The sequence below is a fragment of the Scyliorhinus canicula genome, chromosome 5, assembly GCF_902713615.1.
Source record: "Scyliorhinus canicula chromosome 5, sScyCan1.1, whole genome shotgun sequence".
Taxonomy (NCBI): Eukaryota; Metazoa; Chordata; class Chondrichthyes; order Carcharhiniformes; family Scyliorhinidae; genus Scyliorhinus; species Scyliorhinus canicula.
Window position 1 is genome coordinate 223,573,749 of NC_052150.1, and position 72,089 is coordinate 223,645,837.

Here is a 72,089-nt window from a genome sequence, read left to right on the forward strand (position 1 = left end):
AACTTCCCTCTAATGTCCCTTGACTGGCCCTACTCTTACCCTAGTCATTCTTTTATTCCTGACATACCTACAGAAAGCTTTAGGGTTATCCTTGATCCTACCTGCAAGACTTCTCATGTCCCTCCTGGCTCTTCTTAGCTCTCTACCGAACCTTCACATCTCATCTTTATATAGCCTCCTTCTTCCTCTTGACAAGTGATTCAACTACCTTTAGTAATCACGGTTCCCTCGGCTCGAGCCGCGTTCCTCCCTGCCTGACAGGTACATACTTATCAAGGACATGGCAGTAGCTGTTCCTTGAACGAGCTCCACAATTTCAATTGTGCCCATCCCCTGCAGTTTCCTTCCCCATCCTATGCATCCCAAGTCTTGCCTCATCGCATCATAATTGCCTTTCCCCAGCTATAACTCTTGCCCTGCGGTATATACCTATTCCCTTCCCATTGCTAAAGTAAACGTAACTGAATTGTGTCACTATCACAAAGTGTTCATCTACCTCCAAATCTAGCACCTGTCCTGGTTCATTACCCATTGACCAAATCCAATATGGCCTCGCCTCTTGTTGGCCTATCTACATACTGTGTCAGGAAACCGTCCTGCACACATTGGACAAAAATGGACCCATCTAAAGCACTCGTCTATAGCGGTTCCAGTCAATATTTGGAAAGTTAAAGTCCCCCCATCACAACTACCTGTTACTTTCACTCCTATCCAGAATCATCTTTGCAATCCTATTCCTCTACAGTCTCTGGAACTTTTCGGAGGCCTATAGAAAACTCCCAACAGGGCGAACTCATCCTTTCCTGTTTCTAACCTCAGCCCATACTACCTCAGTAGACGAGTCCGCATCAAACATCCTTTCTGCCACCGTATACTGTCCTTGGCTAACAATGCACCACCCCTCCCTCTCTTTTACCACCTTTCCTGAGTCTGACTGAAATATCTAAACCCCGGAACCTGCAACAACCATTCATGTCCCTGCTCTATCCATGCTCCGAAATGGCCACAACATTGAAGGTCCCAGGTACCAACCCATGCTGCAAGCTCATCCACTCCCGCCGAAACCTCACCCGTATCATTGATCCTTACATATCCCTGAATGGCCTCTCTCACCACTCACACACCTCCTCCTCCACTAACAGCCCCACATCCAACCTCCACTGTGGGCACTGCGCCTTTCCTTTGCTGACTTGCAAGTCCATTCAGTGCGGGGTGTGGTCTGACACCACCATTGCTGAATATTCAGCATCCACCACCTCAGCCAGCAGCATCTTATCCATAACAAAAAAGTATATCTGGGAATACACCTTATGTACATGGGAGTAGAACGAAAACTTACGCCTCGGTCTTCCAAATCTCCACGGATCGACTCCCCCATGCGCTCCTTAAATCCCAGATACTTTCCCAGACCTGGAACTCGACTGGTCCAGCCTTGGATCCAGGACTGTATTGAACTCACCCCCATAATCAGTCGATGTGAATCTAGGTCCGGGATCTTCCCCACCTCCCCTGGCCTGCCCTCGGGCAACTACTGTCATCAAACCTCCTCCTCCTCAACTTTGAAAGTCCATTCCCCTTCAGCAGCATAATCCCCCCCCCCCCCACCGCCCAACCCCCCCACTACCACTCCCCCTCACATACTCCCCCACCACATCGATCTTCAGCTCACCCCCCACTTTGCTTCAGTGAACTAACCCGCCCAGCTTGCCTGGCAGCCCCGCCCATGATGCCTAGCATCCTACCCCCCACTGATTCCCTCCCCCGCGCTTAGTGCAAACAGTGGAAACAAAGGCAAGATGTAACAACAAATAAACAATCCCTCCCAAGGTCCGAACACAGAGACCCACCCCTCATCCCTTAACAAAGCACTGCAAACCGGCCCATCCCCAAACAGAACCGAAGAACGGAAAAAACGAAAGAAACCCAAACAACAAAACCCCAAAGGTTTTCACAGCATGGTTCTGTTCTCCTCAATCAAAGTTCAAGGCCCTCTTCCCCTGTCAGCCCATTCTCCTTCATGAGGTCCGCTGCCTCCTCTACCAAGCCCAAGTGCAGCTTCCGGCCCCCATAGGCCACCCATAGGCGAGCCGGGTATTGTAACCCAAACTTAACACCCTTCTTGTACAGGGCCGACTTGACCCTATTAAAGTTCGCCCTCCTCCACGCGGGCTCTGCCCTCAGGTCCTGGTACACCCGAATCTCGACACCTTCCCAAGTGCATCGTCTCGTCTGCCTGGCCCATCTCGTGGTGCGTTCCTTGTCCAGGAACCGATGCAATCGCACCACCATCGCCCTCGGCGGCTCGTCACTGGGTCTTGCACTTCAGTGCCCTGTGGGCCCGATCCACTTCCAACGGCCGGCCAAACGCACCTCCCTCAAGCAGCCTCTCCATTATCTTCCCAACGTATGCACCTGATGTACCATTGATTGTACGCGAGGCGAGTGATTTACCAAAGTCTGGCTTTAATTGACTAGAACACAGCTCTGCGATCGTCTACAATGGAAAGGGATGATCGTCAGGCGTCTGAGCATTTAGACCTCGTTAATAGAGGCATGGTTAACTCAGCCTCTCGGCCAATCGGTCGAGAGGCACATGACCGACCCAGGGGCCAATGGTAAGCCTACGTTCTGGCCCAATGGCAGACGAGGTATGCAGATCATATCATCACAGCACCCACATCCGATCCTTTGATTCTCTCTCGGCAGACCCACGATCTGGATATTCTGCCTCCGAGAAACTGTTCTCCAGGTCCTCTACTTTCTCCATCAGTCCGTCTGCTGGTCACGCATCAGCCCAATCTCTGCTGCCATGGAGGTGGACTGTTCCTCTTGCTCCACCGCCGCTCCTCCGGATCGCCTGTCCGTGGGCTGCCAGTCCGTCTCCACACGGTCAACCATCGCCTTGATTGGGTCCACTGCCCGGGCCAGGTCGTCCGAACTCTCCTTACGCTGTTGGGTGAACCTCTCATTCAGGAACCTCGCCAACTGATCCATTGGCCACTGAGCCGGGCAGGACCATACCTTGCACATCCGCCATCTCCGTGTGCGTTGTCTGCTTCTCGCTCGGCTCAAACAATCGGTTCACTTTTTTCTGTCACTTCTGGACCGCCGCTCCATAAACTTGGGGGTCACTCTCTTCTGTTCTCACTTCTGCACCTTTTTCCTTCAAAATTCCTGCGACAAACCGGCGTAAAGGCCATACAAAGACCACCATGAGCGAGAACTGCCAAATATGCGGCCACTCACTCCATGGCCGCCACCGGACGTCTGCGGTGCACCATGTAGATGGTGCACCCGGGTGCCACTGTGTGCCGGTGGTGGAGGGTTTGAATGTTTATGGAAGGAGGAGCAATCAAGCGGCTGCTTTGTCCTGGACGGTGCCGAGCTTCTTGAGTGTTGTTGAAAAGGTGAAGAAAAAAATAGTAAAACACGTTCAGAGAGATTAGAAGTATAATTAAGTCCATAATAAGTAAATGTAAATAAAAGATTATACGGAACAGTCCCTGACCTCGCGAGGAGTAAATGATGATATGTGCGGCCTTTAAGAATTGATTCAAGTCACGTTGACTTCTGCAGATGAATAGTTGGTTCTTCAATTCCAGTCTTCTGTGGTTGGTAGAGATTTTTTTTAAATTTAGATTACCCAATTAATTTTTTCCAATTAAGGGGCAATTTAGCGTGGCCAATCCACCTACCCTGCACATCTTTGGGTTGTGGGGGTGAAACCCACACAAACACGTGGAGAATGTGCAAACTCCACACGGACAGTGACCCAGAGCCGAGATTCAAACCTGGGACCTCGTCGCCATGAGGCAGCAATGCTAACCACTGCGCCACCGTGCTGCCTGTGGTTGGTAGAGATATTCTAGTTCTTTTTCCAACTGCGATCCTTTTGATAACTGGGCTGACTTCCAAAGTCAGAAAGAGAGAGAGAGAGACTCAACATATACCTGCAAAGATCGCTATGTCCTTTTCGCAGGTGCACCTCTTCTGTTACTGTTACTGCATAAACAACAGGGTTGGCGTGGTGGGTGATTTTAACTTTCCCTATATTGACTGGGACACACTTGCTGCTGGAGGCATGGATGGAGCAGAATTTGTAAGGAGCGTCTTGAAACAATATGTAAATAGCCCACCTTGGGAAGGGGTCATATTAGACCTGGTGCTGGCGAATGAGACCAGCCAGGTGTTCGAAGTTTCAGTGGGCAATCCTTTCGGGAACAGTGATCATAATTCTGTAAGTTTTAAGCTGCATATGGATAAGGATTATTAGTGGTGTACCACAAGGATCTGTTTTGGGGCCACTGCTGTTTGTCATTTTTATAAATGACCTGGAGGAGGGCGTAGAAGCATGGGTGAGTATATTTGCAGATGACACTAAAGTCGGTGGCGTTGTGGACAGTGTGGAAGGATGTTACAAGTTACAGAGGGACATTGATAAGCTGCAGCGCTGGGGTGAGAGGTGGCAAATGGAGTTTAGTGCAGAAAAGTGTGAGGTGATTCATTTTGGAAGGAATAACAGGAAGACAGAGTACTGGGCTAATGGGAAGATTCTTGGTAGTGTGGGTGAGCAGAGAGATCTCGGTGTCCATGTGCATAGATCCCTGAAAGTTGCCACCCAGGTTGAGAGGGTTGTTAAGAAGGCGTATGGTGTGTTAACTTTTATTGGTAGAAGGATTGAGTTTTGGAACCATGAGGTCATGTTGCAGCTGTACAAAACTCTGGTGCGGCCGCATTTGGAGTATTGCGTGCAGTTCTGGTCGCCGCATTATAGGAAGGATGTGGAAGCATTGGAAAGGGTGCAGAAGAGATTTACCAGGATGTTGCCTGGTATGGAGGGAAGATCTTATGAGGAAAGGCTGAGGGACGTGAGGCTGTTTTCTTTAGAGAGAAGGTTAAGAGGTGACTTAATTGAGGCATACACGATGATCAGAGGACTAGATAGGATGGACAGTGAGAGCCTTTTTCCTTCGGATGTGAGGCTAACACGAGGGGACATAGCTTTTAAATGAGGGAGATAGATATAGGACAGATGTAGAGGATAGGTTCTTTACTCAGAGAGTAGTAAGGGCGGGGAATGCCCTGCCTGCAGACAGTAGTGGACTCGCCACACTAAGGGCATTCAAACTGGGTCCATTGGATAGGCATATGGACGATAAGCCGAATAGTGTAGATGGGCTTTAGGAGTGGTTTTCACAGGTCGGCGCAACATCGAAGGGTCCTGTCCTGCGCCTGTAATGTTCAATGTTCTACGTTCTAATGGACCAAGAATGGCCCTCAAGGTGAAGGTGGTTAGACTGGGGGAAGGGCTAATTATAACAGCATTAGTCAGGAGTCTGGAGATGAGTGTGACTGGGCGAAGCTGTTCGAGGGAAAATCAACATCCGGCATGTGGAAGGCTTTCAATGTTGATTAGAATTCAGGACCGGCATGTACCTGTGAGGACAAAGGTAAGGTTGGCAAGTATAGGGAACCCTGGATAATGAGAAATATTATGAACCTTGTCAAAAAGTGGAAAAGGAAGCATTTGTAAGGCTTAGGACAGGTGAAGCCCTTGAAGAATATAAAGAAAGTAGAAGGAAATTAAGGAAGGAGTTAGGAAGGCTAAAAGGGGTCATGAAATGTCCTTGGCAAACAGGATTAAGGAAAATCCTCAGGTGTTTATACATTGTAAAGAGCAAGAGGGCAGCCAGAGAAAGGGTGGGTCCATTCAAGATATGGGAGGGAATCTGTGTATGGAACCAGAGGAAATGGGAGAGATACTAAATGAATACTTTGCCTCAGTATTCACCAAAGAGAAGGACTTGGTGGATGAGGAGTAACGGGTAGAGTGTGTAGATATTCTGAGCCATGTTGATATGAACAAAGAGGAGGTGTTGGGCATCTTAAAAAGCATTAAAGTAGATAAATCCCCAGGGCCTGATGGGATCTACTCCAGAATACTGAGGGAGGCAATGGAATAAATTGCTGGGGCCTTGACAGTAATCTTTGTATCCTCACTGGCTACAGGTGAAGTTTCAGAGGACTGGAGAGTAGCCAATGATTTTAAAAAATTTTTTGAGTACCCAATTCATTTTTCCAATTAAGGGGCAATTTAGCGCGGCCAATCCACCTATCCTGCACATCTTTGGGTTGTGGGGGTGAGACCCACGCAAACACGGGGAGAATGTGCAAACTCCACACGGACAGTGACCCAGAGGCGGGATCGAACCTGGGACCTCGGCGCCATAAGGCAGCAGGGCTAACCCACTGCACCACCGTGCTGCCCTGAGAGTAGCCAATGTTGTTCCATAGTTTAAGAAGGGCAGCAGGAATAATCCAGGAAATTATAGGCCGGTGAACCTTACGTCAGGGGTAGGGAATTATTGGAAAAGATTCTTAGAGACAGGATTTACTGACATTTGGAAACAAATGGACTTATTCGCGATGGACAGCCTGGTTTTGTGAAACCGAACAGGGTGAAGATGCTGTGCAAGGCCTTGATGACCGTGGCAGAAGTCATGTAGGGGCATGGGATAGCGAAAGGGAAACGGGAGTACTCATCAATTACATTGAGGAAGTGTACGTTGCGGTCAGTGGAGGGGAGGGGATCTTTGAAGTCCATGTTGAGGCGCTCAAAGGGACGGGAGGCCTTTACCAGGTGCGCGCTATCTGTCCGGTAGAAGTGCGGCTTGCACTCCGCGCAGACTTGGCATTTACTGGTCACGATCCTGACCTCCTCGATGGAGTAGGGCAGCTTGCGGGCCTTGATAAAATGGAAGAACTGGGTGACCCCCGGGTGGCAGAGGTCATTGTGGAGAGCCTGGAGTCGGTCCACTTGTGCGCTTGCACATGTACCGCGGGATAGGGCATCTGAGGGCTCATTGAGCTTCCCCAGGTGATACAAGATCTCATAGTTATAGGTGGAGAGCTCGATCCTCCACCTCAAGATCTTGTCATTTTTGATCTTGCCCCGCTGCGTATTGTTAAACATGAAGGCAACCGACCATGGCCAGTGAGGAGAGTGAATCTCCTGCCGGCCAGGTAATGCCGCCAATGTCCGAACAACTTCCACAATGGCTTGGGCCTCCTTTTCGACAGAGGAGTGCCGAATTTCGGAGGCATGGAGGGTGCGGGAGAAGAAAGCCACGGGTCTGCCCACCTGAATAAGGATGGCGGCCAGAGACGTTAGGGGAAAAACTGTGGACTTGATGAGTGGGCGGGCCTTGTCCGCATAATTAGGGCGTAATATGAAAAAACCCCAGGCATCGTTTCAGGGCTTTGGGGCAGTAGGGGAGGGGGAATACCAGGAGGGGGCGCATGCGGTCATGGTCGGGCCCCAGGACTCCATTTTCCACTACGTAGCCAAGGATGGTTGGTGCGGAAGACGCATTTCTCCTTATTGTAGGTGAGGTTAAGGAGTTTGGCGGTATGAAGGAATTTTTGGAGGTTTGCGCCGTGGTCCTGCTGATCGTGGCCGCAGATGGTGACGCTATCTCGGTACGGGAAGGTGGCCCGCAGCCCATACTGGTCAACCATTCGGTCCATCACTCGCTGGAAGACCGAGACCCCATTGGTGACGCCGAAGGGAACTCTAAGGAAGTGATAGAGGCGGCCGTCTGCTTCGAACGCAGTGTATTGGCGGTCCTCCGGGCGGTGGGGAGCTGGTGGTAGGCAGACTTCAAGTCAACTGTGGAGAAGACTCGATACTGCGCAATCTGATTGACCATGTCAGATATGCGTGGGAGGGGGTAGGCGTCGGGCTGCGTGTACCGGTTGATGGTCTGACTGTAGTCAATGACCATCCTGTGCTTCTCCCCAGTCTTCACTACCACCACTTGAGCTCTCAAGGGGCTGTTACTGGCCTCAATGATCCCCTCCCGCAGAAGCCGTTGGACCTCCGACTTGATAAAGGTCTTGTCCTGCGCACTGTACCCGCCTGCTTCTCGTGGCGACGGGCTTACAGTCCGGGGTGAGGTTTGTAAACAGTGAAAGCCCTTAAGGGTTTGTGAGGGCCGCAGACGGTGAGGGGGGGCAGCGGTCCGCCGAATTTCAGCGTAAGGCTTTGGAGGTGGCATTGAAAATCGAGACCTAGTAACAGGGCAGCGCAGAGATGAGGGAGGACATAGAGCCTGAAGTTGCTGTACTCTACGCCCTGAACGGTGAGGGTCGCGACACAGTACCCCCGGATCCCATTCCGTGCAAATCTGGGGGTACTGCGCACGAGATTTTTGGGTGACGGGGAGTACTGGGAGGGAGCAGCGCCTTACCATAGCAGGGTGGATGAAACTCTCTGTGCTCCCGGAGTCAAAGAGGCAGGTCGTCTTGTGCCCGTTGATCTTTACCGTCATCGTAGCGGTTGCGAGGTTCCGGGGCCGAGACTGATCAAGGGTGATGGAGGCGAGCTGCAGAAGATGTTGGGAGGTCCCGGGCTGATCAGCGATGGCGGAGGTATCGGTGGTCCGCGAACGGCCAGGCGAGTAGAGGTCCTGAGGCGTGGTCCAAGATGGCGCCAAAGAGTGGCGGCAACCATTGGGGCGCAAGTGGCTTTGTGATGTGAAGATGGCGGCGACCCTGGATCATACGTGGGGGGTGCAGTAATGCTGGGCCTGGAAACAGCGGTGACTGACCGGGCCTGGCAAACGGAGACAAAGTGGCCCTTCTTCCCACACCCGTTGCAGGTCGCGCTCCGTGCCGGGCAGCGCTGCCTGGGATGTTTGCTCTGGCCACCAAATAACATTTGGGCCCTTCGGAGTTGGTCGGCTGCCGCGCGGCGCAGGCTTGCGGTGTACTCCGAGTCGACCGCCGTGTGGGGCCCACGATGGTGTTGCGCGAGTCCAGGTGCGGGAGGCCACTTCTAGGGATTTAGCACGCTGCCACAGTGTTTCTGCAAGATCGAGCTTACCCCCTTCCAATAGCCCTGGCGAAACGTACGTTAGCTTAAATGCCTGCCTGACTCTAGCGCCTCTGCATTAGTAGTTCGGTGTGCTGGGCCTGCCGAGAACTGCCTTGGGTAGTACAGTTCCTACTGAGTATCCGTCGAGCCCACAAAAAATCATCCTGAGACTCCCCCGGGAGTTGCTGTCACATGGCCAGGAGGTGCCTGGCATACACCTTGATTCACAGACTTGATATACTGTCCCTTCAGAAGCGCCATTGCTTCTGTGTAGGTGGGCGCGTCCCGGATGAGGAGAAAACTTGAGGGCTCACCCGTGAGTAGAGGACCTGGAGCTTCTGTGGGTCCGAGGGTTCTTCAGTGGCTGCTCTGAGGTAGCCTTCGAAGCAGGCTAGCCAGTGCTCGAAGGTGGCGGCGGCGGCGGCTGCGTGAGGGTTCAGCTCCAGGCGATCAGGCTCGATTATGACGTTCATCTCTAAAAATCTTGTGCAATAAATTGATGTACCCTCAATTAGGACGAGGCGAGAATGGTGAAACAATCGAGGCTTTATTGCACAAGATGTTGTGCCTCCTGCAGCTGGAGCCAGAATGGGAAGCAGCGCAGGAGAGCGTACACTTTGATACGTCACCTGCTGGGAGAGCCAGCAGGCTGGGATTTACTGTGGTACCTGTAATACAGTGGCAGTACCGTTTAATACATGTAGAGTTGTTACCAGTGGTGTGTACCACAGAGTGAAACGTTGGCCAGGATCTCCGATGCTGGCGGGGAGCGGAACGTTTGGAGAGGCAGCAAAAAGTCCACCGATCTTTCGGTAGGACTGGTAAATCCCAGCACTGACTCTGCCTCTCTCTCAGGCCTGTTGAGCTTTCGCAACACTTTGTTATCCTTCTTGTCATTTTCCTTCATGTTAATTGTTTTGAATTTTACCTGAGGGCTCCTCTGACAATGGGTAAATGTATCTTATTTGTGTTTTTGTTCTTTTACAATAAATATATCTCTTATTTTATTAACATGAAGGAAATTGCATCTTTAATGTCTTTTTTTAACCTGAACTAAGACATGATGAAAGGTGAATCACCAGTGAGGGACAGAGTGCGCCTCTTCCTGGACTGGTCAGAATCTGCAGCTTGGCTGGGATTGTTTGGCGGAACCAAATGGGGGGCCCCGGAGTTCTACCTGGGGACATTTCGGTGGCAGGACCGACTTCCGCGCCTTGGCTTCCCCAGCAACGCGGAGCCCTTGGTAACGGCGGAAGGTGAAGGTGTGAAGGGTGAAAAGGTGAAGGGTTGGCTGCTGCGGCCAGGGCTGACGAGATGGACCGGACTTTCCTGAGCGCCGGACGCCGCTTCCTCCTCACCGCCTCCCGCTGCCTGACTTACCGCCAAGGGGCCCACGTAGTCCGGAGGCCCGGATCCGGGAATATTTCTACTACATCGATCATCAGGGCCAGGTAAACACCCCGGGAGAGGGGTAATTTATCCATATAAAACACCCGGGATATGGGGTAAATATCCAAATAAACCCCCGGATATGGGGTAAATATCCATATAAACACCCGGGGTATGGGGTACATATCCATATAAACACCCTGGATAGGGGTAACTATCCACATAAACACCCGGGATATGGGGGTAATATCCATATAAACACCCGGGAGAGGGGTAAATTCATATAAACACCGGGGTATGGGGTAAATATCCATATAAAACACCCGGGAGAGGGGGTAATTTATCCATATAATACACCCGGGATATGGGGTAAATATCCATATAAACACCCGGGATAGGGGTAAATATCCATATAAACACCCGGGATAGGGGTAAATATCCATATAAGCACCGGGGAGAGGGGTAAATATCCATATAAACACCGGGGAGAGGGGGTACTTTATCCATATAAACACCCGGGAGAGGGGGTAAATGTCGATATAAATACCGGGATAGGGGTTGAATATCCATATAAACACCGGGATAGGGGTAAATATCCATATAAACACCCGGATAGGGGTAAATATCCCATATAGACACCTGGGAGATGGGTAAATATCCATATAAACACCCGGATATGGGTAAATATCCATATAAACACCCGGTGATAGGGGTAATATCCATATAGACACGGGAGATGGTAAAATATCCATATAAACACCGGGATAGGGGTAAATATCCATATAAACACCTGGGATAGGGGTAAATATCATATAACCACCGGGGAGAGGGGGTAAATATCCATATAAACACCGGGAGAGGGGTAAATATCCATAAAACACCGGGTGATGGGGTAAATATCCATATAAACACCCGGTAGAGGGGTAAATATCCATATAAACACCCGGGAGAGGTATAATATCCATATAAACACCGGGGATTGGGTAAATATCCATATAAACACCCGGGAGAGGGGTAAATATCCATATAACACACCCGGGAGAGGTAATATCCATATCAAACACCGGGGATTGGGGTAAATATCCATATAAACACTCGGGAGAGGGTAAATATCCATATACACACCCGGGAGCGGGGTAAATATCCATGTAAACACCTGGGAGAAGGTAAATATCCATATAAACACTGAGAGAGGGGTAAATATCCATAGACACACTGGGGATCGGGGTAAATATCCATCAAAACCGCTGGGATGGGGTAAATCTCCATATAACCACCCGGGAGAGGGGTAAATATCCATATAACACCAGAGATAGGGGTAAATACCCATAATAAACATCTGGGAGATGGGTAAATATCCATATAAACCACCGGGATAGGGTAAATATCCTATAAACACCCGGGATAGGGGTACATATCCATATAAACACCGGGATAGGGGTAAACATTCATATAAACACCCAGAATGGGAGTGAATATCCATATAAACACCCGGGATAGGGATCAATATCCATAAAAGACACCGGGAGAGGGGTAAATATCCATATAAACCACCGGGAGAGGGGTAATATCCATATAAACACCTGAGATAGGGGTAAATATCCATATAAACATCTGGAGAATGGGTAAATACCATATAAACACCCGCGATTGGGGTAAATATCCCTATAAACACCGGGGATAGGGGTAAATATCCATAGAAACACCCGGGGATAGGGGTAAATATCCATATAAACACCCGGGATAGAAGTAAATATCCATATAAACACCCGGGATAAGTATAAATATCCATAGAAGCACCTGGGATAGGGGTAAATATCCATATAAACACCAGGGATAGGGGTAAATATCCATATAAACACCCGCGGTTTGGGTAAATATCCATATAAACACCCGGGAGAGGGGTAAATATCCATATAAACACCCGAGAGATGGGTAAATATCCATATAATCGCCCAGGATAGGGTAAATACCCATATAAACACCTGGCGATCGGGGCAAATATCCATATAAACACCGGGGATTGCGTAAATATCCATATAAACCCTGGGGATAGGGTGGTTAGTTAATGAGATGAAGACCCTGAGCGAGCGGATAGATACCGAGGTGAAGACCCGGAGAGAGCGGGTAGATTCCTTGATGAAGACCCGGAGAGAGTGGGTAGATAACGAGATGAAAACTCGGAGAGTGAGGGTAGATAACGAGATGAAGACTCGGAGAGTGAGGGTAGATAACGGGATGAAGACCCTGAGTATGAGGGTAGATAACGAGATGAAGACCCGGAGAGTGAGGGTAGATAACGAGATGAAAACTCGGAGAGTGAGGGTAGATAACGAGATGAAGACTCTGAGAGTGAGGGTTAGATAACGAGATGAAGACTCGGAGAGTGAGGGTAGATACGAGATGAAGACTCGGAGAGTGAGGGTAGATAACGAGATGAAGGCCCAGAGAGTGAGGGTAGACTAACAGGATGAAGACCGGAGTATGAGGGTAGATAACGAGATGAAGGCCCAGAGAGTGAGGGTAGATAACAGGATGAAGACCCGGAGTATGAGGGTAGAAACGAGATGAAGGCCCAGAGAGTGAGGGTAGATAACGAGATGAAGACCCGGAGAGTGAGGGGTAGATAACGGGATGAAGACCGGAGAGTGAGGGTAGATAACGAGATGAAGACCCGGAGGGTGAGGGTAGATAATGAGACGAAGACCTGAGTATGAGGGTGGATAACAAGATGAAGATCCAGAGAGTGAGGTTAGATAACGAGATGAAGATCCGGAGAGAGCGGGTAGATAACAAGGTGAAGATCCAGAGAGTGGGGGTAGATATTAGTGTTCTGGACCAGAGCATCGGAGAAATCTGTAACAACCTGAAAGATAGTAAATTTTACCAAAATTTCCATCAGGAAACAAATGCAGCCAGTATGAAAGTATAATCATGTTTAGTATTGATTCAAATCTTTTTTTCCTGCATTTAAAAATAAATTCCCCAATAATTGGAACTAAACATCTTGTGTCAGCAAAGTCACGATCCAATAACCGGAATGAAACAACTGTGAATTGAGAGGAATAGGCTGTACCTGGAGAGTTAACTATCGATACTTGTGAAATATGCACAGAGATGTCAGAGACTGAATTAACAATTTAAAAAATATATTTGATTCCAAACACACTCAAAGCCATCATCACAGCACAAAATAAACAGAGTGCACAGTTTATTCAATTTTTCCCACATTATGTGGGCAGCACGGTAGCACAGTGGTTCGCACCGTGGCTTCACAGCTCCAGGGTCCCAGGTTCGATTCCCGGCTTGGGTCACTGTCTGTGCGGAGTCCCGCACGTTCTCTCCGTGTCTGCGTGGGTTTCCTCAGGGTGCTCCGGTTTCCTCCCACAGCCCAAAGACGTACACGTTAGCTTGATTGGCCATTATAAATTGCCCTTATTGACCAAAAAAGGTAAGGAGTTATTGGGTTATTGAGTTATGGGGTTACGGGGATAGGTGGAAGTGAGGGCTTAAGTGGGTCGGTGCAGACTCGATGGGCCGAATGGCCTCCTTCTGCACTGTATGTTCAAAAAAAATACATGCCCTAATTTAGCTGATTCCAAATCCTAACTGAAGACTCCACTACTTTGCTGCTCGTCTACGTCCCCTGGGAAAACGGCAACGGGGCAGTAGCCAGGCTTCCCCACCCCTACAAACCAGTGTCTCACCTTCTCGGCATTCGGTGCCCAATAATAATGTAACATGTAACGGGTTTGGAAGCGCCAGCCTCCCCCCCCCCCCCCCCGCCCACAAGCCCCAAAGACTTGCTGTGAGGTGAATTGGACATTCTGAATTGTCCTTAGTGTCCAAAAAAGGTTAGGTGGGGATACTGTATTATGGGATTGGGTGGAAGTGTGAGCTTAATTAGGGTGCCCTTTCCAAGGGCCGGTGCAGACGCGATTGACGAATGGCCTCCTTCTGGACTGTAAATCTATGATCCGTCGCTCCTTGCGCTTCCCAACCCAATCCAAGGTCCCGTGAAGAGGTGGTACTACCCCTCAATCGCACGCGACCTGCATCCCCTTTCGTTGCTGCTGAAATTCCTCCTGAATAAAACTCATCAGTTGCTCCATCGACAGTTTAACCATAGGCGCCGACCCTTCCCCCTCTGCCATCTTCCAACCTGTGCTACTCCACGAGACCCCTCCAACCCCTGGGCCAGACTCTCACTCACTTTAACCAGGTTTGATACCCTGTAGCCATTCCAGTCTGGGGGAGAAACAATCCCCCTCATCTCTCCTCAGCAAAATCCCCCAGCAATCGGGTAAAAAGGACCAATGGACACCTCCAGGCAGGAGCCACCTCCTGCGCAACCGATCAGACCGTGACCACCACTGGAATGCCAGGACAAACATCAATATAAACACTTTGAGACTAGGGAAGTGTCAATATAAAAACCCCAAACAAGTGTCATGTGAGAGTACCTTTAAGAAATGGGTGTTGACTACTGCAGTGATGTCAGGTAGTGGGTGGCGCTGGACTGTCTGTCAGCTTTTTACTTTCGTTTTAGGCTGTTGCAGGGTGTGTTTTAGTTTCGTTTTCAGTGTTGGAGCTGAAGCCAGACCAAGCAGGTGTACTGCTGTTCTCTCTGCCATCAAAAGACTATCTCTTGATAATTGGTGAATTCAGAATTATAAATGTTTTCAGTTGTGACTGTAACCTGATGTGCTTCTGATAAAGGTTTGGTTTTAAGTTGTATGGATGTTAAAAAGGAAAGCTTAAAGGTTTACTTAGTGTTGTAGTCTTTAGGGGCTGTATTTGAATTAATGGTTGCTAAGATGTTCACTGTATGTTTTAAAAAGGTTAACTTGAGTTCATAGAATGAACATTGTTTTGCTTTAAAAATTACTTTTCCATTTCAGCTGCACCACACCTGTAGAGTGGGCCATGTGCTCCCCATACCACAATCTAGTAAAAGTTTCAGGTGAACTCCATGATACACTTTGGGGTTCTCTAACCCTGGCCCATAACACAAGGTAGATATTTAATAGAATCCTAGAGCCCAGTTAAAATACAGAACGTTCATTACACGACTGGGGACTTGACAAATAGCCACGTATTTTTCTGTGATAAAACTTGGGTAAATATGTAAATAAACCTTTTGGGGCCACCTAGTTATCATTAATCGCAGAACCTGGGAAAGATTGATACAAATGCTTGTAAACAAAGAAATATTAAAATGTACAGAAACCAAATAAATATTGATGAAAATGTCAAATATTGTTGTAAATACTTGGAACCTGGCAAATATTAACATGAAAAGGTCAAAGACCAAGTAAATATTATTGATAGAATATCTCAGAAACCAACTAAATATTGATTAAAGATATCCAAGGCCAGGTAAATGTCAGTATCAATCCCAGGAGCTGTGAAATGTAAATAGAAATTCTTACATTAAGTATTAAAATAAATCCTGGGGCATTGTAAACAAAATAGAACCATTTAGATTTACCGAATCATAGAATTTACAGTGCAGACGGAGGCCATTCAGCCCATAGAGTCTACAACGGCCCTTGGAAAGAGCACCCCACTTAAGCCCACACCTCCAGTCACCCCCACCTAACCTGCTATTCTCGCCGGCTCGGTACTCCACAAGTCTGGTGGTGGTGGCAGCCGTAAGGGTGTGGAGGCAGCATATGAGACTGCAGGGGGAGTCAGTGTGGTCACCGATCTGTGACAATAACCGGTTTGTCCCGGGGAGGGGGGCTGGATGGGGGCTTTAACGTATGGCAGCAGGCAGGGATTGAGAGGTTTGGGGATCTATTCATCCAGGAGGGTTTACGGACCTTGGAGACATTAGAGGAGGAGTTTGATTTGTCGGGTGGTAACGGGTTTCGGTACCTTCAAGTGCGGGATTTTGTACGGAGACAGGTCCCAAGCTTTCCTCGCCTCCCCCTGAGGGGACTACAGGATAAAGTGCTGTCAAAAACGGGTTGGAGGTGGGAAGGTTTCGGAGATATACAGGGAATTGTTAGAGTGGGAAGGGGTCCCTATCAGAGAGGTGAAGTGGGAAGAGGAGCTAGGAGGGGAGCTGGAAATTGAACTGTGGGAAAAAGCCTTGAAAAGGGTAAATGCATCCTCGTCCTGTGCTAGACTTAGCTTGATTCAGTTCAAGGTAGTCCACAGGGCCCACATGACGGTAGCCCGGATGAGTAGGTTCTTCGAGGTAGAGGACAGATGTGGACGGTATGGGGGTGGCCCGGCCAACCATGTTCATATGTTTTGGGCATGTCCGAAACTGAGGGAATTCTGGCAGGGATTTGCAGGTGTTATGTCGGAAGTCCTGGAAGGCAGGGTAACTCCGAGCCCAGAATTAGCAATATTTGGGGTGTCGGAGGATCCAGGGACAAAGGGTGGGAGGGCGACCGATATCCTGGCCTTCTCCTCCCTGGTGGCCCGGAGACGGATCTTGCTGACGTGGAGGGACTCGGAGCCCCCGAAGTCAGGAGTTTGGGTCAGCGATACGGTAGGGTTTCTCAGTCTGGAGAAATCAAGTTTGTGAAGGGTAAATCTTGCCTCACAAATTTGATTGAAATCTTTGAGGAGGTAACTAAATGTGTAGATGAAGGTAGAGCAGTTGATGTCGTATACATGAATTTTAGTAAGGCGTTTGATAAGGTTCCTCATGGACTGGTTTAGCACAGGGCTAATTCACTGGCTTTGAAAGCAGGGCCAGCTGCATGGTTCAATTCCCGTAACAGCCTCCCCGAACAGGCGCCGGAATGTGGCGACTAGGGGCTTTTCACAATAACTTCATTTAGGGGCTGGTTTAGCTCACTCGGCTAAATCGTTGGCTTTTAAAGCAGACCAAGGCAGGCCAGCAGCACGGTTTGATTCCCGTACCAGCCTCCCCGGACAGGCGCCGGAATGTAGCGACTAGGGGCTTTTCACAGTAACTTCTTTGAAGCCTACTGAAGGTTGCCACTCAAGTGGATAGAGCCGTGAAAAAGGCCTATAGTATGTTAGTGTTTATTACCAGGGGGCTTGAGTTTAAGAGCCGCGAGGTTATGCTGCAACTGTACATGACCCTGGTGAGACCACATTTGGAGTATTGTGTGCAGTTCTGGTCACCTCACTATAGGAAGGATGTGGAAGCATTGGAAAGGGTGCAAAGGAGATTTACCAGGATGCTGCCTGGTTTGGAGGGTAGGTCTTGTGAGGAAAGGTTGAGGGAGCTAGGGCTTTTCTCTTTGGAGCGGAGGAGGATGGAGGCGACTTAATAGAGGTTTATAAGATGATGAGGGGGATAGATAGAGTGGACGTTCAGAAACTATTTCCTCGGGTGGATGTAGCTGTTTACAAGGGGGCATGACTATAAGGTTCAGGGTGGGAGATATAGGAGGGATGTCCGAGGTAGGTTCTTTACTCAGAGAGTGGTTAGAGTGTGGAATGGACTGCCTGCTCGGACAATGTTCGGCACAACATCGAGGGCCGAAGGGCCTGTTCTGTGCTGTACTGTTCTATGTTCTATGCTCTGAGAGGATCAATAAGGGATTCGCCTGGAGTTGGCAGCCATTCAACAATTTCTTTAACAAAATTGAATGTCAGCAGTAAGGGGGGGGAAAGGCAAAAGGTAGGGGGGGGGGGGGAAGTGGGGGATGTGGTTTATTGTTCTTTTAGGGGGTATTTTGCACGTCGACCCGCGCGGTTGTTTTAGAAATGTCAATATGTTAAATTGTGAAAATTACAAATGCTTCAATAAAATATTTTCTAAAAACAAAATTCGGAGTCGCCCATTTCAGACAGAAATGAGGTGAATTTCTTTGAGGTTTGAGTCTCTGGAACTCCCTTAAAAGACAGTGGAAGCACAGTCTTTGAATATTTTCATGGCAGATAGATTTTTGATGAATAAGGGGGTGAAAGATGAATAAGGGGGTGAAAGGATATCAGGGCAGCTGGGAGGTTACCATCAGATCAGCAACGATCTTATTGAATTGCGGAGCTGGTTTGAAGGGCCGAGTGGCCTATTCCAGCTCCGAGCTAGTATCTTTGTTCGTGTGTATAAGCTGCTGCAGCCCTGATCCTGGGAGAGGGGTGCTCCCAAATGGTACATGCCCACTTACTTCTGACCCCACCAATGTCTGCGTGGATGACCCCTCCTGTGGACCCTGCTTCAAACCCATTCAAGGAGACTTGAGCAGGTTGAACTGTCCGGCTATAAGCAATTTCCTCCCCTCTCCCAAAAAACACTGACATTGGGAACTTGCATTCTTTGGAATAAATCTTCGGAAATAAGGAGATTAAGAAATATTTGGAGGTGGGGGTAAAAAAACCTCTCATATTTATTTTAGTAAAAGTTAAATGATTAGGTCTGCCTTTTGCTTGAGGCATGAGGGACAAAGTAATAGAAAGATAGGCCAGTCTAGTTAAATGAAGTAGCATTGGCAGAAGCTTAATCGAGTAGAAACACAGGCACATAAATGTTGGGCTGCACTGTAAATCCTGTGTATTTCTATAGCTAGCAGCATAATCTGACTGCCCTTCAAAAGTACTTAATTAGCTGTAAAGCACCAATGGTTGTGAAGTGTGCAATATAAATGCAAGTTATTTTCTTTCCTGTACTACCATTATGAGATCCAGTATGTAATTACTATTTAATTTTCTATTTCCCATCTGACCCTTGAATCTCTTTATCACCCAACACATTTTTCTTTTGGCGACTGGTGATTCATCTATCACTGGGAACTTGGCAGAGTCAGTGCCTCTTTCCAGCTTCCCTCTTTGGTGAGGAAGCTAATTAATCTAAATGTTCTCCTTCACACTCACGTACAACAGAGTCTTTATGTTTCAGCATGCTTTGACATGAAAGCTACATGATCGTGTTAACCGACAGGACTTGAGAATTAGCAGGATTGCGCTCCCTCACAGCCAGTTATTAATGGACTTTCTGTACTGTTGAGCACGGCTGATAGTAAACGGCGAGCTGTTCGAATCCCAGAAGGGGAACTTGAGGACAGCTATCTCACGTTTGGGTTTTTTTTTTGCAATTTGTATAGTATATGGAGAGGTTTGAAATGATGTTCCCTACCACTGAGAGCAAAGTACATGTTTATTAAGAAATAGGAACAAATAGAATTGCACTTAAAGACAACAATCACTTCACACAGGACCAATACTTTAAGACAGTTCCACAATATCTTAATGGAACCACTTTCAGAGCTAACCTTCCCCATATCTGTTCAGCCACACCGTATAGATTTTAGAATCTATGAAACTTCTGTAATCTTTTGCCACAAAATATCTTCAATTTCTTTAGGGGGTACCCTTTGAGGTTTACAGCAGCTGGCTTTTCAAATCTGGCTTTGTTAATACTGGGAGGTGACTAGTAATTCCTGTTGTCTGCTGAGATCTAACACAGCTATCCCCATAGGTTTCAGTATCTCCTTAAATTAGTTCTTTCTCTTTGACTTCCACCAGAATTTAAAAAAAATATTTTTATTGAAGCATTGGCAAAATTTTTATAACAATAACAAACAAACAATAATAACATAAACATCAACATGGTAAACTAGACATTTCCCACCCAACCCCTTCTGTCCATCCCGTAACCATATTGCACCTACCCCCCCTCTCTCCCCACCCCCCCCTTCACAATGGCTGCTTCTGTGACATTTAAATTTTCCCCGAGAAAGTCGACAAACGGCTGCCACCTCCGAGAGAACCCCAGCATTGACCCCCCTCAAGGCAAACTTATTTTCTCCAGCTTGAGAAACCCAGCCATGTCACTGACCCAAGTCTCCACACTCGGGGGCTTTGAGTCCTTCCACATAAAAGGATCTGTGTCCAGGCTACCAGGGAGGCAAAAGGCCAAAACATCAGCCTCTTCCACTCCCTGAACTCCCGGGTCTTCTGACACTCCCAAATTTCGCTATCACTGGACTCGGCACCAACCTGTTTACCTAGCACCTTGGACATTGCCTTGGCAAACCCCTGCCAGACTCCCTCAAGCTTCGGGCATGCCAAAACATATGGACGTGGTTTGCTGGGCTTCTCTCACATCTTGCACATCTGCTACCCGAAAAATTTGCTCATCCTCGCCGCCGTCATTTGTGCCCGGTATACCACATTAAACTGTATTAGACCGAGCCAAGCACATGATGAGGAGGAATTAACCTTACTTAGGGCGTCCGCCCACAGACCCGCCTCCAACTCCCCACAAGCTCCTCCTCCTACTTGCCCTTCAGTTCCTCCAACGGGGTTCTCCTCTGCCTCCACCTGATAGATATCCGACACTTTTCCCCTCCCCCACCCAGGTACCGGACACTGCTCTGTCCTGTACCCCTGTGACGGGATCAGCGGGAAAGCCAACATCTGCTTCCTCAGAAAGCCCCGGACCTTGTAAATATCTGAAACCATTCCCCGGCGGCAGCTTAAACTTGTCCTCAAGCGCCTTCAGACTGGGAAAACTCCCGTCTATGAATAGATCTTCCATCCGTTGAATTCCCTGCTCTCTCCCAACTTTTGGAACGCGCCATCTATCCTGCCCGGCTGTGAACCTGTGGTTGTTGCAAATCGGGGTCCAGACTGACGCACCCCTCCACCTTCTTATACCTCCTCCATTGCCCCCAGATCCTCAGGCCGCCATCACCACGGGCTAGTGGACTACCGGGCTGGCGAGAACGGCAGAGAGGCTGTTAGTGCTCCCAAACTGGTGCCTTTGTATGACGCCGCCTCCGTCCGCTCCCATGACGACCTGACTTCTCCCAGAATTGATTGACTTTATTTCTTTGCTTAACTTTAGAAAATATAAGAAAAATTAAGTCACTGCATCTATATTTTACCGATGTAACCTTTCCTTTACACCTGCATATCTTCAGAAAGAAGGCCTCCAACAAGGCCTCACAAAGCGATTAATATGTAAAGTTAAAGTACATGGGATTACGGGTAGTGTCTTGAGGTGGATAAAAAGCTGGTAGCAGACAGGATGTTGGAATAAATGAGTCTTTTTCTGATTGGCAGGCAGTGACTAGTGGGGTACCGCAGGGATCTGTGCTAGGACCCCAACTGTTCACATTATATATCAATGATTTGGATGAGGGAACTAAATGTATTTCTCCAAATCTGCAGATGATACAAAGTTGGGTGGAAGGGAGAGCTGTGAGGATGCAGAAATACTTTAGCGGGATTTGGACCGGCTGAGTGAGTGGGCACATGCATGGCAGATGCAGTATAATGTGGATAAATGTGAGATTATTTGCTTCGGTAGCAAAAATAGGAAGGCAGATTATTATTTGAATGGGTGAATTAAGAGAGGTGGATACTCAGCGAGACCTTGGTGTCTTTGAAATGAAATGAATGAAAATTGCTTATTGTCACAAGGAGGCTTCAAATGAAGTTACTGTGAAAAACCCCTAGTTGTGCATCAGTCGCTGAAAGTAAGCGTGCAGGTACAGCAGGACAGTAAAGAAGGCAAAAAGGTATGTTGACCTTCCTCGCAAAAGGATTTGAGTATAGGAACAGAGATGTTTTACCGTAATTGTATCGGCCATTGGTGAGGCCACACCTGGAGTATTGTGTGCAGTTGTGGTCTCCTTATCTGAGGAAGGATGTTCTTGCTATGGGGGGAGTGCAGCGAAGGTTTACCAGACTGATTCCTGGGATGGTGGGACTGTCATATGAGGAGAGACTAAATCGGTTAGGATTATATTCATTGGAGTTTAGAAAGTGAGAGGGGATCTCATGGAAACTTACAAAATTCTAACAGGATTAGACAAGGTAGATTCAGAAAGAATGTTCCCGATGGTGGGGGAGTCCAGAACTCGGATCATAGTTTGAGGGTAAAGGGTAAACCTGTTTGGACTGAGGTGAGGAGAAATTTCTTCACCCAGAGAGTGTTGAATCTGTGGGATTCGCTACCACAGAAAGTAGTTGAGGCCAAAATGTTGTGTAATTTTAAGAAGGAATTAGATACAGCTCTTGGGATGAAGAGATATGGGGGGAAGGCAGGATCAGGGTATTGAACTTGATGATCAGCCATGATCATAATGAATGGTGGAGCCGGCTCGAAGGGCTGAATGGCCTCCTCCTGCCTCTATTTTCTCTGTTTAGAGTCAAGTGTCTTGTATCCTGTGTTGTAACATTGACTGTACTTCAAAAAGTAATTCATTGGTTGTGAAATGGCACGGGACATCCTGAGTTTGTGAAAGGGGGGATATAAATGCAAGTCTTTCTTTTGTTTCAACCAGAGTGTAAGATTACTTAACATAAACCGAGAAAGTTGGAAAAACCCAGCCGGCCTGGCAGCATCCGTACTGAGAGAAAACAGAGTTAATGTTTCGGGTCTGCAAGACCCTTCTTCAGAACCAAAGAGAGGGAAGAATGTGTTGGATTATATACTGTAAGGCAGGGGGTGGAACAGTGATTAGTGGAAGATGGGCGAGATTGTAACGAAGATGGAGCAAAACCCAACAACAAGTGACAGGTGGCCTGGGAGGGTTTTTGCATAGGAACTAAAAAATCTTTGGGTTTTTTTTTAAAAAAGGGTTAAGATGCAGGAGAAAAGAAAAAGAAAAGAAAGTAAAAGAAAATCACTTATTGTCACGAGTAAGCGTCAATGAAGTTACTGTGAAAAGCCCCTAGTCGCCACATTCCGGCACCTGTCCGAGGAGGCTGGCACGGGAATCGAACCGTGCTGCTGGCCTGCCTTGGTCTGCTTTCAAAGCCAGCGATTTAGCCCAGTGAGCTAAACCAGCCCTTACTAAGTCACAGTGAACTTCAACTCCACGTTGAGCCTTGAGGGCTGTAATTTGTCTAATTGGAAGATGAGATGCTGTTCCTCCAGCTTGTGTTGTGCTTCATTGGAGCATTGTTGCAGGCCAAGGATGGATATCCTTGGGCAGAGTGCCACAGTGGTCAGCACTGCAGTCTCACAGCACCAGGGACCCAGGTTCAATTCCAGCCTGGATCTATGTGGGTTTGCACTTTATCCCCGTATCGACGGGGTTTCCCCCGGGTGCTCCAGTTTCCTCCCACAGTCCAAAGATGTGTGGGTTAGCTGGATTGGCCATGATAATCACGCCTGAGTGTCTAAAGGTTGGGTGTGGTTACGGGGAAAGGGTGGGGGAGGGGGCCTAGGTGGGATACTCTTTGAGAGGGTTGGTGCAGACTCAATGGGCCAAATGGCATCCTTCTGCACTCTAGTGATTCTATGTCATGTGGGTGTGATGCTGAGTTACAACTGCAAGTAATAAAGTTGGAGTCATGCTTGCGGTCGATCTAAGGTGTTGGCAAAGTGGCCACCCAGTCTGCATTTTGTCTCCCCAATGTAGAGGAGACAGCATTGCGAGCAGTGGTTACAGTCGACCAAATTGAAGGAGGTGTAAGTGCTGCTTAACCTGAAAGGAATGTTCCGGGCCATTGACAGTGAGGAGGCAGGAGGTAAAGGGACAGATGTTGCACCTTCTGTGATTGCAAGGTGCCGTGGGAAGGGGGATGATGAGTTGTAAGTGATACAGGAGCAGAGCAGGGTGCAGAATACTGACAGATGTGTTTTGTGGTGGCATCATGCTGGTGTTGACAGATGTGGGCCTGACCAGGTTGACTCCCTTCCTTGCCTCAGCTTATCTGCTGCAGAAACCCTGATCCATGCCTTTGACTGTTCCAATGCCTCCCAGCCTCCCGCCTGCTTTATACCCTTCAGACATTCCAAGCTCATCCAAATCTCCCCTGTCCACCACCCAACTCGAGACTATTTCCTCAGGTGGATATAGCTGTTACAAGGGGGCATAACTATAAGATTCAGGGTGGGAGATATATGAGGGCTGTCCGAGGTAGGTTCTTTACTCAGAGAGTGGTTAGGGTGTGGAATGGACTGCCTGCTGTGGTAGTGGAGTCGGACACTTTAGGAACTTTCAAGCGGTTATTGGATAGGCACATGGAGCACACCAGAATGGCAGGGAATGGGATAGCTTGATCTTGGTTTCGGACAATGCTCGGCACAACATCGAGGGCCGAAGGGCCTGTTCTGTGCTGTACTGTACTATGTTCTGTGTTCAACTCGCACCAACTGCTGTTCACTCAATAGCCCAGCGCTCGCTCACCTTCCCGCACCAGCCTCCCCGGACAGGCGCCGGAATGTGGCGACTAGGGGCTTTTCACAGTAACTTCATTGAAGCCTACTCGTGACAATAAGTGATTTTCATTTCATTTCATTACCTTGAGTTTAAAATGATCATCTTTGTTTCCAAATCCCTCCATGACCTGTCCTTAACACGTTCCTTATAACAGACCTCTTTGATAAAGCTCATGGTTCTCTGCCCTAATACCTCCTTATGGGGCACTCTGTCAAATTTTGTTTGATAATTCTTTTGTAAAGAACCTTGGGATTATTTGTATAGTGACCTCAGAGTCACTGTACAAATACAAATGGTTTTGTTAGTCAACCAGAATTTGTTTTGATCAATCCTTGCACAAAGGTTTTAGTCCATGAACATAAGGCCATAAGAAATGGGAGCAGGGAGTAGGCCACTCGGCCCTTCGAGTCTGTTCCACCATTCAATCCGACCATGGCTGATCTTTACTCCACTTTCCCACCTGCTGCTCAAATCCTTCAATTCTCTGAGAGTCCAACAATCTCTCAATTCTAGCCGTAAATTTATTCAACGTTGGCGTATTCTTGGAGGAAAAGAATCCAAAGATTTACAACCCTTTGAGTAAAGTAATTTCTCCTCATCTCAGTCCTTATCCTGAAACTCCCCGACCAACAAAACCAATTTCTGTGACCACCCTATAAACAGGGAATTGATAATACAAATATTAATATCTAACAGGCCAACCTGTGCCTGAATCTCATCCAATGTTAGAAAGGACAAACACATTCAGCATCCCTGCTCCTGATCATCATTAGAGAGGTTCAGTTGTGTGTTTAAGGGACAGTGGTTGTAAACTGGACACACTACTCCAGATGTGATGTGGAGACGCCGGCGTTGAACTGGGGTGGGCTCAGTAAGAAGTCTTACAACACCAGGTTAAAGTCCAACAGGTTTGTTTGGAATCACTAGCTTTTGGAGCGCAGCTCCTTAGGTCAGTGACCAGATGAAGGAGCTACGCTCCGAAAGCAGTGATTCCAAATAAACCTGTTGGAGTTCAACCTGGTGTTGTAAGACTTCTTACTGTAGTCCAGATGTGGTCTCCTAGTCCCCCTAGTTCTTGTACCATGAGTTAATTGTTGCAGATTTTCTTTATCTACCTTACCTAAACCTGTTATAACCATGTACGCCTCTATCAAATTTCCTCCCAATCTCCTTTGCTTCAAGGGGAACAGCACCATTCTGGTAAATCTCCCCAGCACCCTCTTAGGAATCCCCACATCCTTCCTAAAGTCTGGTGACCAGAGCTGGAAACAGTGTCCCAGTTGTGGCTGGGCCAGAGCGTTATAAAGATTCAGTGCAAGTTTGTGGCTTTTGGACTGAATCCTCTATTTATAAAGCCCACGGTCACGTATGCTTTGCTAAACACTCTCTCAGTGTGTGAGAATATTCTCCAAACATTCTGCGATTATAAATAAATGCTGAAATTGGGTGATCATCAATTTGACCTCTTCATTAAGAATTTAAGATTACTTTACGGGATATGGGCATCACTGGTTAGGCCAGCATTTAGTGCCATTCCTTGTTGCCCTTCAGAAGGTGGTGGTGAGCTGCCTTCTTCAACTACTGCAGTCTCTGGGGTATAGGGAATGATAGTGCGGTTAGGGAGGGAGTTCCAGGATGTTGCCCCAGCGACAGTGAAGGAACAACGATATATTTCTAAGTCAGGAGGGTGAGTGACTTGGAGAGGAACCTCCAGGTGGTGGGGTTCCCAGGTATCTGCTGCCCTTGTCCTTCTAGATGGTCGTGATTGTGGGTTTGGAAGGTGCTGCCTAAGGAACCTTGGTGAGTTCCTGCAGTGCATCATGTAGATGGTATATCATCAATGTAAAGCTATCTGCACTCAGTTGTTGGAACATGGAATGGGTTTCCACAAGAACTGCTTGATTGAAAAAGACTGTTGCATCTTTTAGAGGAATATTGGACAACTGTTTGAAGCTGAGGAAGATTCAGGGAGAGAACGTGACAATGGGATTAGTTTTGGATTGTTCTCGCAAAGAGCCAGCAGAGATATTATGGGCAGAATGACATCCGATGCTGTCAATATCCATGGTTCCAAACAGGGAATTGATAATAGTGATATGCAAATACGAATATTACTTTCTTCAGAGGCCAACCTGTGCCTGAATCGTATACAAGACCAGAAAGGGCAAACACATTCAGCATTCCTGCACCTGCTCATCATCCCACCTGGATGTTAGAGGTTCAGTTGTGTGTTTATATGACAGTGTTAATGCATGGTTCAAAGTCTCAGGTCAGAATTACATAACGATTTTATATACTTTTGATCATAAAATCATCGACTGGTTCCAGAACAAAAGGAAGCCATTTTTCCCACCATGTCTATGCTGGCCCTTTGAATTCACTTTGTGCTACTTAACATAAACCTTTTCCCACAGCCCTGAAAATCTTTCCTTTTCAGACAGTGATCCAGTTATTTTATGAATGCTTTGATTGACCCTGCCTCCACCATATTCTCAGGCAGCGCGTTCCAGATCCTAACCACTCGCTGTGATGTTTTCCCCCCATGTCTCCATTGTTTGTTTTGCCAATTATCTTAAATCTGTGTCCTCTTGTTCTCAACACTTCCACCGATGGAAACAGTTTCTCCCTATCGACTGTTCAGACCCCTCATGATTTGGAAGACCTCTGTTAATCTCCTCTTAACCTTCTCTTCTCCAAGGAAAACAGTCCCAACTTCTCCAATCTGAAGTCCCTCATTCCTGGAATCATTCTCGTGACTTTTTTTCTGCACTCTTTCTGACACTTTTCCATCTTTCTGTGGTGCCCAGATCTGAATGCAATGCTGCAGTGAAGGCTGAAGCAGTGTTTTTTTTACAGGTTTAACAAAACTTTACTACTTTTGTACTCTACCCCTATTGATAAAGCCCAGGATGCCATTGACCATTCTCTCAACCTGTCCTGTCACTTTCCATGATGCAGGTTCCTCTGCTTCAGTACCCCCTGTTGGAGATATACTTTATTTTATATTGTCTCTCTGTGTTCTTCCTACCAAATTTAATCACTTCACACTTGTTTGCATTGAACTAGATCTGCTCCATCTGTCTATGAACTTTTGAAATTCTACTCTATCCGTATCGTGGTTCACAATATTCCAAGTTTCATGTCATCAGCAAATTTTGAAATTGTAACCTGTACACCAATGTCTGGACCACTGAGATATATCAGAAAGAGCAAAGGATCGTCACACGGTTCTCTGTGAGAGTCCACTATGAACCTTTCTCCAGCCTGAACATCGTCCATAACCGCTCTGTTTCCTGTTATTCACTCAATTTTGTATACATGTTGCTACTATCCCTTTTGTTCCTGAGCTGTAACTTATCTCACTGGTCTGTTGTGCGGCACTGTGTCAAATATCTTTTGGAAATCCATGTACGCCACATCAACGGCATTACCCTCATCAACCCTCTCTGTTACCTTGTCAAAAAAATCAAAGCAAGTTAGGTAAACACAATTTTCCCTCAACAAATCCATGTTGGCTTTCCTTAATTAACTCAAATTTGCCCGAGTGACTTGTTTTTTTTTCTTGAGTTATCATTTCAAGAAGCTTCCCCACCACTGAGGCTGGAATGACTGCCCTGAGGTTGCTGGGCTAATGTTTACATCCTTTTTTCAAAAGGATGACACCACTCCTAGGACTGAGGAAGAATGCAAAATTCTGGTTAGTGCCTCTGCAATTTCCGTTCTCTCTTCCCCCAGCAACAAAAAGGGAAAATGTTGGACAACCTCATCAGGTCTGACAGCATCTGTGGGGAGAGAAGGGAGCTAACGTTTTGAGTCTGGGTGATGCTTTGTCCACAGCTTTGTCCACAGCAGAAGAACATTGTTGCTTCATCACCTCCATTCATTGAAGGGATAGTCTACACGACTGAATTATCACCTAACCTCAACACTATGAGGGAGGTTTGCAGGGTGCTCCTCATGGTGTCCTTCACTCTTTCATATTGTTTAAAACTCTGGGTTAGAGGTGACCTGGCAGTGAATGTACTTTAAGCCGCTCTCATGAATATGTCATGAAGTTATATTCCAGTGAGTGGGACAGTGGTTAGCGCTGCTGCCGCACAGCACCAGGGACCCGGGTTCAATTCCGGCCTGGGGTCACTGTGTGGAGTTTGCACGTTCTCCCCGTGTCTGCGTGGGTTTCCTCCAGGTGCTCGTTTCATCCCACAGTCCAAAGATGTGCAGGTAAATTGGGTTGGCCGTGCTAAATTGCCCCTTAGATGTGCAGATTAGGTGGGGTTGTGGTGGGAGTGGGCCTGGATAGGTTGCTTTTTCAGGCAGTCTGTGCGGACTTGTTGGCCAAATGGCCTCCTCCTTCACGAGAGGAGTTCTATGGTTCCAATGTCACACCATGGTGGAGGAATTGTCTTGCTTCCAGTCTGCCCCTAAGCTATTGCACCTCCTATACCGCAACATTGGGGGGAGGGAGGGCGGAGAGAGAGAGAGAGAGCAGACAGTTCAACAATTTTACACCATTTTTTTTCCTACTTTCTTTCTTTACTCCTTTGCATTCTACGGGCTGCCATTAACTTCTCTTCTGGACACGTCTTTACCACTGTCTTTGGCTCACAGAAATTCAACCAATATCTAAAATAGTTATCTGCTCATTTGTTTCATTACTGTTGGGAATGAAGTTGTGCAAAAATGGCTAGGCTCATTTCATTACACTACAACAGTGGCTAAGCTTCAAATTAATTTCATGAGTTGTAAAACACTTTGGTCGTGTATATACCACACCGTAGATGGATATCTAGCACACCTTTGTGTCTGTCAAACTTTGAGTGTGAGACATGCAAAATTCTGCCAAGCTTATATATATTTCAGTGCAGGTGTGATGTAGATGGTACATCCCAGTGATTCAGTGAGCAAATTAAACAGCAGGTTCTTTCAGTTGTTCTTGATGAGCAGAGTACTGTTCGTACTCACCAGCCCACGCTTACAAAATGTTGACTGTTTGATTTGATCCTGCAATTGGGCAACATTTGCTGAACAATCCTGAGTTGCGCTCATAGCTACACTAAGAACCAATTTAAGATAATTATTGAACTTGTAATGTGGCTCATTTGAAAATGAAAATCGCTTATTGTCACGAGTAGGCTTCAATGAAGTTACTCTGAAAAGCCTAGTCACCACATTCCGGCGCATGTCCGGGGAGGCTCGTATGGGAATTTATGCTTGCTGGAAGTGACAAACATTCATACGTAGGCACCCGTTCTCTGCAAACAAAAGGAATATGTTCCAGCCTTGTGCCTTTTTTGAATTACCCAGAGGCTTGGGAGCTTATGGATCCCATTTACTTTCTCCATGGCAATGTCAGCCAATCAGATTCTACTTGTCAACCAATCAGCACCCTTTTCTTCTCGGGTATAAATTGTGATTGTTTGAAATTTGTCATTCTTGTGTTTGTCATGATGAGTGCGAGGTGAAGAGCTTTGGCAACATGTCTCTCGTTTCAGCAATATCGAAGTTCTGTGTCACTGAGTGAATGTCTATGTATAAGAACAAAGTATTCATAAATCTGGCCTCTTATTTGTATTGATGTAGGCACAATGGACTTTTAAAATCAACTCCAGTGGCTGTATTTAAAGAGATGGAAAGGCAGCCTGGTCTCTTATTGACCTGTAGAATCTGCTGTAACTGATTAGCATCTAACTGATCTGAGCAATGCTCATGAATTACACTGTGTGCAACTAAAGAGACACATCAGTTTGTGCACTGCCACATTTAAAACCAGGCTAATACATTTTGCACCATGATATAATCTATCTGCCTTGGAAAAACAAGATGTACTCAGGCTTATAGGGAATAGGACTCTGGGAGAGTTTTCAGTATCAGGTGGTCCACTGTGTCTCGGTGGGTAGCATGCTGGACTCTGAAGCAGAAGGTTAACTCCTACTACAACGTCCTGATCACAAAAATCTGCCGTAATACTCCAGGTTAGCGCTGCAAATTAGAGTAACCAATTCTTTTTTTTCCCCAATTAAGGGACAATTTAGCGTGGCCAATCCACCTACCCTGCACATCTTTGGGTTGTGGTGGTGAGACCAACGCAGACACAAGGAGAATGTGCAAACTCAACACGGACAGTGACCCGGGGCCGGGATCGAACCCGGGCCCTCGGTGCCGTGAGGCAGCAGTGCTGAACACTGCACCACCGTGTCGCCCCAAGGCCAGAGTTGACATCATTGGGATGAAGGTGTTAAACCAGGGCTTCTTCTCGATCCTCTCTGGTGGACACCAAAAATCCCACATTGCTAATAGAAGAAGAGCAGATCGAGGAGTTCCTTCCCGGTCTATGTTTAGCAACATTTATCTTTCAACCAATCTGAAACAACCATTCTGATTGTTAACTCATTGTTGTGGGAGTTTGCTGTGCAGCATGGTGGTTAGCACAATTGCTTCACAGCTCCAGGGTCCCAGGTTCGATTCCCAGCTTGGGTCACTGTCTGTGCGGAGTCTGCACGTTCTCCCCGTGTCTGCGGGGGTTTCCTCCGGGTGCTCCGGTTTCCTCCCACAGTCCAAAGATGTGCAGGCTAGGTGGATTGGCCTTGTTAAATTGCCCTTAGTGTCCAAAATTGCCCTTAGTGTTAGGTGGGGTTACTGGGTTATGGGGATAGGGTGGGGGTGTGGGCTTGAGTAGGGTGCTCTTTCCAAGAGCCAGTGCAGACTCGATGGGCCGAATGGCCTCCTTCTGCACTGTAAATTCTATGAAAGTCTATCTATATGGGCTGCCACTGTGTCCATACTGCAAAACCACTTTGTGATTCCCATTACCTCAGGACATCCTGGCTGTGTATTCCTCTTTATTGACAGTGTGGATGCACCACCCTCATCTACATACCTAGTCACCGCTCCTTGTATGCCTCAATTAAGGTATCATCTTGTATGCCTCAATTAAGTCACCTCTTAACCTTCTTCTCTCTAACGAAAACAGCCTCCAGTCCCTCAGCCTTCCCTCATAAGATCTTCCCTCCATACCAGGCAACATTCTGGTAAATCTCCTCTGCACCCTTTCCAATGCTTCCACTTCCTTCCTATAATGCGGCGACCAGAACTGCACGCAATACTCCAACTGCGGCCGCACCACAGTTTTGTACAGCTGCAACATGACCTCATGGCTCCGAAACTCAATCCCTCTACCAATAAAAGCTAACACACCGTACGCCTTCTTAACAACCCTCTCAACCTGGGTGGCAACTTTCAGGGATCTATGGATATGGACACCGAGATCTCTCTGCTCATCCACACTACCAAGAATCTTACCATTAGCCCAGTACTCTTCCTGTTATTCCTTCTAAAATGAATCACCTCACACTTCTCTGCATTAAACTCCATTTGCCATCTATCAGCCCAGCTCTGCAGCTAATCTATGTCCCTCTGTAACTTGTAACATCCTTCTGCACTGTCCACAACTCCACCGACTTTAGTGTCATCTGCAAATTTACTCACGCATCCTTCTACGCCTTCCTCCAGGTAATTTATAAAAATAACAAACAGCAGTGGCCCCAAAACAGATCCTTGTGGTACACCACTAGTAACTGGACTCCAGTCTGAACATTTCCCATCAACACCACCCTTTGTCTTCTTCCCGCTAGCCAATTTTTGACCCAAACTGCAAATCACCCTGAATCCCATGCCTCCGTATTTTCTGCAATAGCCTACCGTGGGGAACCTTATCAAACGCTTTAGTGAAATCCATATACACCACATCAACTGCTTTACCCTCATCCACCTGTTTGGTCACCTTCTCAAAGAACTCAATAAGGTTTGTGAGGCACGACCTACCCTTTACAAAACCGTGTTGACTATCTCTAATCAAATTATTCCTTTCCAGATGATTATACATCCTATCTCTGATAAACCTTTCCAAGACTTTGCCCACAACAGAAGTACGGCTCACTGGTCTATAGTTACCGGGGTTATCTCTACTCCCCTTCTTGAACAAGGGGACAACATTTGCTATCCTCCAGTCTTCTGGCACTATTCCTGTAGACAAAGATGACTTAAAGATCAAAGCCAATGGCTCAGCAATCTCCTCCAGGGTTTAGAGAACCCCAAAGTGTATCATGGAATTCACCTGACCCACAACTTTTACTAGATTGTGGTACGGGGAGCACACGGCCCACTCTACAGGTGTGGTGCAGCAGAAATGGAAAAATATTTTTTAAAGAAAAACAATGTTTATTCTTTGAACTCAAGTTAACCTTTTTACAACATACAATAAACATCTTGGCAACCATTAATTCAAATACAACCCCCAAAGAATACAACACTAAGTAATTCTTACTTTCCTTTGAACATCCATAAGACTTAAAAACACCTTTTAGCAGAAAGACATTAGGCTTAACTTTACTACTGAGAACAGTTACCACGTTGAAATCAGCAAATGGACATTCATAAGCTTGCAGAGATTCTCACACACCCTGCTGTGATTGCAGCTTCTCCAAAACTAAAATGGAACCAAACCCACCCTGCAGCAAAAAGCCTAAAGCGAAAGTAAAAAGCTGACAGACAGCCCAGCTCCACCCACTCTCTGACATCACTGCAGTAATAAACACCCATTTCTTAAAGATACACTCTCTGCAGATATTTATATACACCCATTTATAAACACCCATTTCTTAAAGGTACTCTCACTTGACACTCTGTTGATTTGCTCCCTTTGTCCTTGTGGTTGACTGTTAATGCCCTCTGAAATAGCTGAGCAACCCATTCAGTTCAAGGGCAATTAGGGATGAGCAACAAATGCTGATCCAGCCAGCGATGTCCACATCCCATGAAAGGATTAAAACCACTCTTGATGTAACTTTTGATGTGCAGGTTAGGTGGATTGGCCATGCTAAATTGCCCTTGGTGTCCAAAATTGCCCTTAGTGTTGGGTGGGGTTGCTGGGTTATGGGGATAGGGTGGAAGTGTGGACCTTGGGTAGGGTGCTCTTTCCAGGAGCCGGTGCAGGCTTGATAGGCCGAATGGCCTCCTTCTGCACTTTAAATTCTATGATCGTCCAGACATTTCCAATTTAAAACAAAAATGTTGATTTAACAGTAGCTACAATATACAGAAGAGATCTTGTGGCGCAGTGGGTAGCATCCCCCAACCTCTAAGCCAGAAGCTCCGGGTTTGATACCCACCCCAGGTCCTGATGGCCAAGGAAGGGGCGTTCATAACTCAACCAAACAGGTTGAGTATCGACCTGCAAAATCCTTCCAATGTGCCCATGGCAGGCGGTAAGACCAGGAGAAACTTCACCCTTGATGTGGAGAGGTGGCCCTCTGGTGACGAGCGTTGTGACCTGTTCTAGCAAAAGCTAGCTGTGGAATCGGATGGAGGTCTGCCTTGTGCACCATTAACTGTGACAAGAGAAACAGCAAAATAAGTGAAAAAGAGCATGGGTAGAGGGAGAAAAAGGAAGGTAAGAGTTGTGGGAGAAGCTGGACACAGCAGTAAAGAGTGATAGGGCAACGAGGCAGGTATCATTCCTGTAGGAATGTCACACAGGGCCATCGACCAAAGAAAGGGCGGGGCAGAGACAAGCAGCCAGCATTGTGGTCAGTCTTAATTTCTAAGAGCTGAGTTCAGAGAGATGCGGAATGATCTGGAGCTAATCGTTTAACTTCATCCTGTTATAGTGAACGTGTCATGCCTCGAATTATTCTCTTTGATTGCCATGCTTTCTGGCCCATGCGTTAGTTCACCTCTTTCTTCTTTTGACCAGCACTTGTCAGGGTTTTTTATTCCGTTTCTTCACTGGTCAATCGCCTTTTCTTTCCACACCTCTTGTTTATTTCCCATCCCCCTTCTCTTGCCAAAGCCAGTCATTCATTTGCCTTTCTTGCCATCTAATTCTGATGTACAGCTGCTGCCTACTTTGATCTAGCTCCACATTTGTTCTTTTGTCTATCTTATTCTGCACAAGGAGCTTCTAACAGGGTGATGGACACACAAGATGGAGAAAGGAGCCCAGCCTGTTGTGTGGCAAGGTAAAGGATGGATAAGAATTGTTCTTCAAGGTGTATCTTTACCCAGAATGGTTAGAGTGTGGAATTTGCCACCACAAGGAGCAGTTGAAGGAATAGCATAGATGTATTTAAGAGGAAGCTGGATAAACCCAAACAGGACAATGGAAAAGAAGATTAAACTGAGTGAGTTCCTAGAGGGTCTTAGAGCAAAAGTACCGTGAAAATTCTCCTGAGGAATGAGCAGTGCTCCGAAAGCTAGTGTTTGAAACACACATGTTGGACTTTAACCTAGAACATAGAACAGTACAGCACAGAACAGGCCCTTTGGCCCTCGATGTTGTGCCGCGCAATGATCACCCTACTCAAACCCACGTATCCACCCTATACCCGTAACCCAACAACCCCCCCCTCCTTTAACCTTACTTTTTAGGACACTAAGGGCAATTCATCATGGCCAATCCACCTAACCCGCACATCTTTGGACTGTGGGAGGAAACCGGAGTACCCGGAGGAAACCCACGCACACACGGGGAGGACGTGCAGACTCCGCACAGACAGTGACCCAGCCGGGAACCGAACCTGGGACCCTGGAGCTGTGAAGCATTTATGCTAACCACCATGCTACCGTGCTGCCCGAACCTGTTGTAAGACTTCTTACTGAGCAAAAATACCAGCATAGATCAGTTGGGCCAAATGGCCTGTTCTCTGTTGTACATTCTCTGTAATTCTATGCAGGCCAACTCCCTACAGGAGAAGAAAAGACTAAGTTGGGTATTACAAATGATTTATCCCCGTACAAAAATAAAGTATTGAACATTACTCTGTGTGAGTGAATCTCTTTAGAATGGAATATCTTGGCTCGATTGGCCGTGCTAAATCACCCCTTAATTGGAAAATAAAATTAGGTACTCTGAATTTATCAAAAAAAGGACATGGTGTTGACACTGGATTGGGTTGGATTTTTTATTGTCACTTGCACCGAGGTACAGTGAAAAGTATTGTTCTGCGTATAGTACAGACAGATCATTCTGTCCATTAAAATCAAAACAAGAGGAGTCTGGTGGCAGTGGGGAGGAAGCTGTTTTTGAATCTGTTAGTGTGTGTTCTCAGAATTTTGTACTTTCTAATCATAGATCATAGAATTTACAATGCAGAAGGACGCCATTTGGCCCATCGAGTCTGCACTGGCTCTTGGAAAGAGCATCCCACTTAAGCCCACACCTCCCCCCTATCCCCGTAAACCAGTAACCCCACCTAACCTAAGGGCAATTTAGCATGGCCAATCCACCTAACCTGCACATCTTTGGACTAGGAGGAAACCGGAGCACCCGGAGGAAACACACACAGACATGGGGAGAATGTGCAGACTCCGCACAGACAGTGATCCAAGCCGGGAATCGAACCTGGGACCCTGGAGCTGTGAAGCAATTGTGCTAACCACTGTGCTACTGTGCAGCAAGAGGTTGGAAGAGAGAATAATCCGGGTGGGAGGGGTTTTTGATTATGCTGCCTGCTTTCCCAAGGCAGCGGGAGGTGTAGACCGAGTCAATGAATGGGAGGCGGGTTTGTGTAATGGACTGGGTGGGGTTCATGACTCTCTGAAGTTTTTTACGGTCCTGGGCCGAGCAGTCGCCATACCAGGCTTGATGCAACCAGGCAGTCTGTTTTCTATGGTGCATCTGTAAAAGTTGGTAAGTGTCAATGGGGACATGCTGAATTTCCTTAGTTTCCTGCGAAAGTATAGGCGCTGTTGTGCTTTCTTGGTCGTAGCGACAACGTATCCTGTGTTTTTGTGTTCTATGTGGTGCTGACACTGTCCTGTGTTTTTGTGTGAGACGTGGCGTTGACCCTGTCCTGTGTTTCGTGTGAAATGTGGTGTTGACCCTGTCCTGTGTTTTTGTGAGTCATGGTGTTGACCCTGTTTTGTGAGACGTGGTGTTGACCCTGTCTTGTGTTTTTGTGTGAGACGTGGTGTTGATCCTGTCCTGTGTCTTTGTGCGAGGCGTGGTGTTGACACTGTCCTGTGTTTCTGTGTGAGTCGTGGTGTTGACCCTGTCCTGTGTTTTTGTCTGAGACGTGGTGTTGACCCTGTCCTGTGTTTTTGTCTGAGACGTGGTGTTGACACTGTCCTGTGTTTTTGTCTGTGACGTGGTGTCGACCCTGTCCTGTGTTTTTGTCTGAGACGTGGTGTTGACACTGTCCTGTGTTTCTGTGTGAGTCGTGGTGTTGACCCTGTCTTGTGTTTTTGTGTGAGACGTGGTGTTGACCCTGTCCTGTGTTTCTGTGTGAGTCGTGGTGTTGACCCTGTCCTGTGTTTTTGTGTGAGTCGTGGTGTTGACACTGTCCTGTGAATTTTGTGTGAGTCGTGGTGTTCACCCTGTCCTGTGTTTGTTTATTTGCAGCTTTTCCTTGATGACACGAAGGTGAAAAATTTCATCACTTGCTTTAAAGGTGAGTATTGCTCTGGCACAGTTGACCTTGGACTTTAAGGAGTACATCTGACACTCAGAAACATAAAATATTACCCGAGAATTAGATATGATATGGCAGGTGCATTTCACTTTTTTTGTCTTGCATTCATAAAATATGTGATTTTCAGAAGCATCTCCTTATGTATGCCATGGAAGAGTTCACATGCCTAGGATTGCAATATGAGCTGTCCCCAGCAATCTCCTGACATCGAGTCATTACATAATGGAGAGGTGGTGGTGTCGTGGCAGTTTCACTAGACCAGTGATACAGAGCCACAGCCCCATGGCAGCTGGTGGAATTTAAATTCAATTCAGAAATCTGGAATATAAAGCTAATCTCAGTAAAGGTGACCAGGAAACTCTCCAGGAAACTATCAGCAATTGTTGTAAAAACCCATCTGGTTCACTAATGTCCTTTAGGGAAGGAAATCTGCTGTCCTTACTCGGTCTGGCCTGCATGTGACTCCAGACCCACAGCGATGTGGCTGACTCTTAACTGCCTCTCGAAAATGGCCCAACAAACCACTCGGTTCAAGGGCAATTAGGGACGGGCAATAATTGTCAGCCTTGCAGCAATGAAGGAGGCTATTCGGCCCAATGAGTCACTGCCGGCTCTCCCTAGAGTAATCCAATCAGTCCTATTCCTCCCCCACTCGAGTCCTGTAGCTCTGCAAGTTTAGTTCTCTCAGGTGCCCGTCTAATTCTCTTTTGAAATCAGTCTTCATTCCATTTCCTGCTACTCCTGTAAGTTCCAAGTCATTACCCCGACTAAAAATATCTCCCATGTTTATCTTGCCTAAAACCTTGAGTCTATGTCTCTTAGTCTTTGTATGATCAGCAAGTGGCGACAGCAGTTCTTTGTCTGCCTTTACATAATCTAGCACAGCACAAACAGATGTCCCCTCAATCTATTTTACTCCACCTGAACCTTTCAGCTAAATTCCCTCATCTGTGGATCTATTCTGGTAAATCTCCTCTGCACCCTCTCAAGGACATTCACATCTTTCCTAAAGTGTGGTGGCTAGAATTGGACACAATGCTCTAGTTGCGGCCTCCCCAGAGCTTTAACAAAGTTCAGCATGACTTCCCAGCCTTTGTATCTATGAACATATGAATCAGGAGCAGGAATATGCCTTTCGGCCTTTCGAGCCTGCTGTGACGTTCATAGAATCATAGAATCTACAGTGCCGAAGAGGCCATTCAGCCCATCAAGTCTGCACCGGCTCTTGGAAAGAGCACCTCAAGTCTGCACCGGCTCTTGGAAAGAGCACCCTACTTAAGGCCACGCTTCCACCATATCCCTGTAACCCAGTACACTAAGGGCAATTTATCAAGGCAAATCCACCTAACCTGCACATCTTTGGACTGTGGGAGGAAACCGGAGCACCCGGAGGAAACCCACGCAGACGCGGGGAGAACGTGCAGACTCCACACAGACAGTGACCCAAGCCGGGAATCGAACCTGGGACCCTGGAGCTGTGAAAGCAACCACTGTGCAACCATAATAAGATCATGGCTCATCTGGTAATGACCTGAACTCTACTTTGCTTCCCACCCTTTTGATTCCCTTCAATATCAAAATGTTCAATGACCCTGTCTCCTCTGCTCTCTGGGGAAGACATGGCGTTGACACGGGAAGACTCACAACCCTCTGAGAGAAAATGTTCTCCTCAGCTCCATCTTAATTGAAGACACCTTGTTTTTAAATAGTGGCCCCTCATTCTAGTTTGACTCAATATCTTCCTTTACGAAACCTTGAACCCATATGCTTTGCTAACTGCTCTCTTAATATTTCTTACCATCTTCAAAAATCTATCTACATGAGTCCTCAGGCCCCTAACTGAAAATGAAAAATGAAATGAAATGAAAATCGCCATTGTCACGAGTAGGCTTCAATGAAGTTACTGTGAAAAGCCCCTAGTCGCCACATTCCGGCGCCTGTCCGGGGAGGCTGGTACGGGAATTGAGCCGTGCTGCTGGCCTGCTTGGTCTGTTTTAAAAGCCAGCGATTTAGCCTAGTGAGCTAAACCAGCCCCTGTTGCAGATGCTTCTGTCCATGACAGTATTGGTAGACAAGATCACCACACAATCTTTGTGGAGATCAAGTCCCACCTTTACACTTCCATCGTGTTGTGTGGCAGAACCACTGAGCTAAATGGGTTAGATTCAGAACAAATCTGGCAGTTCATGACTGGGCATCCATGAGGCGCTGTGGGCCATCAGCAGCAGCAGAATTGTATTCAACCCCAATCTGTAACCTCATGGCCCGGCATATCCCCCACTCTGCTATTACCACCAAGCCAGGGGATCAACCCTGGTTCAATGAAGAGTACAGGAGAGCATGCCAGGAGCAACATCAGGCATACCTAAACATGAGGTGTCCACCTGGTGAAGCTACAACACAGGACTACATGTGCCAAACAGCTTAAGCAGCAAGTAATAGACAAGAGCTAAGCGATTCCACAATGAATGCATCAGATCTAAGCTCTGCAGTACTGCCACATCCAGCCACGAATATTGGTGGACAATTAAAGAACTCACTGGAGGAGGTGGTTGGGCCAGCATTTGTTACCCATCCCTAATTGCCTTTGAGGGGGCTGTTAAGAGTCAACCACATTATTGTGAAGCTGGAGTTGCATGTAGGCCAGACCAGGCAAGAATGGCAGACTTCACTTGTTAAAGAATAACATAACATAGCATAGCATAGAACATACAGTGCAGAAGGAGGCCATTCAGCCCATCGAGTCAGCACCGACCCATTTAAGCCCTCACTTCCACCTATCCCCATAACCCAATAACCCCATCTAACCTTTTTGGTCACTAAGGGCAATTCATCATGGCCAATCCACCTAACCTGCACATCTTTGGACTGTGGGAGGAAACCGGAGCACCCGGAGGAAACCCACAGACACGGGGAGAACGTGCAGACTCTGCACAGACATGACCCAGCGGGGAATCGAACCTGGGAACCTGGCGCTGTGAAGCCACAGTGCTAATCACTTGTGCTACCGTGCTGCCCCAATGTGAGTGAACCAGATGAGTTTTTACCTGGGGACACCACCACCTGGATCCCCTCCAAGCCGCTCACCACCCTGACTTGGAAATATATCGCCGTTCCGTCACTGTCGTTGGGTCAAAATCCTGGCACTCCCTCCCTAACAGTGTTGTGGGTGTGCCTGCACCACATGGACTGCAGCAGTTCGAAGGCAACGCTACACCAACCTCTCGAGGGCAATTAGGGGTGGACAATATATGCTGATCGAGCCAGCGACAGCCACATCCCATGAAGGAACTTTAAAAAAAATCAAGTACAGCATTTTGTCAAATGTTACAGAATATAGAGACTTTGAATTCCTGCCCAAGTAACATTTATTTTTAAAATCAAATTTGTGAGCAAGTTGTGTTTTATCCATTCTTCACTCCCGGGAGGTTCTCAAATCCTCTTTCTTTACCTGGATGGGATGATTGGTTGCTCTCAAACCACTGCCCTGAGCTGGTCACCAGTGTGCGCGTGTGGAACACGCAACCTGATCTCTCTTCCTCTCTGTCTCCATGGATATATGGGCCGGTTTAGCTCAGTGTGCTAGCAAGCTGGTTTGTAATGCAGAACAAGGCCAGCAGCGTGGGTTCAATTCCCCTACCGGTCTCCCCGAACAGGCGCCGGAATGTGGCAACTAGGGGCTTTTCACAGTAACTTCAGTTGCAGTGTTAATGTAAGCCTACTTGTGACAATAAGAGATTATTATTATTAAATTTGTGACTTCTATTTGGAATTTTTTGTCGATCATGTGACAGAAAATCAGGAATCTCTGTGGGGAGTGCAGGTGTGAATATATATCCTTCAGCACTGAACATGTTCGAACAAATATTCTGTCACAGCCTTCTGAAAATGTTGGGTGAAAATTGTCCTGAGTCTCACGTGTATAAGCAATTTAAAAAATAAAACCTCTTCCAAATAAAATTTTGCGTCCCTTACGGCGAACGCTGTCAGTTCTAGGAGTTAACATATTTCTGCTTTGAGCAGCTTGCAGGAATAGGGCAGGGTTTGGGACGGGATTTGGACCTGGGTAGGGGGCTCTTTCAAAGGGTCGGTGCAGACTCAATGGGACGAATGGCCTCCTTCTGCACTGTAGGGATTCTATGATGTCTTGGATCATTAAGGGCAAATTTAGCATGGCCAATCCACCTAACCTGCAGGAGTTACAGGAGCAGGAGTAGGTCATTCAGCTCCTTGAACCTGTGTGAGGAAACCAAAGCACTCGGAGGAAACCCACGCAGACACGGGTGAAAGTGCAAACTCCATACAGTCACCCAAGGCCGGAATTGAACCTGGGTCCCCGGGTCCCTGGTGCTGTGGGGCAGCAGTGCTAGCCACTGTGCCGCCCCTGCTTCATACGAGTCTCCTCCTACTTTACTTCATCTAACCCAATCAGCATATTCCCATCCCCTTTATGTATTTATCTAACTTCCCCTTAACTACATTTAAAAAAAAATAAATTTAGAGTACCCAATTATTTTTTTTTCCAATTAAGAGGCAATTTAGCATGGCCGATCCACCTAACCTGCACATCTTTGGGCTGTCGGAGTGAAACCCACTCAGACACGAGGAGAATGTGCAAACTCCCCACGGACAGTGACCCAGGGCCCGATTTGAACCCGGGTCCTCAGTGCCGCAGTCCAGTGCTAACCACTGCGCCACGTGCCGCCCCTCCCCTTAACTACATTTTTATTACTTTCTTCAACTGGTTTCACAATCTCCTGAGGTTTCCCCTGAATCCCATATTGGGTTTCTTGGTAACTAGCTGCTCTATGTTTTATGACTGATTGCTTGGTGGCTATCACCCTCCATTTAATTAACCTACTCTCTCTGTTGGTTATCGGACAGATAAACAGTTCCTCGTTTTCTTCTTCAAGCAACTCGGGAAGAACTCCACTGGCCGTTACCAGGAATTCCCCTACGTGTCGCTGTGTGGACGCGAGCGTAACTTTGTTCGCTGTGATGACCTGCCCATTGTGTTCACGCACCTGATTAAAGGAGAGGGATCGGAGGAGGAGGTACTGTCCTACTGCGGGGGCGGTGACAAGTTGGCTGTGAGGTTCGAGCCCGAAAGGCTGTTCATGCCAGAGAACGGGCGGGTCTATCACCCAGCCCCAGAGCGGTCGGGCAGCGTGGGGTTGGTCAAGTCTTCCCTAGCGTTCGAACTCAGCCCTCACTTTGAGTACCTTGCCAGCAGTCCCGAGAGTGATCCGCCATCGCATTTCCACTGGAATGGCCAGCGTTTCAGATTGACCAATGAACTCTCCTCGTTGATCCAGACTGAAGAGCCCACTTAAAAGTGAGTCAGCCTCTGTGCTGTCAGGAGGGATATGGGAGGTGTCACGGATATCCAGTCAGAGTCATATCGTAATGTTGGAAATACAATATATTGTCATTATTAATCTTCCCATCTCTCCCAATGAAGGTTCTTCCAGGCGAAAGGAACTGTAACAATTAAATCTGCTGTCTAGTCCAGTTGGGAAATTGTGTGTTTCTGTGACCTGATGTGAATATAATCATTGCTGATGACTCTCTCACCTCTCAATGGGCGGCCTTCTCCTGACTGTTGCATTGACACCAGAGGACGCGATTTGTATTTCTTGTCAATAATGGGCCAGCAGCATAGCTTCCTCATTATCTGGGAATTCATTATTCAGGGGGACACTAAAAATGTTGCCCCACCCTCCCCCTCCCCCTGTGCCTTCTGTCTGACTTGTACTCCGAGATTCTAGCATTCGCCTAGAGTAAGGTCTCGGCATGGAGAGAAATTAATCATCTGATATAATTCTCTAAAGTGACCCTCTCTCTCTCTCTCTCTCTCTCTCTCTCTCCGGCGAACACTGCAGACCTGCTGATTCCTATCGCGTGGCCATGAAGTTCAGTGATGCGGTGAAACCTGTACAGTTTGACAGGTTGACAGGTTTACACCGATGTAGGCACATACCAGGGATTGAACCTGGGATCTTCAGGCACCGACAACATGGTGTGACACTCTAATTCCCAATGCCAAATTATTCCTCGGGACCTCTTACAGAGTTTGACTGACGGTTTAGTGCAACCCATATAACACTTGGCATCACGGACATGGATTTGTTATGAACTAAACCGAGACTGTCAACATTAATTTTGGTTGGAAGCTTCAGATTCATGAATCCTGGAGGGAGAATTCTATCTCGCTGTGGATTTCCAGTCAGGTTCTTTGTTCGCCGGCTGTGCTGTCTGTTCAAGCTGAAGTCAGTCACTGAAGAAGTGCACTCATCCATGTAGCAAGAAGAGATAAAAGTATTTTCTCACAACCGTTGCCTGTTCGGACAATGCTGTGTAATGCTTCATTCTGTCAGTGCAATAAAGGAAATCGTTCTAACATTGGAAGCAGTGTTAATTTATTTACTCAGTGATGCGCAAGAAGTATATTTTCTGTTTTAAAAAAAAAAAATAAGCAAAGTGGCCATGAGCAAATATAAGTGCTCTTATTATTGCTGGAGCTATGGTATTTGTGTGTTTGTTCCAACTTTCTCACCTTTGCACTTGTGGGTTTAGGAGAATCCTTTTAATAATTGACAGCGGTTTCCCTCATCGTTGCAGTTTAACACATTTTCCTTTTTAAATGTTGCTCCGTTAGATCTCAGAATGCCAATACCACAGTGATTTCCCAAATCCTGACCCACATGTTCAGTTATACACGAATGTTGAGGATTTTTATTTCGTGAATCACTTGGCTAGTGGGTGGTTGATGTCTGCTTGTATGCAGACATTTCTTTTAAAAAAAATAAATAAAATTTCAAGTACCCAGTTCAATTTTTCCAATTAAGGGGCAATTTTAGCGTGGCCAATCCACCTAGCCTGCACATCTTTGGATTGTGGGGGTGAAACCCACGCAAACACAGGGAGAATGTGCAAATTCCACACGGACAGTGACCCAGAACTGGGATCGAACCTGGGACCTCGGTGGCTTGAGGCAGCAGTGCTAACCCACTGATTGCTGCCCAATCGTCTGTGAATTTAGCACTTTCCATTGAGGTTTGAGTCCTGCAGATTGATGTAATTCAGACACAGCAGTGGTTCCAGCAAAAACCCTGAGGCACCCCACCCAGAACATCCCCCTCACCACAGCCCCCCAAACTTCCTGTAACCAGGAATATCTGTTTTCCCCTATTAAGGCGCTGAGGACTCGGGTTCGAATCCCAGCCCTGGGTCACTGTCCGTGTGGAGTCTGCACATTCTCCCCATGTCTGCGTGGGTTTCGCCCCCACACCCAAAGATGTGCTGGTTGGGTGGATTGGCCACGCTAAATTGCCCCTTAATTGGAAAACAAAAATAATTAGGTACTCAATTTATTTTTTAAAAAGATGAATGTTCCACTAACATTGTAGGGCACTGAACACAATGGCTTGCATTCATAAAGAGCCTTTAATGCCTTTTAAGATGCCTCACAGAAGGATAAACAAATACAGAAAGAAAAGCTGCATAAAGGTATTGATGACATTGGGCTTCGTAAAGAGAGGCATTGAGTACATTAGCAGGGAACAGGAGATTTTATTGAGGTGTACAAGGTTGGGAGGGGCCTGGATAGAGTGGATGAGAAAGACCTATTTTCCCCCAGCAGACCGGTCAGTGACTAGAGGCATGGATTTAAAGTGATTGGTAGAAAAATTAGAGGGGAGAGGGATATTCTTTTGACCCAGAGGGTGGTGGGAATCTGGAATTCACTGCCTGAAAGGGCAGTGCAGGCAGAAACCTTCAACGCGATGTCTTGATATGCATCCAAAGTCCTGTAATCTCCAGAGCTAGAGTACAAGTGCTGGAAAATGGGATTAGGCTGGTGGGCCTTAATTTTGGCTGGTACAGGCCTGATGGGCCGAATGGCCTCCTGTGCTGTAACGATTCGACGATTCTAAGTTTTGCTGAACCTTTATGAAGTTCTGATTAGGTCCCAGCTAGAGAATTGTTTCCGTTTCTGGTCACCACACTAGGAAAACTCTGAAGTTCCTTGAGGGTGCTGAGGGAGATTTACCAGAAGAGTTCCAGGGATTGCCGAGTGGATTTTAGGTACAAGGTTAGGTGAGAGAACCTGGGTTGTTCTCCTTAGAGTAAAGAGATTGAGGGGAGATTTGAGAGAGGTAGACAAGATTATCACTTGGAAAAGCCAGATATGAGAAAAACTATTCCCGTTAGCTGATGGTACAAGCCTGGAGACACAGATTTAAGGTTTGTGGTGAAAGGTGCGGTGGTAATAAGAGGAAGAACTTTTTTGCGCAACAAGTGGTAATGATGTGGAACTCACTGCTCATGAACAAAAACAGGGAACAGTATAGCATGGTATAGACGACAAGCCTGCGCCGATCATAATGTCTGAACTAAAACCTTCTGCACTCCTGGGGTCCATATCACTCTATTCCCATCCGATCATGTATTCGCCAAGATGCCTCTTAAACGTCACTATCGTAATCGCTTCCACCACCTCCCCCGGCAGCGAGTTCCAGGCACTCACCACCCTCGGTGTGAAAAAGCTTACCTCGCACATCTCCTTGAAACTTTGCCCCTCACACCTTAAACCTCTGTCCCCTAGTAATTGATTTCCATACTGGGAATATGGGTCTGATTATCCACCCTGTCCATGCCACTCATAATTTTGTAAACCTCTATCAGATCCCCTCTCAGCCATTGTCCAGTTAAAACAATGAGTTTATCCAACCTCTCATAACTAATACATTCCAGATCGGGCAACATCCTGATAAATCTCTTCTGTATCCTTTGCATTTTCTACCACAGAAAGCTGTCGGGACCTGTTCGTTGGGTATATTCAAGAGGGAGCTGGACGTGGCCCTCGCGGCTCAAGGGACAAGGGGTATGGAGGGAAAGTGGGCGTGAGATACTAAATTTGCATGATCAGCCATGATCATATTGAATGGTGGTGCAGGCTCGAAGGGCCGAATGGCCTACACCTGCACCGATTTTCTATGCTTCTATGTTTACCCTCTCCAAAGCATCCACATCCTTTTGGTAGTGTGGCAAACAGAATTGTACGCAATGTTCCGAGTAATAATAATCTTTATTATTGTCACAAGTAGGCTTACGTTAACACTGCAATGAAGTTACTGTGAAAATCCCCTAGTCGCACATTCCGCCGCCTGTTCAGGTACACTGAGGGAGAATTCAGAATGTCCATATTAGATTGGATTTGTTTATTGTCACGTGTACCGAGGTACAGTGAAAAGTATTTTTCTGTGAGCAGCCTAACAGATCATTAAGTACATGAAAAAAAAAGGTAATAAAAGAAAATACATAATAGGGGAACACAGGGTACACAATGTAACTACATAAGCACCGGCATCAGATGAAGCAGACGGGGGTGTAGTGTTAATGAGGTCAGTCCAGAAGAGGATCGTTTAGGAGTCTGGTAACAGTGGGGAAGAAGTTGTTTTTGAGTCAGTTCATGCGTGTTCTCAGACTTCTGTATCTCCTGCCCGATGGAAGAAGTCGGAAGAGTGAGTAACCCGGGTGGGAGGAGTCTTTGATTATGCTGTCCGCTTTCCCCAGGCAGTGGGAGGTGTAAATGGCGTCAACGGATGGGAGGCAAGTTTGTGTGATGGACTGGGCTGTGTTCACGACTCTCTGAAGTTTCTTGTGGTCTTGGGCTGAGCATCTGTAAAAGTTGGTAAGAGTTAATGTGGACATGCCGAATTTCCTTAGTTTCCTGAGGAAGTATAGGCGCTGTTGTGCTTTTTGGGTGGTAGTGTCGACGTGGGTGGACCAGGACATATTTTTGGAGATGTGTACCCTAGGAATCTCGAAACTGCTAACCATCTTCATCTCCACCTCGGCCTCGTTGATGCTGACAGGGGTGTGTACAGTACTTTGCTTTCTGAAGTCAATAACCAGCTCTTTAGTTTTGCCGGCATTGAGGGATAGATTGTTGTCGCTGCACGACTCCACTTGGTTCTCAATCTCCCTCCTGTATTCTGATTCGTCGTTATTCAAGATCCGGCCCACTATGGTCATATCGTCAGCAAACTTGTAGATGGAGTGGGAACCAAATTTTGCCACGCAGTCGTGTGTGTACAGGGAGTATAGTAGGGACTAATCACTTAACAATCACGTCTTTCAGTACTTGTGGGAGAAAACCGGAGCACCTGGAGGAAACTGAGGCAGACACAGGGAGAATGTGCAGACTCCGTACAGACAGTGACCCAAGCAGGAATTGAACCTGGGACCATGGCACTGTGAAGCCACAGTGCTAACCACTAAGTGTGGCCTAACTGAGCTTCTGTACAGCTGCAGCATGACTTGCCAATTTATACCGACCGATGAAGGCAAGTGTGCTATATGCCTTCTTAACTATCTTCTCCACGTACATTATCACGTACACTGATCTGTGGACCTGTACACCCAGATCCCTCTACCTGTCAATACTCTTTAAGGGTTCTACCATTAACTGTATAATCTGTGATGGGTCCTTTTCAGTAAAATAATAATAAAATGCTACAAAGATTGCTGGAAAAAGCCTTAGCTGCTCGGGCACCATCGGTGGAGAGGGAGAAACAAGAGTTAACTTTCCGAGTCTCCTAGTTGAAGAAGAACCATACTGGACTCCGACCTGCTGAGTTTTCCCAACATTTTTTGTTTTTATTATAGGTCTTTATCAGTCAACACGTGGTTCTTGTGCGATTTTGCTATGTACAGGATATCACATAATAACAATAGTTTCAAAATGTGAAGCAGTTTGGGACATTTTTGAAAGATACTAGGATGTCATATAAGGCAGTGTTTTTCAAACTTTTTTTCCGGGACCCACTTTTTCCAACCGACGGATCTTCGAGACCCATGCCGGCCAACGTTCGTGAGACATGCCGGCTGACGTCAGCGACCCACGCCGGCCAACCTTCGCGACACACCATTAGTGCTTACCTTTAATGCAGCAGGTGGGCCTGCTTGGTCCACGCGATCTCTCTTGCTTCGTCATTCAATGTTATATTTCTGCTAAGGACTTCAGCTGATGATTTACGTTCTTGCTGCATCCTTTGAAAAAAAAATCAAGAGGTTTTTCCTCAAACTCGCCATGCCTTTGAAGATTTGAGGGTTTTAAACTTCATTTGTCAGTCCTTCCCTGCAAACAACACACATGGGCTTTGCATCCTGATTCGCATTGGTACAATTAGCGCCATACCTCAAGAAATCATCTTTATACTGCTTTGTTCCCGATTTCAATTTCTAATTAATTGTTTGTTCACCAGAGGCTGGAGCTCAGAGTACAGCTCACACCAGCACTGCCTTGTCCTACCGTAGACTCTCCTGGGAAGCTCTTTCCAGCAGATTTAATTGTGAAATCCTGTTCTGTTTGTATCTTTCGCCCTCTCAACCTTATTACAGAATGACCCATCTTCAGTTCTTCACACAGTCCTGTTGCTTGCTTGCTGGCAGCTACAAAATGGAGGAATCTTTCCTCCCATGATTTTGCACCCAAAGCATTGACGTGACCTTCTCTCTGCTGCTGCCTCTGGCAGAAAGACTCATCGTTCATATTTTTTTAAATATAAATTTAGAGTACCCGATTCATTTTTTCCAATTAAGGGGCAATTTAGCGTGGCCAATCTACCTCGCCTTCACATCTTTGGGTTGTGGGGGCGAGACCCACATGGACACGGGAAGAATGTGCAAACTCCACACAGACAGTGACCTGGAGCCGGGATCGAACCTGGGACCTCAGCGCCGTGAGGCAGCAGTGCTAACCTACGGCGCCACCGTGCTGCTCTTCATCGTTCATATTTAAAGGTCGGTCGGCATTCTTTTTTTTAACTCCAAATCTTTATTTCCAATACCTAATTTTTCCAAATGTATGACTTTTTACTGCTAAAAATTAAAACAACATCAGTTGAACATGTCCATCCTTACATTTACACACAATTTGTTTTCAATATATTCCCATTTCTTTAGAAATGTGACCAATTATAGTACAAAGTAGAATCTTGTTTTTACTTTACAGACTACGACGGTAGAGGAGATGAAGTAACTTGTCCACCACGCACAATGCCACACTCTTTCTTACTGGTTCCACTGTATTGCACCATCCAAGTCACCTCCTGCTCCATTCTCATCAAAAGCTCTGACTTCCTGCTTTCCCGAGAGTGTCGACACAAAGTGATGACTGTAGGTTTCTTCCAGTGTTCACATATGTCAGCCCTGTTGACTGGCCTCGGTTAATCAGTATTCCGACAAACCTGGCCTGGCTTCCTCTCACTGTATCCACCCCAATCACAGACCACTTCCCGACCAGTACCTACCATGGTGGGAGTGCAAACGGACGTTGTGCTGGCCGGTGAACGGATTGACCAAGTAGTCGCGGGTTGCATACTGCCGATCAGTGGCAGGGGACGAGCCGCGCAGCGCGCAAAGGACGCTCGTCAGCCCCCCCCCTCTACCGCTCTGCGCGCAGTGACCAGCACCCAGCCCAGCCTCGCGCCGCCCTCCCCCCCCAAACACCGCAACCAATCGGAGACTGCCCGCGGCCAGCATTCTTAAAAGCCGGTTGCAGCAGTTGGGAACATCTTCCCACAATCGGGAACGCCACGACCGATCGCTGCACGACCCGCCTGACACCCACCTGCGGGTCGCGTCCCTGAATTTAAAGAACCCTGGTATAAGGAGAGGGGGAGTTGTGAGAGGGTGCGGTGGGCTGCAGGACGTGCCCCCCTCATTCAAACATCTGATCAAACATCCTGGTATCTGGAAGGTGGTGACACTGAGAGCCCCACCCCCCCCGCCCTTTCTCCTAACCCGCTCAGCCGATCTCACGACCCCTCGCCCCTCCCACCCTGCGACGAGTGGTGCGCCCCACCTCCCCCGCTTTGCCTTCGTTAAATACCAGTGTTTCAGACATGGTATGACCCCTCTAATCTGAATTAAATTGCAGAGTTCTGCGTCTGATGAAGGGCCGTCATCCTGAACCGTGAACTCTGACCTCTCCACAGATGCTGCCTGACCGCCGAATATTTCCGACTTGTGCTGCCTTTTAATTTTCGTCTTTCCTCATTGCAATTCCTGCCCTGTTGAGCTCAGCGGACAGCATTGAGTGAGGTTAAACCATTGTGGTTTGTGTGGCACGGTACCTTCCAGGGCGGTTCATTCTGGCCTCCAAGCCATCAAGCAGAGTATGATTGCTATTTGTTTAATTAGGAATGCTCATGCACAGCCCGTTGCTGATGATTCTTGTCCACAGTAAACAGTGAAACAATTAACAGAGGAGTAATTGCCGGTGTCGCCTGGGAGAACAGCGCTGTGAGCTGAAGTAATTATAACCCAGTGCACATAAAATCATTAACTTCCCTGTGATTCTTTCTTAAGCTGTTCAATTAATCTTTCACAGTAACACAATCTACCAGTTTCCTCAGGTGCGAGGTAGGGTGTCAGACTCTACTTAACGTTTAGGTACCAGCCTTCGCTCATTGGCAGCAATCTTTATTTTAATCTTCATTATCGTCGCAAGAAGGTTTACATTAACAAGGCTGAATAGCCTACTTCTGCTCGATGGTCTTATAGTACTGTATTGGAGTGGTCAAGTCTCTGAAGTGGGACTTAAACCCAGAATTTTAAGGTTCAAGTAGCACAGTGGTTAGCACTGTTGCTTCACAGCACCAGGGTCCCAGGCTCGATTCCCGGCTGGGTCACTGTCTGTGTGGAGTCTGCATGTTCTCCCCGTGTCTGCATGGGTTTCCTCCGGGTGCTTCGGTTTCCTCCCACAAGTACCGAACGTTGTGCTTGTTAGGTGAATTGGACATTCTGAAGTCTCCCTCTGTACCCAAACAGATGCCAGAGTGCAGCGACGAGGGGCTTTTCACAGTAACGTCATTGCAGTGCTATTGTAAGCCGACTTGTGACAATAATAAAGATTATTATTATTATTTTCCCCGTGTCTGCGTGGGTTTCCTCCGGGTGCTCCAGTTTCCTCCCACAGCCCAAAGGTGTGTAGTTTGGCCATGCTAAATTGCTTCTTTGTGTCCAACAGGGTAGGTGGGATTGTGGGGTTACGGGGATAGGGTGGGCATTGGGCCTTTCAGAATGTCGGTACAGACACGATGGGCCAAATGGCCTCCTGTGGTGTAGGAATTTTATGACATTCTATTCTATGAAAACTCTTTGTACGGAAAGATCAACAGGTTTCGGGTGGACTAAAGTGCGTCTTTTGCCTTGCTGACAGTTTCCCACATTGTACTCCAAATAGCTGGCTTTGAAAGCAGACCAAGCAGGCCAGCAGCACGGTTCGATTCCCGTAGCAGCCTCCCCGAACAGGCGCCGGAATGTGGCGACTAGGGGCTTTTCACAGTAACTTCATTGTAGCCTACTTGTGACAATAAGTGATTTTCATTTCATTTCATTTCATTTCATCTGTCAAATCTTTGCTCATTTACTGAACCTATCGATGCCGCTTTGTAGACTCCTCACCTCCTCTTGACAACTTACTTTCCTACCTATCTTGGTGTCATTGGCAAATTTAGCTCCCATACATTTGGCCCCTTCACCCAAGTCATTAATAGAGATTATAAATAGTTATGGGGCGGCACGGTAGCACAGTGGTTAGCATAGTTGGTTTACAGCTCCAGGGTCCCAGGTTCGATTTCCGGCTTGGGTCACTGTCTGTGCGGAGTCTGCACTTTCTCCCCGTGTCTGCGCGGGTTTCCTCCGGCAGGTCCGGTTTCCTCCCACAGTCCAAAGATATGCGGGTTAGACGTATTGGCCATGCTAAATTGCCTTTAGTGTCCAAAATAGGTTAGGTGGGGTGACTGGGTTACGGGAACAGCGTGGAGGGGTGGGCTTAGGTAGGGTGCTCTTTGGCAGCACAGTGGCCCAGCGGTTAGTACTGCTGCCTCATGGTGCCGAGGTCCCAGGTTCGATCCCGGGACACTGTCCCTGTGGAGTTTGCACATTCTCCCCGTGTCTGTGTGGGCTTCGCCCCCATGAACCAAAGATGTGCAGGGTAGGTGGATTGGCCAGGCTAAATTGCCCCTTAATTGGAAAAAACAAATTGGATACTCGAAATTTATTTACAAAAAATGTAGGGTGTTCTTTCCAAGGGCCGATGCAAACTCGATGGGCCTCCTTCTGCACTGTAAAGTCTGTGACTCTATGAAGTCCCAGCACTGCTCACTGTGGCACAACACTGGTTACATCTTTCCACTCCAACAAAGAATCATCCAAATTTGTACATTTATATTTATTTTTTCCTGTATACTCTGTCCTACTGTAAGGGGACCTATAAGAACATAAGAACTAGGAGCAGGAGTAGGCCATCTGGCCCCTCGAGCCTGCTCCGCCATTCAATGAGATCATGGCTGATCTTTTGTGGACTCAGCTCCACTTTCCGGCCCGAACACCATAACCCTTAATCCCTTTATTCTTCAAAAAACTATCTATCTTTACCTTAAAAACATGTAATGAAGGAGCCTCAACTGCTTCACTGGGCAAGGAATTCCATAGATTCACAACCCTTTGGGTGAAGAAGTTCCTCCTAAACTCAGTTCTAAATATACTTCCCCTTATTTTGAGGCTATGCCCCCTAGTTCTGCTGTCACCCGCCAGTGGAAACAACCTGCCCGCATCTATCCTATCTATTCCCTTCATAATTTTAAATGTTTCTATAAGATCCCCCCTCATCCTTCTAAATTCCAACGAGTACAGTCCCAGTCTACTCAACCTCTCCTCATAATCCAACCCCTTCAGCTCTGGGATTAACCTAGTGAATCTCCTCTGCACACCCTCCAGCGCCAGTACGTCCTTTCTCAAGTAAGGAGACCAAAACTGAACACAATACTCCAGGTGTGGCCGCACTAACACCTTATACAATTGCAACATAACCTCCCTAGTCTTAAACTCCATCCCTCTAGCAATGAAGGACAAAATTCCATTTGCCTTCTTAATCACCTGTTGCACTTGTAAACCAACCTTCTGTGACTCATGCACTAGCACACCCAAGTCTCTCTGAACAGCGGCATGCTTTAATATTTTATCGTTTAAATAATAATCCCGTTTGCTGTTATTCCTACCAAAATGGATAACCTCACATTTGTCAACATTGTATTCCATCTGCCAGACCCGAGCCCATTCACTTAACCTATCCAAATCCCTCTGCAGACTTCCAGTATCCTCTGCACTTTTCGCTTTACCACTCATCTTAGTGTCATCTGCAAACTTGGACACATTGCCCTTGGTCCCCAACTCCAAATCATCAATGTAAATTGTGAACAATTGTGGGCCCAACACGGATCCCTGAGGGACACCACTAGCTACTGATTGCCAACCAGAGAAACACCCATTTATCCCAACTCTTTGCTTTCTATTAATTAACCAATCCTCTATCCATGCTACTACTTTACCCTTAATGCCATGCATCTTTATCTTATGCAGCAACCTTTTGTGTGGCACCTTGTCAAAGGCTTTCTGGAAATCCAGATATACCACATCCATCGGCTCCCCGTTATCTACTGCACTGGTAATGTCCTCAAAAAATTCCACTAAATTAGTTAGGCACGACCTGCCTTTTACGAACCCATGCTGCGTCTGCCCAATGGGACAATTTCTATCCAGATGCCTCGCAATTTCTTCCTTGATGATAGATTCCAGCATCTTCCCTATTACCGAAGTTAAACTCACTGGCCTATAATTTCCTGCTTTCTGCCTACCTCCTTTTTTAAACAGTGGCGTCACGTTTGCTAATTTCCAATCCACCGGGACCACCCCAGAGTCTAGTGAATTTCGGTAAATTATCACTAGTGCATCTGCAATTTCCCTAGCCATCTCTTTTAGCACTCTGGGATGCATTCCATCAGGGCCAGGAGACTTGTCTACCTTTAGCCCCATTAGCTTGCCCATCACTCCCTCCTTAGTGATAACAATCGTCTCAAGGTCCTCACCTGTCATAGCCTCATTTCTATCAGTCACTGGCATGTTATTTGTGTCTTCCACTGTGAAGACCGACCCAAAAAACCTGTTCAGTTCCTCAGCCATTTCCTCATTTCCCATTATTAAAACTCCCTTCTCATCCTCTAAAGGACCAATATTTACCTTAGCCACTCTTTTTTGTCTTATATATTTGTAGAAACTTTTACTATCTGTTTTTATATTCTGAGCAAGTTTACTCTCATACTCTATCTTACTCTTCTTTATAGCTTTTTTAGTAGCTTTCTGTTGCCCCCTAAAGATTTCCCAGTCCTCTAATCTCCCAGCAATCTTTGCCACTTTATATGCTTTTTCCTTCAATTTGATGCTCTCCCTTATTTCCTTAGATATCCACGGTCGATTTTCCCTCTTTCTTCCGTCCTTCCTTTTTGTTGTTATAAACCTTTGCTGAGCACTGTGAAAAATCGCTTGGAAGGTTCTCCACTGTTCCTCAACTGTTCCACCATAAAGTCTTAGCTCCCAGTCTACCTTAGCTAGTTCTTCTCTCATCCCCTTGTAATCTCCTTTGTTTAAACACAAAACACTAGTATTTGATTTTACTTTCTCACCCTCCATCTGTATTTTAAATTCCACCATATTGTGATCGCTCCTTCCGAGAGGATCCCTAACTATGAGATCATGAATCAATCCTGTCTCATTACACAGGACAAGATCTAGGACCGCTTGTTCCCTCGTAGGTTCCATTACATACTGTTCTAGGAAACTATCGCGGATACATTCTATAAACTCCTCCTCACGGTTGCCTTGACCGACCTGGTTAAACCAATCGACATGTAGATTAAAATCCCCCATGATAACTGCTGTACCATTTCTACATGCATCAGTTATTTCTTTGTTTATTGCCTGCCCCACCATCTCGTTACTATTTGGTGGCCGATAGACTACTCCTATCAGTGACTTTTTCGCCTTACTATTCCTGATTTCCACCCAAATGGATTCAACCTTATCCTCCATAGCACCGATGTCATCCCTTACTATTGCCCGGATGTCATCCTTAAATAACAGAGCAACACCACCTCCCTTACCATCCACTCTGTCCTTCCGAATAGTTTGATACCCTCGGATATTTAACTCCCAGTCGTGACCATCCTTTAACCATGTTTCAGTAATGGCCACTAAATCATAGTCCTTCACGATGATTTGTGCCACCAACTCATTTACTTTATTCCGAATACTACGAGCATTCAGGTAAAGTACACTTATGTTGGTTTTTTTTACCTCTGTTTTGAATCTTAACATCTCCAGTTTTATTCCTTTTGTTATTACTGGGCCTATTCACTGTGCTCCCCTCAGTCACTGTACCTTGTACTGTCGCCCTTATGGATTTCTGACTATGTCTTCTCTGCCTTGCACTTTTCCCCTTACTTCCTTTTGTTTCTGTCCCTGTTTTACTACCTTCCAACTTCCAGCATTGGTTCCCATCCCCCTGCCACATTAGTTTAAACCCTCCCCAACAGCTCTAGAAAACACCCCCCCTAGGACATCGGTTCCAGTCCTGCCCAAGTGCAGACCGTCCGGTTTGTACTGGTCCCACCTCCCCCAGAACCGGTCCCAATGCCCCAGGAATTTGAATCCCTCCCTCTTGCACCATCTCTCGAGCCACGCATTCATCCTATCTATCCTGACATTCCTACTCTGACTAGCTCGTGGCACTGGTAGCAATCCTGAGATTATTACCTTTGAGGTCCTCCCTCAAACTACTCCCACAAGTGACCTCTTACCCTTCCTATTTCTTATCTCCACCCAAACTGATTCTAGACCTTGCTATTTTGAGCTAAGGTAATCTCTCTCTACTGTGCTAACGTCATCCTTAATTGGCAGAATTGTCTTGGTGCCTTGAAAGGCACTAACTCTCTTCACCCACACACTGGGCACATCTCATTAACCTGTTGGACACACAATATCTAATCAGCTTCATTCATTCCATTTACGGGTAATGAACAAGAGGGTATGAGTAATCAGAGAATGCAGAAACTCGTCAACAAAAAGCCATGCATAACCTCAGCAAGGAAGAAGGATATTCAAAAGATTGCATTTAAATAGCGCCGCGATAGGGCTGAAACGTGACAAGGCAGGGCACTCATCAGGAGAGATTGGGACAGGACCTAAAACAGCGTCAGAAAGGAAGGTTTTAGGGAGCACCTTAACAGAGGACAGAAATAGATTTAGGACTGAGTTTAGGAGGAACTTCTTCACCCAAAGGGTTGTGAATCTATGGAATTCCTTGCCCAGTGAAGCAGTTGAGGCTCCTTCATTAAATGTTTTTAAGGTAAAGATAGATAGTTTTTTGAAGAAAAAAGGGATTAAGGGTTATGGTGTTCGGGCCGGAAAGTGGAGCTGAGTCCACAAAAGATCAGCCATGATCTCATTGAATGGCGGAGCATGCTGGAAGGGCCGAATGGCCTACTCCTGCTCCTAGTTCTTATGTTCTTATGTTCTTAAATGTTCCTTTGACAATACTCCTGTGGAGTACGTCACAACATTTTGCTATGTTGGAGGTAGATCATAGATCATAGAATTTACAGTGCAGAAGGAGGCCATTCAGCCCATCGAGTCTGCACCGGCTCTTGGAAAGAGCACCCTACCCAAGGTCAACAACTCCACCCTATCCCCTAGTAACCCCACCCAACACTAAGGGCAATTTTGGACTCTAAGGGCAATTTATCATGGCCAATCCACCTAACCTGCACATCTTTGGACTGTGGGAGGAAACCGGAGCACCCGGAGGAAACCCACACACACACGGGGAGGATGTGCAGACTCCGCACAGACAGTGACCCAAGCCGGAATTGAACCTGGGATCCTGGAGCTGTGAAGCGATTGTGCTATCCACAATGCTACCGTGCTGCCCAAGGTGTTAGCATGTACCACAGCAGTGGTTAAGATGAGTCTTATAGATGTTTTGAAGGGGAAGCTAGACAAGTGATTGAGGGAGAAGGGAACAGTTAAGATGGTGGATTTTGACCCAGAAAGATGGGAGGAGGCTAATGTGAATGGCCTGTTGTCTGTCATATATCCTGGTAATCCTGTATACATCAATGGCAAATGCTGTTGTACCTCTTTTTAAAAAATAATATTTTATTAAAGTATTTGAAAATTTTTATAACAGTAACAAAAACAATGACATCAACATGGTAAAATAAACATTCCCCCCCCACCACAGCCGAATCTTCACACACCTCAACCATACAACGACAATCCCCCCCTCCCCCCACCCCGTCTTGGAATACTGCATCTGTTCACATTTTTAATTTTCCCCGAGAAAGTCGACGAACGGCTGCCACCTCCGGGAGAACCCTAACATTGACCCTCTTAAGGCAAACTTTATGTTCTCGAGACTGAGAAACCCAGCCATGTCACTAACCCAGGTCTCTACACTCGGGGGGGCTTTGAGTCCCTCCACCTTAATAAGATCCGTCTCCGGGCTACCAGGGAGGCAATGGCCAAGACGTCGGCCTCTTTCGCCCCCTGAACTCCCGGATCTTCCGACACTCCAAAGATCGGACTCGGCACCACCCGTGTTTTTAGCACCGTGGACATTGCCTTAGCAAAACCCTGCCAAAACCTTCTAAGCTTCGGGCATGCCCAAAACATGTGGCCATGATTTCCTGGGCTTCCCGCGCACCTTGCACATCTTCTCACTGAAAAACTTGGCTGTTGTACCTCTTAACGCATGCACACACACACACACACATACGCACGCACGCACACCTATCCCTGACCTCAACAGGGGCTGTTTAGCACACTGGGCTAAATCGCTGGCTTTGAAAACAGACCAAGGCAGGCCAGCAGCACGGTTCAATTCCCGTACTGGCCTCCCCGAACAGGCGCCGGAATGTGGTGACTAGGGGCTTTTCACAGTAACTTCATTGAAGCCTACTTGTGACAATAAGCAATTTTCATTTTCATTTTTCATTTTTCACCATCATGTCCTTCTCCCTGGTGAATACCGATACAAAGTACTCATTAAAGATTTCACCCACTTCCTGTGGTTCCACAGATAAGTTCCCTCCATTGTCCTTGAGTGGGCCTATTCTTTCCCTTGCTACCCTCTTGCTCCTGATGGCTAGACGTCCATTGAATGTCATTCACCACTTCAAAAGCCACCACCGAGGAGCTATGTCTCTCATTCGGCACCTATAGCATCCCAGAGTTATTAGTCACTCACAACCGTACCCCGTTCACGAGTGAAGAGTTTGCACACTTCCTGAAGACAAACGGGGTAAAGCATGGCCGGACAGCCCCATACCAATGGTCGGCTGAACCAACAGTGCAGCCTTTCAAGAAGGGCCTGAAGATACAGGCTACGGGATCTGAGGCGACGAGGCTACTGAACGACCACACACGTTACAAGCGGAGTGGCACCGCCGGAACTACTGATGGGCCGGAGGTTGAGGACCCGCCTGAGCCTAATCTTCCTGATATTAGCGGGAAAGCTGAACGGAGACAATACCGCCAGAGGCAGCACCGAAGCAGATGGATGCAGGACAGAGGTTTCAGACCGGGGGGGTATGGTATACGTCCAAAACTTCGGAGACAGTGCCTGGTGGATTCCAGGGACTGTGGTGAAACAGACTGGACCGGCATCTTACTCGATAAAAACATGACAACGGAGCAGGGAACCAGCATCAGGATCAACCCTATTGGAGGAACCATTTTCCAGCCCTGCCTGCCCAACACAAGGGGGCCTGGGGACATCTCCCCCATGGGGCCCTGACACTGAGATGAGTGAGGTGGAATATTCAGGATCCAACATGGAGACTCGGGTATCAGCATTCTCGGATGATAGCCTCACCAGGGAACAGTCTCCGAAGGTGTCCCCCAGATGATCGACGTGAAAACAGTGTTCCCGACACGCAACATGTCCACTCACCCTGTCCCACACAAAGGGGTGAAGACAATTTCCTCCACTCCCCCACGACAGAGGGACTGATGGACTTCAGGGGGAGAGGCATGTTATAACCCCCATGGTGACCAATCTCCCCATTGGGCTCGTGGAGTATGAGCTTCCCCGCTGAGGGGCAGAGGCCCAACTGCGGGGCACATTCATTCCCAGGGATAATAGTCAGCATCTCAGGATGTTCCTGGAAGGGACTTGAAGTGTTGCTTCGTTGCCGTATTTCCTAACTGTCAGTTGGAAATATACTACTTTTGACTTGCCTTTACTGGGTCCTTATTAACTACAATAAATCCAATTACACAAAGGCCAGTATGCTATTTTAAGGATGACGGCGATAGCCAGGAGCTATTTTTAGCGACCGGAGCTAGATGCTGAAATTGAGGAGAAGGCGGGAATGTGTTTGTCTTTTGCAAAAGTGAGGAACCTGCTGTCATTAACCCCATTTCACCAATGGGAGTGGCCAGAAGAGCCCACAGCTGCATGTTGATTGCGATGGACCATTTGAAAGGTGCAGTTTCTCATTCTAGTCAACGTTCACTTGAAATGGCCTGAAGCAGCCATCATTAAGTCAACGTCATCGGAGAAAACAATTGGAAGATTGGGTGAAATCTTTAGCAGATTTGGTAACCTTGAACAACTGGTGAGTGATAATGGGCCGCAGTTCATATATCAAGAGTTCATAAACTACTTGAGAGAGAGCAGAATTCAACACATCCAGTCTGCTGCCCAGCACTACCTGGACGTTCCCCTCCCAGTCACTCACCACCCTGACTTGGAAATATATCACCGTTCCTGCACTGTTGCTGGGTCAAAACCCTGGAACTCCCTCCCTAACAGCACAGTGGATGTACCTACACCACATGGACTGCAGGGGTTGAAGAAGGCAGCCCACCACCACCGTCTCAGGGGCAACTAGGGATGGGCAATAAATGCTGGCCTAGCCAGTGACACCCACATCCTCATGACTGAAAATAAGTTAATACCACTACAGTGCAGCACTCCTTCAGTACTGACCCTCTGACAGTGCAGCACTCCTTCAGTACTGACCCTCTGACAGTGCAGCACTCCCTCAGTACTGACCCTCTGACAATGCAGCACTCCTTCAGTACTGACCCTCTGACAGTGCAGCACTCCCTCAGTACTGACCCTCTGACAATGCAGCACTCCTTCAGTACTGACCCTCTGACAGTGCAGCACTCCCTCAGTACTGACCCTCTGACAGTGCAGCACTCCCTCAGTACTGACCCTCTGACAGTGCGGCACTCCCTCAGTACTGACCCTCTGACAGTGCAGCACTCCCTCAGTACTGACCCTCTGACAGTGCGGCACTCCCTCAGTACTGACCCTCTGACAGTGCGGCACTCCCTCAGTACTGACCCTCTGACAGTGCGGCACTCCCTCAGTACTGACCCTCTGACAGTGCAGCACTCCCTCAGTACTGACCCTCTGACAGTGCAGCACTCCCTCAGTACTGACCCTCTGACGGTGCAGCACTCCCTCAGTACTGACCCTCTGACGGTGCAGCACTCCCTCAGTACTGACCCTCTGACAGTGCGACACTCCCTCAGTACTGACCCTCTGACAGTGCGGCACTCCCTCAGTACTGACCCTCTGACAGTGCGGCACTCCCTCAGTACTGACCCTCTGACAGTGCAGCACTCCCTCAGTACTGACCCTCTGACAGTGCAGCACTCCCTCAGTACTGACCCTCTGACGGTGCAGCACTCCCTCAGTACTGACCCTCTGACGGTGCAGCACTCCCTCAGTACTGACCCTCTGACAGTGCGACACTCCCTCAGTACTGACCCTCTGACAGTGCAGCACTCCCTCAGTACTGACCCTCTGACAGTGCAGCACTCCCTCAGTACTGACCCTCTGACAGTGCGGTGTTCCCTCAGTACTGACCCTCTGACAGTGCGGCGCTCCCTCAGTACTGACTGTCTGACAGTGCAGCTCTCCCTCAGTACTGACCCTCTGGCAGTGCAGCTCTCCCTCAGTACTGACCCTCTGACAGTGCACCTCTCCCTCAGTACTGACCCTCTGACAGTGCGGCACTCCCTCAGTACTGACCCTCTGACATTGCAGCACTCCCTCAGTACTGACCCTCTGACAGTGCAGCACTCCCTCAGTACTGACCCTCTGACATTGCAGCACTCCCTCAGTACTGACCCTCTGACAGTGCAGCGCTCCCTCAGTACTGACCCTCTGACAGTGCAGCGCTCCCTCAGTACTGACCCTCTGACAGTGCAGCACTCCCTCAGTACTGGCGCTCTGACAGTGCAGCACTCCCTCAGTACTGACCCTCTGACAGTGCGGCACTCCCTCAGTACTGACCCTCTGACAGTGCGGCACTCCCTCAGTACTGACCCTCTGACAGTGCAGCACTCCCTCAGTACTGACCCTCTGACAGTGCGGTGCTCCCTCAGTACTGACCCTCTGACAGTGCAGCACTCCCTCAGTACTGACCCTCTGACAGTGCAGTGCTCCCTCACAATTACCCTGCACATGTGAGCCTAGGTTTGTGTTCATGTCTCCGGAGTGGGGCTTGAACTCTCAGAGGACTAATGCTCTGGGGACCTGGGTTTAAATCCCATCAAAGCAGCAGGTGCATTTAAATAAAATTAATAAAATCTGGAACATAAAGCACGTGTCAGCAGTGATGCCCTTACGACAGCTTGCATCGATTGTCATTAAAAATAACATCTGCTTCACTCATTTCATTTAGTGAAGGAAATATGCCATCATTAGCTGGTCTGGCCTACATGTGACTCCAGACCCACAGTGATTTAACAAATTTAAATAGCGTCAACGCCACCATCTGGAGAAAACCTTGTTGCTGTGTCAGCTGAGCGGACTCTCGGAGACAGCTACAGAAGATGGTCAAAGAGCACCAAAGAAGGCCCACAACCTTTTTCATTTTTTGTTTTAAAAATGTTCTTCCTGGTGTTGCTTGTAGCAAGCTGATTTTGCAGTAGAGTAGCACGGTAGCACAGTGGTTAGCACAGTTGCTTCACTGCTCCAGAGTCCTGGGTTTGATTCCCGGCTTGGGTCACTGTCTGTGCGGAGCCTGAACGTCCTCTCCGTGTCTGCGTGGGTTTCCCCCGGGTGCTCCGGTTTCCTCCCACAGTCCAAAGATGTGCAGGTTAGGTGGACTGGCCATGATAAATTTCCCTTAGTGTCCAAAAAGGTTGGGTGGGGTTGTTGGGTTGTGGGGATAGGGTGAAGGCGGGGGTAGGGCTTGGGTAGGGTGCTCTTTCCTAAGGGCTCGTGTAGACTCGATGGGCAGAATGGCCTCCTTCTGCACTGTAAATTCTATGATTCTATGAACCTGTCTTTTCCCAGTTCAGTGTGACGATGGAAGGTCGTCGGCCCGAAAGATGAACTGTGTTTTTCTCTCTCTGCTCCCTGCAGTCCTGGCCAGAGATACTGGGTGGTTCCGGCATTATCTGCTCTTTCCCTCTTTGTTTCAGATTTCTGTTTTGTTTTGTTCCTGGGGAAATGTTAACTGTTAAACCAAGGGTCACTTAGCACACGACGGATGAGCTTCTGCCAGTGAAGTGGAAGCAATTGACACAAAGGAGAGATTTACGTCAAATCATAAAGCACACCAATATTCACTGACCTCAAACTCATTGATTTAAGTTGGCACTAGTTGCTTTTCATATGTTGTTTCTGTGTCAGCTCAGGCTCAGTGTTTATCAGCCACGCCTGCAAGTCCTCTGAGCGTTCAAGCCCCACTCCGGAGACAGGGACACAAACCTAGGCTCACATGTGCAGGGTGATTGTGAGGGAGCACAAGGGTCAGAGGGTCAGTACTGAGGGAGTGCTGCACTGTCAGAGGGTCAGTACTGAGGGAGTGCTGCACTGTCAGAGGGTCAGTACAGAGGGGTTGCTGCACTGTCAGAGGGTCAGTACTGAGGGAGTGCTGCACTGTTAGAGGGTCAGTACTGAGGGAGTGCTACACTGTCAGAGGGTCAGTACTGAGGGAGTGCTGCACTGTCAGAGGGTCAGTACTGAGGGAGTGCCGCACTGTCAGAGGGTCAGTACTGAGGGAGTGCCGCACTGTCAGAGGGTCAGTACTGAGGGAGTGCCACACTGTCAGAGGGTCAGTACTGAGGGAGTGCCGCACTGTCAGAGGGTCAGTACTGAGGGAGTGCTGCACTGTCAGAGGGACAGTGCTGAGGGAGTGCTGCACTGTCAGAGGGTCAGTACTGAGGGGTTGCTGCACTGTCAGAGGGTCAGTACTGAGGGAGTGCTGCACTGTTAGAGGGTCAGTACTGAGGGAGTGCTACACTGTCAGAGGGTCAGTACTGAGGGAGTGCTGCACTGTCAGAGGGTCAGTACTGAGGGAGTGCCGCACTGTCAGAGGGTCAGTACTGAGGGAATGCTGCACTGTCAGAGGGTCAGTACTGAGGGAGTGCTGCACTGTCAGAAGGTCAGCACTGAGGGTGCGCTGCAGTCAGAGGGTCAGTACTGACGGAGTGCTGCACTGTCAGAGGGTCAGCACTGAGGGACTGCTGCACTGTCAGAGGGTCAGGACTGAGGGAGTGCTGCACTGTCAGAGGGTCAGTGCTGGGGGAGCGCCGCACTGTCAGAGGGTCAGGACTGAGGGAGTGCTGCACTGTCGGAGGGTCAGTCCTGACGTAGTGCTATAGTGTCAGGGAATCAGTACCGAGGGAATGCTTTACTGTCAGGGTGTCAGTACTGAGGGAGTGCTGCACTGTCGGGGAGACAGTACTGAGGGAGTGCTACACTGTCAGAGGTACAGCATTGAGGGAGTGCTATACTGTCAGAGGTACAGCATTGAGGGAGTGCTGTACAGTCAGAGGGACAGCATTGAGGGAGTGTTATACTGTCAGAGGTACAGCATTGAGGGAGTGCTATACTGTCAGAGGTACAGCATTGAGGGAGTGCTGTACAGTCAGAGGGACAGCATTGAGGGAGTGTTATACTGTCAGAGGGTCAGCATTGAGGGAGTGCTATACTGTCAGAGGGACAGCATTGAGGGAGTGCTATACTGTCAGAGGGACAGCATTGAGGGAGTGCTATACTGTCAGAGGGTCAGCATTGAGGGAGTGTTATACTGTCAGAGGGACAACATTGAGGGAGTGCTATACTGTCAGAGGGACAGCATTGAGGGAGTGCTGTACTGTCAGAGGTACAGCATTGAGGGAGCGCTATACTGTCAGAGGGACAGCATTGAGGGAGTGCTATACTGTCAGAGGGACAACATTGAGGGAGTGCTATACTGTCAGAGGGACAGCATTGAGGGAGTGCTATACTGTCAGAGGGACAACATTGAGGGAGTGCTATACTGTCAGAGGGACAGCATTGAGGGAGTGCTATACTGTCAGAGGGACAACATTGAGGGAGTGCTATACTGTCAGAGGGACAGCATTGAGGGAGTGCTATACTGTCAGAGGGACAACATTGAGGGAGTGCTATACTGTCAGAGGGACAGCATTGAGGGAGTGCTATACTGTCAGAGGGACAGCATTGAGGGAGTGCTATACTGTCAGAGGGACAACATTGAGGGAGTGCTATACAGTCAGAGGGACAACATTGAGGGAGTGCTATACAGTCAGAGAGACAGCAGTGAGGGAGTGTTATACTGTCAGAGGGACAGCATTGAGGGAGTGCTATACTGTCAGAGGGACAACATTGAGGGAGTGCTATACTGTCAGAGGGACAGCATTGAGGGAGTGCTATACTGTCAGAGGGACAGCATTGAGGGAGTGCTATACTGTCAGAGGGACAGCATTGAGGGAGTGCTATACAGTCAGAGGTACAACATTGAGGGAGTGCTATACTGTCAGAGGGACAACATTGAGGGAGTGCTATACTGTCAGAGGGACAGCATTGAGGGAGTGCTATACTGTCAGAGGGACAGCATTGAGGGAGTGTTATACTGTCAGAGGGACAGCATTGAGGGAGTGCTATACTGTCAGAGGGACAGCATTGAGGGAGTGCTATACTGTCAGAGGGACAACATTGAGGGAGTGCTATACTGTCAGAGGGACAGCATTGAGGGAGTGCTATACTGTCAGAGGGACAACATTGAGGGAGTGCTATACTGTCAGAGGGACAGCATTGAGGGAGTGCTATACTGTCAGAGGGACAACATTGAGGGAGTGCTATACTGTCAGAGGGACAGCATTGAGGGAGTGCTATACTGTCAGAGGGACAGCATTGAGGGAGTGCTATACTGTCAGAGGGACAACATTGAGGGAGTGCTATACAGTCAGAGGGACAACATTGAGGGAGTGCTATACTGTCAGAGGGACAGCATTGAGGGAGTGCTATACTGTCAGAGGTACAGCATTGAGGGAGTGCTATACTGTCAGAGGGACAACATTGAGGGAGTGCTATACTGTCAGAGGGACAGCATTGAGGGAGTGCTATACTGTCAGAGGGACAGCATTGAGGGAGTGCTATACTGTCAGAGGTACAGCATTGAGGGAGTGCTATACTGTCAGAGGTACAGCATTGAGGGAGTGTTATACTGTCAGAGGGACAGCATTGAGGGAGTGTTATACTGTCAGAGGGACAGCATTGAGGGAGTGCTATACTGTCAGAGGGACAGCATTGAGGGAGTGCTATACTGTCAGAGGGACAGCATTGAGGGAGTGCTATACTGTCAGAGGGACAGCATTGAGGGAGTGCTATACTGTCAGAGGTACAGCATTGAGGGAGTGTTATACTGTCAGAGGTACAACATTGAGGGAGTGCTATACAGTCAGAGGGACAGCATTGAGGGAGTGCTATACTGTCAGAGGTACAGCATTGAGGGAGTGTTATACTGTCAGAGGTACAACATTGAGGGAGTGCTATACAGTCAGAGGGACAGCATTGAGGGAGTGTTATACTGTCAGAGGGACAGCATTGAGGGAGTGCTATACTGTCAGAGGTATAACATTGAGGGAGTGCTATACAGTCAGAGGGACAACATTGAGGGAGTGCTATACAGTCAGAGGGACAACATTGAGGGAGTGCTATACTGTCAGAGGGACAGCATTGAGGGAGTGTTATACTGTCAGAGGGACAGCATTGAGGGAGTGCTATACTGTCAGAGGTACAGCATTGAGGGAGTGCTATACTGTCAGAGGTACAGCATTGAGGGAGCGCTATACAGTCAGAGGGACAGCATTGAGGGAGTGCTATACTGTCAGAGGTACAGCATTGAGGGAGTGCTATACTGTCAGAGGTACAGCATTGAGGGAGTGCTGTACAGTCAGAGGTACAGCATTGAGGGAGTGCTATACTGTCAGAACAGCGGTACTGAGGGACTGCAAATAAATTCATCTAAACTAAATTTAAAAGGCCTTTCTGCCTCAAAAGGACCCCAGTTGCTAAGCAACTGTCACATGCTTCTGCTAGATCATTTACTTTTCATGCCGTAACCTTCTCTAAGCACAGTAGATGCACAGTCGGAATTGAAACCAACCTCTACACATACAAACACCTTTATCCGGCATGAATCGAACTACAGATTTTACCCTCCAGGCAGAAACATTCAATTAAACCCACTATTCAATAGAACCCTTAATTCTAATGTTTACAAATACAAATATAACTCCCTTAAAAGTATGTTTCTTTTCCGAACAGACAACATCTTGATTACTGTGGTGGTCACCCAATTTAAGGAAGGATGTAAATGTGTTAGAAACAGTTCAGAGAAGGTTTACTGGACTAATACCAGGAATGGGTGGGTTGTCTTATGCGGAAAGGTTAGAGAAAGGTTACTGTTTAGAAAAGTTAGAATCAACTTGATTGAAACAAATCAAATCCTGAGGGAATTGACAGGGTGGATGTGGAGAGGATGTTTCCTATTGTGGGAGAATCTAGAACTAGTTTAAAAATAGGGGTCACGCATTTAAGACATAGATGAGGAGTAATTATTTTCACTTCGAGGGTAGCGAGTCTCTGGAACTCTGTTCCTCAAAAGGTTGTGGAAGCAGAGCCTTTGAATATTTTCAAGGGCGAGCTAGTAGGTTCTTGACTAACAAGCATGAGTCCAAATTGATTTATAGATTGATTGATTTATTGCCACATGCATCGAAGTGCAGTGAAAAGTATTTTCTGTGGCCAAGGGGATGTACACAGGACGTAGACAAATGAATAATCGACAGAGTACATTGACAAATGGTCCACCAACAAATAGTGATTGGTTACAGTGTGGAATTAAGGGGCCAAACAAAGCAAATAAAAAACAGCATAGGGCGTCGTGAAAATGTTCTTACAGGGTACAGATCAGTCCGAGGGAGAGTCGGTGAGGAGTCTAGTAGCTGTGGGGAAGAAGCTGTTCCTATGTCTGGATGTGCCCACGATCAATGCGAAGGATTATGGGGATAGGGCGGGGTAGTGGACCTGGGTAGAGGGCTCTTTCGGAGGATTGGTGCAGACTCGATGGGCCGAATGGCCTCCTTCTGCACTCCAGGGACTCTATGGATGTTTTGGAGGGGGTGAAGGTTTATGAGGGTCGGCAGGAATGGGGGGTTGTGGTTACAATCAGATCCACCATGATCTTATTGAATGGCGGAGCAGACTTGATTGGCCGAGTTTCCTCCTCTTGCTCTTAATTCGTATATTTGAATGTGCAGTATCAGAAGGTCATGCCGAGGGAGTTGTGAGGGAGTGCTGGACTGTCAGGGGGGGTGTACGAGAGAGTGCTACAATGTCAGAGGTACTGATGTCTGGTAAGAGATGTTAAACTGAGGTTCCAATTGGAATAAAATGAAGCTGATGAATTCTCTGCCCTGCGAAGGGAACGGGATCATTGGTGGGAAGCTATGGGGAGTGGGAACTGTGTGAGGAGGAGGGGGTAACATTGTGCGGTTAGGTAGGAAGGAGAGCAAGTGCAGGAGGAAAACACTCAGTAAAGGGAGAAGGAGCAGTGATACAATGAAAGAGTGGATCACTTGTGCCGTCTATAAAGGGAATACTGAATTATTGAACGTTTCTGCAGAGATCTACATAATTCAGCTTGATCGGCTGTGAACCATTGTGTTCCTCCACTGAGACATTCTCAACCCACTCTCCTGCCCACTTTAATATTTCTCCTCTTCAAGCAACCGTATAATTTAATTTTTAAGGAAGTGTATGGACTGTGCTTCAATAATGAATAGCGACAGTGAATTTAACATTCTAGTTACTCAGTGACCAATTTTCTCCTGATCTCTTTCACTCTATTTGTGATGATTGTAAATGTGTTCCCTTCTTTATTGGCCAGGGGAGACAGTCCATCACCATTCACTGCATCATAATCATTTATAATCCTAAATGCCACCCCTTAATCTTAGCTCCAGTGGGAAAAGCTTCTGATTTCTCAGGGATCGCTTTACAACTGTCGTTTTTCATTCCCGATAATGTCCCATGATACTACAATGCTCCCTTCCTAATACTCTCACATTCTCTTCGAATGTGACAGCAGCACATCCACAAATCCACCTCCCTCCCTACCAAGTGGATAGCACTGTGGCTTCACAGCGCCAGGGTCCCAGGTTCGATTCCCCGCTGGGTCACTGTGCGGAGTCTGCACGTTCTCCCCGTGTTTGCGTGGGTTTCCTCCGGGTGCTCCGGTTTCCTGCCACAGTCCAGGTTAGGTGGATTGGCCAGGATAAATTGCCCTTAATGACCAAAAAAGGTTAGGAGGGGTTATTGGGTTACGGGGATAGGGTGGAAGTGAGGGCTTAAGTGGGTTGGTGCAGACTCGATGGGCTGAATGGCCTCCTTCTGCACTGTATGTTCTGTGTTCGAAATTGGACACACAACATATGCCCTGACTGCACTTTATCCAAAACTTCTGCAACTTAAATGACACCGTCTTGCTTCTGATGCTGGTTGCAAAACCAAGAATTTCATTCAGAGACATAGGAACAGAGGGAATAGGAGCAGAAGTAGGCAATTCAGCCCTTCAGGCCTGTTCCGTCATTCAATCAGATCATAGCTGATCTCTTCCTCGTCTCAAATCCATCTCCCTCCCTACCTGTTCTCCATACTCCCTTTTTTTTCTTTTTAAAATAAATTTAGAGTACCCAATTCATTTTTTCCAAGGGTGGCACAGTGGTTAGCACAGTTGCTTCACAGCTCCAGGGTCCCAGGTTCGATTTCCTGCTGGGTCACTGTCTGTGCGGAGTCTGCACATTCTCCCCGTGTCTGCATGGGTTTCCTCCGGTTTCCTCCCACAGTCCAAAGATGTGCAGGTTAGGTGGATTGGCCATGATAAATTGCCCTTAGTGTCCAAAAAGGTTAGGAAGGGTTATTGGGTTAGGGGGATAGGGTGGAGGCGTGGGCTTAAGTGGGGTGCTCTTTCCAAACGCCGGTGCAGACACGATGGGCCGAATGGCCTCCTTCTGCACTGTAAATTCTATGAATTAAGGGACAATTTAGAGTGTCCAATCCATCTACCCTGCACATCTTTTGGATTGTGGGGGTGAAACCCACACAGACATGGGGAGAATGTGCAAACTGTACACGGACAGTGATCCAGGGCCGGGATCGAACCTGGGACCTTGGCGCCGTGAGGCTGCAGTGTCCCCATATCCCTTTAACCCATTTTTTAAAATCCGAAATATATCTATCTCCTTCTTGCAACCATTTAATGATTCAGATTCCACCGCACTATGGGGCAGCGAGTTCCACAGATTCACCTCCCTCTCTGCGAGAAGTAGTTCCTCCTCATCCCAGTTTTAAATCTACCGCCTCTCAACCTATATCTGTGACCTTCCATTCTAGAAAACTCTCATTATTGGCTTAAGGATGACTAATGCTCGCTGGGAAACTCCTTGCTCTTTTTTAAATAATGCCTGGGATCGCTTACATTTACCTGAAAAGTTAGACATCCCTTTGGTTTCATTTCCATGAGACCATAAGACCACAGACAGTGCTGACAGGGACCGGAGGGTGAGTTGCCCATTCCAGAAGATAGTCCAACAGCCTCTGCTTGAGCAGCATTTAATATATTCCCACAATAAACTCAACGAATAGATTCATTTGTAAAGATGACATCATGCAACGGTCATTTTGGCCTTTACCCCCAGTTTGTTTTCGGATTTTATGGGATAAATTGGTGAAGAGTGAGACCGTGAGGAGAAATCCCCCTCCGGTGTGTGGAGAATTGGCCCAGAAGTGGCCGTGTGAGACGACAAAGTTCTATAAGGGAGACGCGAGCAGAGCCGGTAACACGGGCCAGCATGGCGGAGGGCAAGGGCCGTGGGGAAACGGCACAGTGGTCGACGGAGCAGGTGGTGAAGTTTTTCTAGGATTGCTTTGCCAAGCTGAAGAAGGACACGCTGGACCTGATTAAGGCTTTGATTGATCAAGTAGTTCAGAATCAGGAAACCTACGGGAGAGCGATCCAGGAGGTGGAACAAAAGTTGTGCGAGCACGAGGAGTATATAACCGTGCTGGAAAGCAAGGTGGGGATGATGAACCACCGCCAGAAAAGAATGCAGGAGAAGCTGGAGGACCTGGAGAACAGGTCCAGGAGGCAGAATCCCAGAATTGTTGGCCTCCCTGAAGGCAGTGAGGGATCGGATGCGAGGGCCTATGTGACGGACATGTTGGAGAAGTTGATGGGGGCTGGGCATTCCCTCGGCCCCTGGAATTGGACAGAGCACACAGAGCCCTCGCGAGGAAGCCCAGAGCGAACGGGCCGCCGAGGGCCATGGTGGTACGTTTGCACCGATTCCTGGACAATGAACATGTTTTGAGGTGGGCCAAGAAAGAACGGAGCTGCAAGTGGGAGAATTGTGAGTTGCGCATCTATCAGGACCTGGGAGCGGATTGGCCAAGAGGCGAGCTGGGTTAAATCGGGCAAAAACGACCCTCGTGAAGAAGGGGGTGAAGTTCGGGATGCTGGTCCCAGCCCGTCTGTGGGGCACACATGAGGAACGGGACTTCTACTTTGAAACGCCAGACGAAGTATGGACCTTTATTAAAGAAATGAAGCTGGAGGCAAATTAAAAGACACTTAAGCCTTGGAGAAGTTCTGTGGCGGCGATTTGTGGTGCTGTATTGTATAAATTTAAGTAGCTCTATGAGAAATAATGGGCTGTGTGGATGGTTAAAGGTTGATATATCTTGCATGGACCTTGTTAGAGGGGGGATGGGCTTTGAATTTGGTTCTGCTTTTTGGGTGACTATTTTTCTAAAATGACTGTTTCTTCACAGTTTTTTCTGATGTTTGTTTACTGGGGAATGTGATGCTTTAAAAATGTTTATTCATGTGGGGGGGGGGGGGGAGAGAGAGAGGAGAAAACAATAGGGAGACAGACTGCTTGATGCCAGGGGCGGGAGCTACCGGGTCAGCATGGATCAGCTGACTCTCGGAAGCGCAGTGGGGGGCGAGCAGGTGTTAAGCTGGAACTTGATTTGGGAGATTGGGTTTCTAGTGTTGTTGCTATGTGGGGGGGAGCTGCTTTGCTGACAGAGGAGGAACTGTTCCTAGGGGATAAATGGGAGGTCGGGAACGGCGACAGCCCGAGTGGGGACTCGAGGAAGCAGAGGGCGCGAACTCGAGATTGGCCTAAAAAGGGTGATAGCTATGGACCCCCATGTCCAGGCTGATCACATGGAATGTGAGAGGACTGAATGGGCCGGTCAAGAAGGCTCGCGTGTTCGTGCATTTGAGGGAACTGAAGGCGGACGTGGCAATGCTACAAGAGACACACCTAAAGGTTACAGACCAGATGAGATTGAGGAGGGGGTGGGTTAGCCAAGTGTTCCACTCAGGACTGGACTCAAAGACCAGGGGGGTAGCGACCTGCGCGACCCACCATTTTCTCTCACCTTGTTTGCTGCTGACAAAAATGGAGGAAATGTTTTTTTTTGTCCCTTTGGCCCTCGTACACGCTCCTCCAATGGAACCTGTTGGATGAAGGTGAAGCCTTCCGGTGTCGGAAAGTATGGAGTCTCCATCTGTCCAAAGTTCTGAATGTTTTGCCTGTAAACGTGTAAAAAAAAATAAAATGAGTTAAAAAAATGAAAAACAAATGAATAAAGCCACCGCCGAACTTGTAAAAAAATAAAATGAATAAAATAAATGAAGAAAATAAAAATTAAATGAATAAAATAAATGAATAAATGAATAAAAACCACCACAGAACTTGTAAATCAAAAAGCTGCAACTGTTTAAAAAAATAGCGGCAGCATTGCGCATGCGTGCCCGATTATTGGCGCACATGCGCACCGAATATCGTGCGCGCACGCGCAATGCGGCCGAATTTTAAAAAAAATATTCGCAGCCACTTGCAGCCGGCGTTATGAAAAGCCCACTGCTGCACGGGGATTTGCACGATCGGGAGCGCTGCGGACAACGGCTCCGCGACCCTCCCGACATTCACCCGCGACCCACCTGCGGG

General features: G+C 47.5%; 1 protein-coding gene across 1 annotated transcript; it reads left to right on the forward strand.

The window, feature by feature from the left end:
- The first annotated feature begins 9,935 nt into the window (after positions 1-9,935).
- c5h8orf82 (chromosome 5 C8orf82 homolog) lies at positions 9,936-43,242 on the forward strand. Its single transcript, XM_038796468.1, has 4 exons — positions 9,936-10,131; positions 10,184-10,326; positions 36,773-36,821; positions 41,727-43,242. Exons 1-4 carry the CDS (start codon positions 9,936-9,938, stop codon positions 42,173-42,175), a joined length of 837 nt encoding a protein of 278 aa, XP_038652396.1. The 3' UTR covers positions 42,176-43,242.
- The last annotated feature ends 28,847 nt before the right edge of the window (positions 43,243-72,089 follow it).

What these genes read in the sequence shown, in the direction of transcription:
- c5h8orf82 (XM_038796468.1), top strand. Translation starts at nt 9,936, where the DNA reads ATGATGAAAGGTGAATCACCAGTGAGGGACAGAGTGCGCCTCTTCCTG. An exon ending in GCCCTTGGTAACGGCGGAAG is followed by an intron (nt 10,132 to 10,183) that starts GTGAAGGTGTGA and finishes GCGGCCAGGGCT; the next exon opens with GACGAGATGGACCGGACTTT. An exon ending in TTTCATCACTTGCTTTAAAG is followed by an intron (nt 36,822 to 41,726) that starts GTGAGTATTGCT and finishes GTTATCGGACAG; the next exon opens with ATAAACAGTTCCTCGTTTTC.